General features: G+C 32.2%; 7 protein-coding genes and 1 pseudogene across 10 annotated transcripts; 4 read left to right on the top strand and 4 right to left on the bottom strand.

Moving 5' to 3' along the window:
• Positions 1-5542: 5542 nt before the first annotated feature.
• LOC114371829 lies at positions 5543-8410 on the bottom strand (annotated as a pseudogene).
• Positions 8411-12303: 3893 nt separating this feature from the next.
• On the top strand, positions 12304-18042 carry LOC114372340 (protein tesmin/TSO1-like CXC 2). The gene is made up of 10 exons (XM_028329842.1): positions 12304-12535; positions 13178-13338; positions 13470-14205; positions 14654-15090; positions 15193-15267; positions 16503-16683; positions 16771-16866; positions 16947-17013; positions 17150-17303; positions 17383-18042. The coding sequence occupies exons 1-10, from the start codon at positions 12485-12487 to the stop codon at positions 17705-17707; spliced, it is 2283 nt and encodes a 760-aa protein (XP_028185643.1). The 5' UTR covers positions 12304-12484; the 3' UTR covers positions 17708-18042.
• Positions 18043-24721: 6679 nt separating this feature from the next.
• On the top strand, positions 24722-32147 carry LOC114372338 (protein NETWORKED 1A-like). 4 transcript variants are annotated; one of them, XM_028329841.1, is made up of 5 exons: positions 24722-24874; positions 25604-25687; positions 25826-26048; positions 26382-30556; positions 30688-32147. In XM_028329841.1, the coding sequence occupies exons 3-5, from the start codon at positions 25946-25948 to the stop codon at positions 31822-31824; spliced, it is 5415 nt and encodes a 1804-aa protein (XP_028185642.1). In that variant the 5' UTR covers positions 24722-24874; positions 25604-25687; positions 25826-25945; the 3' UTR covers positions 31825-32147. The 4 variants fall into 4 exon arrangements, with proteins under 4 accessions (XP_028185642.1, XP_028185641.1, XP_028185640.1 ...); XM_028329840.1 differs by having other exon boundaries at positions 24722-24879; XM_028329839.1 differs by having other exon boundaries at positions 24722-24917.
• Positions 32148-34223: 2076 nt separating this feature from the next.
• Positions 34224-35077, top strand: LOC114372342 (uncharacterized N-acetyltransferase YoaA-like). The gene has a single exon (XM_028329844.1). The coding sequence runs from the start codon at positions 34315-34317 to the stop codon at positions 34885-34887; it is 573 nt and encodes a 190-aa protein (XP_028185645.1). The 5' UTR covers positions 34224-34314; the 3' UTR covers positions 34888-35077.
• A 318-nt stretch (positions 35078-35395) lies between these two features.
• LOC114372341 (40S ribosomal protein S3a-like) lies at positions 35396-38060 on the bottom strand. Its single transcript, XM_028329843.1, has 6 exons — positions 37900-38060; positions 37691-37796; positions 37062-37199; positions 36782-36967; positions 36193-36393; positions 35396-35738 (listed from the first exon to the last, which is right to left on the bottom strand). The coding sequence occupies exons 1-6, from the start codon at positions 37956-37958 to the stop codon at positions 35643-35645; spliced, it is 786 nt and encodes a 261-aa protein (XP_028185644.1). The 5' UTR covers positions 37959-38060; the 3' UTR covers positions 35396-35642.
• A 3723-nt stretch (positions 38061-41783) lies between these two features.
• Positions 41784-43374, bottom strand: LOC114369669 (leucine-rich repeat extensin-like protein 6). The gene has a single exon (XM_028326910.1). It carries the CDS (start codon positions 43308-43310, stop codon positions 42138-42140), a length of 1173 nt encoding a protein of 390 aa, XP_028182711.1. The 5' UTR covers positions 43311-43374; the 3' UTR covers positions 41784-42137.
• A 4593-nt stretch (positions 43375-47967) lies between these two features.
• LOC114370135 (protein IQ-DOMAIN 14-like) lies at positions 47968-50636 on the bottom strand. Its single transcript, XM_028327422.1, has 4 exons — positions 49841-50636; positions 49509-49733; positions 48549-49241; positions 47968-48349 (listed from the first exon to the last, which is right to left on the bottom strand). Exons 1-4 carry the CDS (start codon positions 50309-50311, stop codon positions 48329-48331), a joined length of 1410 nt encoding a protein of 469 aa, XP_028183223.1. The 5' UTR covers positions 50312-50636; the 3' UTR covers positions 47968-48328.
• Positions 50637-57430: 6794 nt separating this feature from the next.
• Positions 57431-59163, top strand: LOC114370232 (RING finger protein 44-like). The gene is made up of 2 exons (XM_028327527.1): positions 57431-57785; positions 58641-59163. The coding sequence occupies exons 1-2, from the start codon at positions 57562-57564 to the stop codon at positions 58936-58938; spliced, it is 522 nt and encodes a 173-aa protein (XP_028183328.1). The 5' UTR covers positions 57431-57561; the 3' UTR covers positions 58939-59163.
• The last annotated feature ends 1020 nt before the right edge of the window (positions 59164-60183 follow it).

Raw genomic sequence — 60183 nt, 5'->3', positions numbered from 1 at the left:
AATATTATCAGTCTGTATAGCAAAATAACTGGTTTAGTTTTGCATTTTTTATATTTTTTTAATAAAAGAAGTACATATTATTTATATTTTTTTTCTCATCTTTAGAAACTAACTGGTCATGAGCAGCATGAGATATCTCGCGATTCACGCAAAAAAGAGTAATAATTTTTTTTAAAAAAAATCTAAACAGTTTTAGTCATATTAATGATTAATTTCTTTTTTTTTCTCTCTATATCTAATTGACTCCACTTTTTGAGAATATTTACAATGTAAGGATTAAATATTTTAATTAGACACTTATTTGTAAGGTTGTAAAATTTAAGAATATTTAATGATTTTTATTTTATTACTAAAATATTATTAAAATTTTTAACTTAATTAGTGAATTTCATTTTACATTTTTACTCATATAATAATTCTCATTTTATTTTAAAAATATGTTTAATAGTTAATAATCTTAGTTGTAATTATAAATCACTTCTATTAATATTTTTTTATAAAAAACAAGAGAAATAACAAGAGAAACTGATTTTTTTATTATATAAAAATATTTAATATACCTTCATATTATCAAACTGTATAAAATAAAAATATTTAATTTGCCACATTAAATATCGTCATAAGCGCGGTATATATGCTTTGCAAAAGATTATTTTCCTTAGTCTTATAGTCTTCATTCTTTAATTAATTACTAGTTTGTGGCAACTAATATGCTTTGCAACAACCTTTATTATGTTGAGTAAAAATTAAAAGTGGCCAAAAGAAGCCAAAGCTCTTTTGATTTGCATTATATAAACATATTGTTGACGCTTTATATACTGTATTATTTTTCTTTCTAAAAAAATACTCAGAAAAAATGAGAATTGAGGAAATCTTCCTTTCTTAACAAAATCAAGTAAATATAGGCTATTGCGCATGATTTAACCTAATATAAATTATAAAGGTGAAAGACACAGATTTAATAATACTACACGTGTAATAAAACCTACTTTTAATGTTACTTGCCTAAGTTTTCTATCATTAAGTCGTTATATGCATGCTATCCAAACGTCACAGAGCAAATGGTTTGAAGGCATCAATTTATAAGTTAGCTTTTTTATCATGCATTATACTAATCAAATAAATCTAGAAATTAAATCTAAAGTGGTCCACTAAAAACGATAATATTTTCTTCCTTCTCCATGTATCGCCACAAACACTGGCGGCACTATTCACATCTGTCTAGTTTCTCCCATTGGCGAGACTGTCTCCATATTAGTTGTCAATGATGTCTTGCCATTGGTGATGACGACACTCTTTGTAAACAGGGATTCCTTCCGCAAATACTTTCAAAAGGGACTTGTTTAGTAAATAATTAATTACTAAAAGGGTCCTCTTAGATAAATTTGCCCAAAGATGAATCCAATTCTTGAGTTAGATTGCTAGTTTGGTTTGAATTTGGAAACTCCAAATAAATATAACCGGATACTGTTTAAGTTTCATTTTTAAGTTTCTCGTGACTGATTTTTCTGATTTCGATACACAATTTGTATCAGTATTACATTTTAACATGTCTTTGTTGTTGTGAACATATAAAAAGTGTTTAAGAAAAAACAACGAAGATTGTAAAAGTGTTAAAGGTTTGTGTAATTTATCAAGTGGGTTCAGAATTTAAAAAGCTGATTGATTCTTAGGTATGGAATGGTGTTATCTTGTGTGCTCACAATCTCAGATTAAAAATTGTTCATATGCATGTGTTTTATTTTATATATAATGGTATTTCTATATTAGTAATAAATTTACATATGATATTTGTGTATAGGATAAAATTTTATTTATATAAGTAAAAGAAAATAAATAAATTACTATTTTCTTATAAAAATGATTTTATACATTAGTTCTATTATATAGAATATATATTAATATTACTATTATGTATTAAAAATTTATTTTACCTTAATAATCTAGATGTTAATATGGTTTAAGGAAAAATATTTATCGTCGTGAATTAAATCTAATTTTTCTTGCAAGATTTCATAAAAAAAATATTTTCCATGACTTTTATTTTATATTTAATTTCTTTATCATAAATTTACATATAGATATCAATATATATATATAAAAATCAAACTGACAAGAGTAAAAGAAAATGTTCAATAATTTACATTAGTGAAAAGATAAGAAATAATAAAGCTAAGGCGTGTAGGTGACTGAGGTATAACAAATAAAATATGAGGAAGGGCCATATTACTTCTTCATATTTTATAATTTTATTTTTATGACTAAATTCAATTTTAATTTAGGACAATTTATTTCTGAGCTGAAACTTAAAATTCAATCAAATTAAAAAACATCCAAAAAATATTACCAAATAAACATATTAAAGCTAAAATTGATATATTTTAAAAATATACTATATAGAATATTTATGAATTAGTTATACTTATTTAAAAACCTTTTTTTATTACACATCAGGTTAAATTTATTTTTTTCTTTTAGAGTTTAATACATGTTGTAAAATGGCCTAAATATATTTTTTTCTTTATAATTTAAGTTTTTTCATTTTTTGTTTTTTAAAAAAATTATTTTAATCCTTACAAAATGTGTTTGTCATTTTTTTTTCTTTGTTTTAGATGATACTTTCGATGGTAAAAAAAATTGAACATTGAAAAAAAACTATTATCTAAAATATTTTAAAGATAAAAAAACACATTTTACAAAGAGTAAATATCATAAAATTAATAATTAATTTTAGAATTGTATTTAAACTTTAATGATTTTGCTTAAACTTGTATTTATTCCAATTGGCAATTGGAGAGGAAGCACACTTTGTATACAACAAAATCCATGGTTGACAAATATCCTCTTTTCTTAGTTATGTGTAGCGGATCTTATGTTAGTTTTGAGATTGGAACGTCCAAAACCATGATGATATGATTATGGGGTACCTAACTGAAAAGCTAACCCAATATTATATATCCTAGTTTGAATAGTTTCATATTTATTTATTTTTCATTTTACAAATCTCCTCTTATAGACAAGTCTAAAAGAACTTGTTGAGTTTTTTTTTTTAAAAAAAAAAGAACTACCTCCTTGCAGGTGTAACAATGGAAGTGACAGTCTCTTTACATTTTTGGACAGATTAGTGTGACATTTTTGGCCAACTTGATGATAATATCCTGTTAGGAATCTCATGTTGGGCACAAGAAATTACTTGATGTTGTATTTAACTCATAAGACTTTCCCACTTAATGAACTTGTTTTCTGTGTTAGGTTTTATACTCCTACTTATATAAGTCCTAACAAAATGGACTTGTCTCCCACCTAATAGACTCTTCCACTTGATAGATGAGTAGAACTGTCAAAGAGGAAAGAACAGTCATAGAATCAATGTCGATAGCTCACTAATTACGTTTGGATATTTTTATTTTAAAAACATATTTGAAAAAAAAAACACTTGGTGTATAAATTCTTTAATTAAATGCGAAAATTACGTTTTATCACTTTAGTCAAACGGAAATTTCAAGACAAGTATAATTTTACTTAATAACAATCCAATATTCAGGCTCTGTTTAGAAACGCATTCTATTCACGTTGAACAAAAAAAATTCACATACTAAAACAAAACTGGCAAACCAGTTTTGGAACTGTCCGGTTATGATTCAGCACTCGAGTCATAGCAGACAAGTACATTATGTGTCCACCTGTGCATTGTGCAAGGTGCTGTTGTGTTTGTTGCATTACACGTATTTTATTTTAAGTCAAGAAAAAACCCTTTTCCTTATATTTTGCGATTTCACATTAATTGTGTAAAATTATAACATTGCGCCTCCAAAATTTTACCTAAAGAAAATTTATTTTCTTTTCCTTTACAAACTTCCTCGGCATGCCTTGCTCAGCAAGGTTTCTGTAAACTTGCTAAATAACAATATACTGTAGTTTTATAATCAGAATAAAATTTAAGAGAGATAAGAGTAATCTATTTTTCATTCCAGCTGTAATTGAACTCTAGTATTTCCTTTCCACCATCCGAATTTTTATGTTACCAATTGAATACAATTATACAAATCATTTTGTTATGTAACCAGAAAAGAAAAAAAAGACAGAATTCAGTAAAAAATGAAAAATAAAGATTCACTAATACTGATAATATTTAGGATAAATAATTATTTTCTCTCTGAATTTGTAATTTGCTGACAAATATATCTCTAAAGATGAAAATATAAAATTTAGACTCTGAAATTGTAAAATAGTTTACTTGACACAAAGAGATGAATTTGTCACTGAAATTATTATAATGTGACCATCTCTAATTGCCAACATAGGGATAATAGGTAATATTTTCTTGATTCTTCGTCTTCATATTCCGATTACAAATGCGTCAATGAAAGATGAAAATACAAAATTTAATCCCGAAAGTATAAAAAGTGCGACAAATATATTCAGACGTTAACTTCTATCTGTCACTGTTAATCAAATAATCAATATTCGAAGAAGTGAAATACGAGATGTATTTATCTTTATTTATAGTACATTATGATTAATTATTGTAATTTGAAAAAAATTGTAATGGTTACTAAAGGAATTGTTATTATTATGTTTGTTTTAAATTATGTTTGCCAATATTTTTTTTAAGTGATTATTGTAATGTTTTTTTTGTAACGATAAAAAAAATGATAAAAATTTACTCTAAAATTATATTTTACCCTTAAATGAAATAAAATTTCAGGTCTAACAAATTAGTCTAATAAAAACATACTAATATTTAGGTCCAATAAATTACTGACATTTTCGTACAAAAATGATAATTTATTGACATTTTGGTCAAATGAAACGTACTGACATCTAGGTTCAAAACAAATTACTGATATTTACCTTTGATAAAAAATATTGACATTTTTTGTTCAACAAAAAACTACTGATATTTATGTCCAAAAATGATATCTTACTGACATTTTCATCAGCATGATCACGGTGGTTATTATTTCAATGACAAATTTGTTCCTCTGTGTCACGTAGACTAATTTTATTAATGGTAACATAGAGAAACAACAGGATATATTTGTCGCACTTTTATACTATCGGGGATTAAATTTTATATTTTCATCTTTCAAACATTTTTTCAACGAATTACACATTCAGATACAAATTTATTTATTTATTTTTGACAGTTTAGTATTTTCCACACGTTTTAAATTTTCCTGTACCGCTGCTGTGTTCACATCTTAAGAGTAAACCAAGCACAAAATTTTGAGTTGGTTAAGGTGCTTTTCAATCCCAAAATGTCTCATAACACCAAATTACCATCTTAAATATTAAAAAATGGCTTCCTCACGAGTCATAACTGCATCATTTCCCTGCTGCTTCTATGCTGCACTATCATATCCTTAGCAGGTGTTTTTGTGATTGACAAATCAGAATTTTGCTTACTTTATAAACTATGGACATCATTAGAAAATGTTCCTGATGTACCAGGTCTAGGACTGAATTTGAAAAGGGACACACAAACGGGAGACACATAAATAAGTCCACTCATTAGAAATTCTTACTGTGACACTTATTTGAAATGATAGATCACTTGCTCCTGCGGCAAAAAGTTAGCCATTTCATTCAGATTATTGTAGTTTCTTCCATTACAGATAAAAACACAATTCAACATTTATATACATTTGTCTTTAAGTTTCCCATATGTTGCCTCAGCTGTGCCTCTCATAGTATTAGGAGTAGTCTTGCTGCAGCCACCAAACAGGGAAGCCCCAGCATCACGCCACTTGCCTATGTAGGAGATAAAATCATCCTCTGCTGCCCCACTTGATTTCTATAAGATAAACTCTAGGTTATCAATTTGATGATACTAAACTAGAATTATATATACGAATTCTTATAGCCTATTGTGGTTTGACAAAAAAAAAGTGTTCTGTCCACACCACTAAGGTGGCAGTGTATGCAGAATGTGTGTATGTTGATTTGCTTTTAGTAACTGCATTTAGATTATATTTTGAAATTCACTTAGCCAATTATAGACTGTCAATTATAAGATTCAGACTTAGAAACATACAAAAAGGAGGTTCAGACATATTTAAATTGATGAGGAAGTATCGTTTATTATAACTGCAATTAGATTGAAGTTGGTTAAACATGAACTTAAACAAGTTGGGGCCATGTAAAAAGAGAGAAGCAGAACTTACCACCCATTTTCGTATGATGTTTGCTAAGGCACTTGGACAACTTCTAGGAATCTCTGGTCGTAAATGCCGTGCAAGAAAATACGATCATAAGCATTAAATTAGGAAAAGATTTAAGGTAGAGTGTTGTGTTAGTAAGTAAACAGAATAAACTACTTCCAGAAAATATAAAAAAAAAAGAAAAATGATTGTCATAGATATACACATGATCATTTTGCAACATGCAGACAATTCCCTTATGCCTTTTATTATATAAATATATTTTATTTTACTGAACTAAAAAAAACTGATATGTGATATAGTAGAACTTGCATAAGTATGTTAGGGGTATTCTATGATTAAAATGTCTTCAAATAAAATAAATAAATACGTTAATGCTTAATCACACAAAACCAGGAAAGTATTGAAGCTATAAAAGTAACCATAACCCAAGCATTGGACAAAGTGACCAAGGAACAGTTCAGATATATTCATGAAAAAAAAAACAATATCATATTATCATGTGACATTATAATCATTCTCATTTCTAATCCACTTTTATACACAAAAGAAATTTAATTCAAAAGATTTTCATCTTTTGTGGTCATAATAATAGCTAAAAGAGTTTACCATAGGATGTATGTGTATGAGCAAATGACTAAATCATGCAGAGTTTAGACAAGACGGTGGGAATTTTAAATACTCATATATAGGGGAATATGAGAATGGACAGAAACAGTTCATTTTATGAACTAACCTGACTAATAACTGCACGTGACACAGCAACAAGGCTTAGCTTTGAATAAGGCCTATTACAGCAATAAATTTCCCACATGCAAATGCCAAAGCTATAGACATCACATTTTCTGTTGTAAGGCTTGCCATTTAAAACCTACAAGAGCAAGATTAAAGAGGATTAATTATTTTAAGTCATCAAAATAACACTTTCATATTCAGCCATTCTATTGAACTACATAACATCTAATTAAAGCAAGTTCCAAATAAAGATTAATACCTCCGGTGCCATAATTCATAGGTTCCAGTTTCACCTGTCATCTCACTTTGATTTATAGCTTCAACACGAGCAACATCAAAATCAGCCATTTTCACATTTTGATTGGCATCTGACAACATATTGTCAGTTTTTACATCGCGGTGAACAATTTTCTTTGAATGTAGATAACTAAGACTGCAATGAAAAGAAGGAAAAAAAAAAGATTTTCAGTTAGGGGGAAAAAGAGTATTGATATCAACTACTGCAAAGGTAAATTAATACAATGTGACTCACCCTCTAGAGAGGTCCAAAGCCAGCTGAATCAAAACCTTATATGGAAGTTTGTTCTGCCTATTTTTAAACAAATATTGTTTCAATGTTCCACCAGGAAGAAACTCAGCAATAACACAACACGCCTTGGAAGGAACAGGCTTTTGACCACAGCTTGGCATGGGAATCTTAAGATTTGAAGGGTCCATTGAAGCTCCAATGAACTGTTGGAGAAATGATATACCGGTACAGCTATAAAGTATCAGCTATGTTTGAGAGTTATATATATAAAAATTCATACATAGTGAATCTTAGAACAGCTTTAATGATCAAAGGAATTACTTTTCTTTTTCCCTCTCGTTATTTACCTCAATTAAAATAAATAAAAAGCACATAGGAATTGAATCTCTTAGATCACCGTTCCTTCATTAAGCAATCATTCCTGCACATATCATTAGTTTTTCTATATATATAATCATTTTTTCTCATTGAAAAGACTCATCAAATTCAAAGACAACTCAATTCATACCAACGATATATTGGTAAGTTGGTATAAAGTGTAAATGTTCTCAGTTCCCCGTCTTAAACACTGTTCATAGAAATTTTAAAATTTATATTGCAGCTTAGTTGAGATGAAAAGAGTAGTGGTGATAAAAAAAATAAGAGAGAGATAGATACAAATAAAAAAATAGAATTAAAAATGGGTTATTTGGATAAATAGAAATTAGAAAGAAAAAAGTGAAGAAAATTCTCTCTATTTATTTTAAATAAGTAAAAGAGAGAATAAAAATAAATAAATTGTATTAAAAATTATAATGATTAAAAACCTTTTTTTTAATGACACGATTATATTTTCTTCATTTTTTATAATGACTATGTATGGAGAATAAAAAAAATTCATTTAGTGATCTATATTTATTATTTTCATAATTATAATAGTTTAACTATATATATATATATATATTATTCTCACCATAAAAACATTTATGTATATGGACGTCATTATAAATCAAAACAAGATATGCGTGGAACAAATTATGCGCATCTATCCTCTTTCGAAATGTCCATGCACCAAACTTCTTTGAGAAACATACTTGAGAAGTACTGAAGTAGAAAAACAAAATTAAACCTTCATAAAAACTTGCCTTTGTCCACGCAATTAATATAAGAAAAATTCTCAAGTACTTCGAAACGTATTCCACTCAAGATTTGATCTTAACCTCTATTATATAATTTTAAAATTTAATTCATAAACATATATAATTATAATATTTAAACATTCATATTTTAATATATAAGAATCTCCCAAACATAAAGGATCTAGATGTAAATTTCTAATGGATTATATTCATATTCCCCGGATCGAGATTTAATTAACTAGAATACCACTTCCCTGACTGTGTCACAATCTAGGACACCTAACCCTTCTTGATCTTTGATATATTTTTCAATTAATTTATGAGGGTTTCGGTCTTTCTTTTGGCCGTATCCATGTAAGAAACAACATCCAGGAATTAAGAAATGATGAACCCAAATAATCTCCATTATAATATTTAGTCAACTACATTGTATTTTATTAGTCCAGAGTCTCTGACACTTCACCCGAAAACTTACTCTAACACTTGGCTTATTTTATTTTATTTTTATTAAAATATCACAAATCAGTGATCTTAGTGTAATATTTTATCATACACCCAAGAGAACATGTGTTACATATATATACATTCGTATTTATACAGGTAGAGCCTACGGGTTAAGTTCAACATTGAACATTTGTGGGTCGATTTATCTACAAAAAGACCAAGAATCATGAGTGAGAATGTATATATAAAGTGCTAACCGTATAACACGTGACAAAAAAAGTAGCCATGCTACTCAAATACAAGACACTATGATTTCGCATGAACTTCACCTCACAGAGAATGTGGGGAGGAGCTTTAAAAAAAACCAAATTAATAAACTTAAAAGATGCACCAGTCACCACACCATGCTAGCATGCTTGACCCCTCACAATTTCATCATTATTTCACCTTTTTTCTTCTTCTATTAATTAATGCAATGGGGGTGGGATGAGTCACGTGACCAAACACGTCCCTATAATGACTTTAGTGGCTTAGGGTCCACTTGCCCTACTGAAGGAGGGTGACCCGTTTGTTTGAAAATGAAGGAAGGTAACAGTGGATTTAGGAAAGACACAGACACGCATCACAGTTCACAAACATTTTAATTTTGTATCTCTTCCTCGCATGCATAAATGTAGGTTTGAAATTGGTGTGATCATCATGAGTATATGATTCACCGCTTCTCCAATTGTTGGGGGTTCAATTAATATATTCTTATTATTCTCCTATGTTTGTTTTCCTTTTTTTTTAGTTTAATTAATCACAAATTATTATTAATATGTTTTTTAAAAGAATTATTTTTTTAATTAACATAATTAAAATATCTAACTCTTCAATAAAATTTTGAAATATCTCCTTTTTAATTCAAGTATGAAACTTATTCTCCATAAAAAAAATTAACTACACTTAAAGATTTTTTTTCCTTTTTTCAAAATGTATAAATTATTTTATGCTATTATTGTGTGAGTTATTTACTTTTTTTTTTTCATACTATAACTTACTTTATTATTTTTATTATCTCTACTATCTTTCTTTTTAAATCTCTATATTCATGTATTCGAAAAATAGTGTATGTCACCGTTTTTCTAGTATTGACGAAGGTTGTGAAATTAATCATTATCATTTTTATCATGTTTTTATTATAATATACTAATTTAATTTGAAATGAAAATTAATAAAATATGAATAAAATATGTTTATTAATTAAATATTAACAAATTGAAAATTATTACAACAAAAATAAATATAAAATTGAAACTAATTTTAATAATATAATAAAGTTGATAGTATAATATTTAAAATTGATTATTAAATACTTACTGATTAAGATTAAGTTAACGCTTAAATTACTATTATTTTCATATTGTAACCAAATATTAAAAAAATTGAAGTGAAAGCTCAACAAACACATAATAACGCTTTGGGTTAGTTGTTAGACGCCCTTTTCAAATTCGCCCCGCCAAGGTAGCAGTTCCTTTATTTGTTCATACGGGTGGCAGCTTCTTCGTCATCCAATCCAAACAGCCCAAGAAATTTAGGGGATTCGGTCCAAGTTTTTTCCAATAATTATGTAATTATGACAAGATTAATGTGAGTTGATATAAGTGGTTAAGTTTTGATGTGAACCTTTTCTATTTAGTGGGTAATCGTTCAATAATATACGACATTTTTTAATGATTTAATTTAAAGTATTCTTGGAAAAATGAGGACATGTATATTTACGATATTAATGGCATCAGCACTGATTATTCTTCCGAATCCCAATTAAATTTAATTGAAAATTAAATTAAATTAAATTTAACCTAGGTTACTTACACCCTTATTAGCTGGTGCCCATGAATTAAAATAATTTTTTATTATAAATCATATGAAAACACATTTAAAAATTATAAAAAATATAATTTTATGTATTTCAATAATAAAAAAATTATTCTTTTATTTTCTTAACCAACACAGCTCTGAAGACATTGATTAATTTATCAAATTTTATATATAAGGACGAAAATAGTATTAATAATAAAGAAAAAAATGTTCATATGTTATTAACTTATTACTCTAAATTCTTAACCCATTAAAGTACCGACGTTCTTCCTTTTAAACACCTATCATTATCATTTAATGCGGCCACAACTATCATGTGATAATTGGAATTTGATGCTTTTATGAGTTTTATCACTGCACACTAAACCAGAAAATCCACTCAGCAAGCAGTGAGAATAAAAAAACAGAATAATCATAATACTACACAATAACTAATCACGAAAAGAAAATAAGAAATGATACGTTACAGTAGTGAAAAAAAGACTTGTAATAAAAAACAGCAGTGAAAAAAAGAGAGGCAGCAGCATAATTTGAGGATATCCGTTTTATTTTTTACTCAAAGTTGTCTAGTAAGTAGTAACTAATAAGTAGAGTCCAAGTGTTCAACACTGGTAACATGAAAAAAAAACTGATATCAATCCAGTTCAAGCCAATGATATCAATAATATATAATTACACAGTATAATATAATATTGTTTTAACTTTTCACATAAATAATTACACATATAATAGTACATGCTATAACGCAAAAAAATGCTATAATATGCACTAAGATGAATCTAGTAGTAGAAATTTTAATAATATACACAAGTTCTTAAGTTTTTTTTTGTTACCTTTATTTTATAGTAGTACTAAAAATATACATGGTATAATAAGATGAACGTCTTTTATAATGTAAATTACAAATATTTTTATATACAATAAGTTTGTTAATTTTTATATTAATTATTTTAAAATAAATTTAATAATTATATTAGAAAACATATTAGATATAATCTTTATTAGTTAATAATAGGTTAGTATGTTTAAATTTATTTTAATAAAATAAATAATTTTTTTAATCTGTTTCTAAACTGTTTATATTTTTTTTAAATAATTTTATTAATTTTAAGAAACAAATTCTACCTTTTTTTTTTAATTTTTACTTTATAATTTTAAACAAACTACCCCAATATAACTAACAACACATATACATTAAACTCTAACAAAGTAGATAATCCCTTGTTCTTATCTTCTACTATTTGATAACATAAAAATAGGAAAGGAAGATAATATTGGTTGTTTGGGCGGTAAAAAGAAACATTGGTTTTTTGGTTGAATAATTATGATACTGTTATTTTTTATTTATTTATCCTTTTATCAGTTCCATAGTCCCTCTTATTTATTTTTTAACTAAATATTTTTACTTTCCTTTTATTTTTCACTTGACCGTATATAGTAGGAATTAATAGAAGGGGTGGTAGGGTCGGGGAGAGAAACTCGCTTCTCCCGCCTCTCCAATTCTTGAATCCGCTGAAACAGTAAAGTAACCAAACCACAACCCTTCCTTCCCTCATTTTCATTTTTCACACACAGCACAACACTCTCGCATGTTGTTATGTTGATGTTTCCTCTCTCGCTCTCTGCAAACAACAATGGACACGCCAGATAGGAGCAAGATCAACACCCCTCTTTCCCAATTTGAGGTTTTCCTTCTTTCTTTGCATGCGCTTTCACCACTATTTCCTTTCCTTTCCTTTTCTTTTTTTAGGTTAAAAACCGTTTTTTTAATTCACGCTCAAGTGCTAGTTAAACCCTCAGCTTCTGTGTTCTAGATCACTCCCCAACTTCAATTATTCAACACCATTTGTATTTCTAACCAAATTGGGAAATTTCCTTTTTCTTTGTTTACTTATTTTTTCTGCTTGTTTTTTTAGAGTATGTATATGCCAGTCAAGAAAGTTATTTTTCTAACCCCAGATTCGATTGCTTCTGAAGTTTAAGTTGATTTTTTCTTCTTCTCCTTCCAAATTTGTTAAAAAAAAAGTCGCATTTTCCCATTTTGGTCTTCATTTTAAGGTTTTTTTTTTCTCCCTCTAAATCTTCTGCTTTTTGGTCAACGGTCAGTTCTCCTGTAGGTTTTGTGCTTGAAAATTTTTAGGCTTTCATTTTTGCCATCATGCATCTATAACCTGCTTCGTTTTTAGTTATAATGAAAGCATTCCCTTTGTGATTCGGTTTGTTAACCGATTAATTTGTAAACTATTTTCTGATTTGCGCTTGTCTTTCATCATGTTCATGCATAAAATTTTCTTTTACTTCACCAGTTTAACCTTATTTTTATGCAGGATTCGCCTGTATTTAACTATATCAGTAATCTATCTCCTATAGAGCCCGTTAAATCAGTTCACCTTACTCATACATTCAACTCATATAGCTTTTCATCACCTCCATCGGTTTTCACATCACCCCATGGCAACTGTCACAAGGAATCCAGATTCCTCAAGAGGTAACAGTGAAATCTTCTTCTCTTTCCTGTTTATTGTTCTTGATGATTGTGAGTGGCATTGGTCAATATAGAATTGTAGATGTTTCAGTGACATGTTTTTTTTTTTTTTATTGTTCTCTGTTTTTTTGTAGGCATAACCTTTTGGAGACATCCAAACCTAAGGTTTGGTCTGAAGATGTAAATAGTGTTTATTCATCTGAAGAGACTCTTGCAGATTCAACTCAAGCATGTCATGAATCAAGTGAGCAACAGGAAAATACTGCTCAAAAGATTTCCATTGGAGATGCCTCAATTGAGCCATGTAACGAAAACCCAAATATCTCAATTGAGCTTCCACAAGTCTTAAAATGTAATTTGGGTAGCCCTGGGTATGAACCTCTACTCTGCTGTGATGAGGCTAACTCTCTTTTGGAATTACCCGGCAATGGCAAGCCAGCATCAGATGTTGCTTATGTTCCAGAAGGCTCTGAAAAAGATTCAATTGAGGGTGAGATGCATCTTCTGGGGTTATGTCAGATTGAGGAGGCAAAAGTTGAAGGCCCAAATTGTGGTGTGGATAGTTTAATTACTGAAGTCTCTGATCTGTTAATGCTTAGCCCCCCAAATGTGACAGAAGCTTTTAAGGGTTTAAATAAACAATTAAATCCTTCAATAGAGCTTGGCAATTTCATGACTTTGATACCACAATCTGCCACCAATGATGGTCAACAAATGCACATTGGTAATGCAGTTGCTTCTGGTTCAGAACATGAAATTGAAGATCATCCTTCTGAATCAGCAGCTGCCACAGGCACAGGTCAGAGACAGGACAATCTTGCCAATGTTGCTTTGGTGGCTAGCCATCCAAGTGAAAATATGGATAATAAGGTAGGAAAATGAAGTCTGTTTGACTTGCAGTGAATTGTGGATATCAGAGTTGCATGTAGCTGGATGTTTCATTAGTGTATGTCAAAGGCATTTCTAGATTACTTTTCATATACACTATCTCATGCTTAATTATATTTGTAACTTATTCCTGCATTGTTTATATATGAAATTTATAATTCTAGGAAAATGCTATATGACTGGGTTGTTGTCAATCATTACTCTCAAATCACACCTTATAAAAAAAATTATCATTATGATGATTTTTTCTGCATTTTGCATCCTTCCCTAACAAATTTCATGGTAGAGTGTCACACTAATGTTTATATTCTGTCATGGTTTATAAATTTATGATGAGATTTGAATATTTTTCTTTCTCTCTAACTTGCGTCATTGTTTTTATTGTTGAACACATCAATCAATCTAAAATTACTTTTGTCTTTGTATTTAGCTTGTTTATGCGAGACACCGTGGTATACGAAGACGCTGTCTAGATTTTGAGATGGCCATTGTGCAATGGAAGAACCCAGCTGATAATTCAAACACCAACTCAAGTACAGCAATATCTGATGAGGGGAATGTTGGTAATGAAAAGCAACTGCTTCCCACAAAACACAGTGGGGATTCACGGAGGTGTGTTTTGCCAGGAATTGGTTTGCACTTGAATGCACTTGCAAGCTTAAAGGATTGCAAAAATGTAAAAATTGAAAATTTGTCATCTGGAAGGCAACCTAATCTGCACTGCTCTCCTTCATCTGTGCAACTCTCTGCAAGCCAAGAACTTCAACTATCATTGGTACCTGCATCGTCAGAAATAGATTTGGTGCCATCAGAGAATGAGGTTCAGCCTGGTGAAGATTTCCAGCAGAATAGCCCAAAAAAGAAAAGGCAAGTACAATTGCTGATTATCAATTCTGCTTGATAATCTTCATTCCATTACATTTTAGCTTTTCCTTTCTTCGTTGGCCTGATACTAAGCTGGATTTACAGGTGCAAGTTGGAACCAGCTGGGGAAGGGGAGTCTTGCAAGCGTTGTAATTGTAAGAAATCAAAATGTTTGAAGCTGTAAGTTGAAAGAAACACTCCCCCCTTTTCTTTTGGGTTGGAATACTATCATATGCTGCAACGACCTTTGATTTTTATAGTTGCTTTTACTAAACTGTTTTATCGTCTTTAAGATTTCTTTTTTCGGAAAACAAGGAGTTTACTGTGTCTACTTTTTCTTCATGAAGTTATGAATTCTGGTTGTTGAAGATGTAAATGTAGACTTTCACCAAAACCTTATTTGTTGAGTCAATTAAGTCAGTTAGATATGCATTTACACTTAGAATTATTGTGTGCAACACTGCAATTCACTCAGCAAGGCATTTTGCTTAACATTGCCTCTTAAGCCTTTTTTTCCATGTTAAATCTAATCTATAATCACGCAAGTGGCTTCTTAGGACTTGGGAAGTATTAACAGCCTAAATTGGAAGGATAGTAAGTTGTTAAAAGGATTAGTCGGTGTGCATGCATACAATGATTGTTCTAGGAACTGCTATATATAATGGTCAGTCCTGGTGATTTCGTGCCTATGAATATTAACTGCTAGCTGGTAGTTAACTTTGGTTATGGGATTTGGGAAGCTCCTTGTCAGCCCTGTCCTATAGAAACTGGCTAGAACATTTAAGGATTGACCTAGTTGATTTGGTTATGTGTTGTGTAAATAATGTTTACCGTTGTGTAAGTGGTCATGCTTTTAATTGAGCTTCACCTGCCTCTTGAAATGCTGAAACGCAACAGCTAAACATTTAGCTGAGGAGTTGATCTGGTTTTGGGGAAGGAAAGTTCTTACAGATGACATCTGAGTCAAAATGATTTAGAAATATTTTATTTTGAATTGAAAATGTAATTTTACTAAGTTTGGCCATCAAGGAAGGATAATTTTATAAGTAACTTTTTTTGTTTGAGCTTATGTTGGTGTTGGTGTGATTTTCCATAGCCATTTCCATCATGTTTAGTTTAAATTATAAATCTAGTTTAATGCTTAATCTCATGATATTCTCATATAATGTTATTTGGAAATATCCTTCAACCAGTCCCTTTGACTAAAACCTTGAAAACAACGTCAGCTAAATTTTGTAACTCAATTTAGAATCACTTCCATCAAATAAATTGGTGTTATGTTATATTAGTCTTGCTTATGACTTGTGAGTACATAAATCTTCTCAATTTCCTTCAGCTTTGTGCATATTCTCTTGCATGAAAGCTTGAGAAGAAATAAGGCTTTATTATCTTTCTAATTAATCTTTTTTAACCAGTTATTGTGAGTGCTTTGCTGCTGGAGTCTACTGCATAGAACCTTGTGCATGCCATGATTGCTTCAATAAACCTATTCATGTTGAGACTGTTCTTCAAACTCGCCAGCAGATTGAGTCTCGTAATCCACTTGCATTTGCTCCTAAAGTCATACGAAGTTCTGATTCTGTATCTGAAATTGGGGTCAGCAAATTAATATTTAACTTTATTTTCTCACTTTCTAATTTTAAACCATTTTTTTTTCATATATTAATTATTTTTTCCTTGCAGGATGACCCTAACAAAACTCCAGCTTCAGCACGACACAAAAGAGGATGTAATTGCAAGAAATCAAGCTGCCTAAAGAAATATTGTGAATGTTATCAGGTTTTCTTTCTGCTCTTATATCATGTCTGCCTTCAGTTTTAACTTGATTTAGGAACACTTGTTAATTTTTTTTTTTAAAGGGTGGTGTTGGTTGCTCCATAAGCTGTAGATGTGAAGGATGCAAGAACACATATGGTAGAAAGGATGGTAAGTCTCTCTTTTATGCTGCAATAATTGGAGTTAGACATTGCCAATGAAAACCATCAACTTTGATTACTCTTCTAAAAATTGTTTGCTGTTAGAGGTGACATTTTATTTTTGGCAATTTCTCTTTTATATTCAGGTTCTGTTCCTTCTGGATTAGAAGCCGAGCCCGAAGAAGAAACAGAAGCATGCGAAAAGGGTGTGGTGGAAAATGCTTCCCTGAAAACTGAAACAAAGAATACCGAAGACCATCCGGACCAATCTCTTGCTACAACACCATTACCACTTTCCAGGTTTGATATGCTGTGTTTTTGTCAACTGAGATGATAAAATTAATGTCCATTAGTGATCTTGGTTCATTTTATGTAACAGATCATTGCTTCCATTATCCTTTTCATCAAAGTGTAAGCCACCAAGATCTTCTGTTATTACCATCTCCAGTTCCGGATTGCTTGTGGGGCAAAAGCTTGGGAAATCAAATGCTCCGTGGTCTCAATCTCAACCTAAATGTGAAAAGCCTTTGGAAACTGTTCCAGATGATGACTCTTCTGTCACCTGCATCAAAACTTCTTCTCCCAATGGCAAGAGGATCTCCTCTCCTAATTGTAAGGTGGGATCATCACCTACTCGCAGAGGTGGGAGGAAGTTGATATTACAATCTATCTCTTCATTTCCTTCTCTCACCCCTCACCATTAGAATGAGAATCTTCTTCTTTTTTGGCTTAAGTTAGCCTTCCTCCACCCCTCTTCCATTGGTTCACGTTTGCAGTTTGTTGCAGTTGGAGCTGTATGCTTAGTGTGAATGTACATGATTGAGTTTCATCTTACTTTCGTTATAATATGTTTGTTGCGTTCATTTCATAATGTACAACTTCAGTTCAGTTGTATAATAGTTATCTATCTTAACTGATGGTTATCATCACTCCTAAGAGTAGTACTTGGAGAATGATTTGTTATTAAGTCCCTATTGGTCATGTTGGACTATTCCTTTTAAATTTGTTACATGAAGTAAATGTGGTTGGTGCTGTGGAATTGAATGATGCTGCGGTGGCAGTGAAATCGATCGAATTAAGCATATACTATTAAAATTTCCTTATTGTATTGGTAAATGTTGCTCCTTCAGTGGAATAAAATATTAGTTCCGAAATTTGTAAAAGATGGCATGTTTCTGGCAACTTAGCAGCACCACTTAATTGCTTGACTAGAAGTTACTTTGAGTGACCGCTAATCATTCTTAATTGCTTTTCTAATCAAATAGTAGTAATTTTCTTTTCCTAGACGAATCAATGACTTGAGAAAAGACATCGGAGTCAGCTACAAGGAAGGATCATATGGGCGAGGTAAAGCGGATACCTGAGACCATAATCCAATGACTTCTACTTCTTTCATGACAACGATGAATAGGAGAAATCACAATCTTAAAAATACATCAATCTTTGCTAATTTGGTACGGTGAAAGAAATGAGTTGTCATTTTCTTTTATCATCTAATAAGAAAGACTCAATGCTTCCTTTCTTGTTCGGTTTCATCAAGAAAAATAATAAAAATATAAGTAAATGTATAGGGGTAACACAAAATTACTCACGTTCCGTTCCCTTGTTTACGTCCAAGAACAAGGAGAGAACGAAAAAAAATATATAGAGAGACGCTGAATTTTTTGTCTTTTCATCAGTGCTTATTAAATAGGGAATAATCTTGATCTTCCTTCATTTTCTTTTTCATTTCTAAACTAAACAAAGTTGAAGTCATGGAGAAATATTCAATGTAAAGAAAATATTACTTCCTCCAACAAATATAATAGCTCGCCAGCTAGTTCACTTTAGAGTATTTTCATATTTTGTTTTCCTCCTTGAAAGTTTAATTGGGACGTTTCGAAAATTCATTTATATTTTAAATTGAATTTTTTTAGCTTAATTTAATAAATTACTAAAGGCCTTTATGTAATTACTTATACGTGAATATACGTACAAGAAAAATGATTAATTCATCCATATATTATAAATTTTGTACCAACTCTTCATTTTTATCCTTGCATTGCACTGTCCTCGTCCCCCATTACACCACCATTATGGTCCCACTGCCATCGCTACCCCCACCTATTGTCAAAGTTGAAACCAGACCCTGCAACTTCATTAATAGTTTGACAAGACTAAGTTAGTTTAGAGTTTATTTGATTACTTTGTTTGACCAAATAAGTATTTAATAAACTAACTCTTATTTCACTTGCTTATAACTTATATATATCGTGTTTGAGGACTGAGATGGTGGTGAGCTGAAGGAAGATCGATTTCAATTTCATGATCAATAAGAAGCCACTCGATCATTGTCGTTGTGGAAAAACCACGTTTTTACGTGGTTTTAATAGATCCACCACATTTTTTAAGGTATCCAAATGTTACATAATTTACTTCAACTAGTTTAATTGTAACTTATAGATTATTAGTTTTTCCAACTTGCTTGTGGCTTATTAGCACATTACTTTTTTTTTTGCCATATTTATTCTTAATAGTTTAATATATTTTTACTTTTACCTTTTTTTTAATATTAGGTTAAAATTTCTTTTCACCTCTTCACCCAATAAAAGTTTCTTTTCATTACCATCTTATACCCAGAGCCTAGCGATTGACATTAATGTCTATTTCATTAAAGTCTTCTCTTTTTTATATATGTGTTCTTATTTGACTTATCATCCCTCTACTAGTATTGTTTTAGGGATATACCTTTCGTTTCATATTTTCAAAAGTTTTAAACTATTTGATGATCTCAAATGAATCTTCAAAAAGTTTATTATCTTTTTTTTTTTTTTTTTGTAAAATTTGTTTCTTTTCTTTCATTAATCTTTTACACTTTGCATTGATATCCAATGCTTTTTATATGTTTGTGATAACTATTTTTTTTATATCATCATAAATATTTTTCACACTCTTTGATTATACATGCAATTGAATACGTATAAGATTAATATTTGCTTCAATATTGATAACGAATATGAAACCTAAGTCTTCATGCTTGTTATCCTATTCTTCCATCACTATGCCAATCCTACCAAATTTTTAATACTTTAAACATATATATTTTAATTTACTATTATCACCAATATATATGAATAGTTTTGTCTTAAATATTAAAGAAAACTATATTTTTCACATTTCAATTATATTTACCCTATAATGCACAATATATACGTGTTAACCATTTTTCATTCTTTAATTCAAAGTAGTAGCAATATAACTTATCAAATTATAAGAGTTCAACTCAATTTTCGCTGAACCTTACCCAGTTACACTACATCGAAAATTTATTTCATGCTACTTTTACACAACAACAGCAAAGTATTATCAGTACCAATAATAGAAAATGGAAAAGATAAAACTATTAATAATATTATGATACGCGTTAGCTGTTAGCACGTGAGGTGGTGATGAAAAGAAATGGAAATCTTGAATTCCTTTTTGTTGTTAATTCCTCCCTTTACAGTATATATATGCCATGAATTTTATATTGCATGATCGAAAATGTTAGAATCATCGTCCCCAACATCCCCCTCCACTCTTTTCGACCCCTTTCTCCGAACTTTTAGAACGATATATGCCCTGCTGAATTGGCTAAGTAGATTTGATTTTGACAAGTTTATGGCAACTTTTCAAAATCTAAGGGGGGGGGCATGGAGTGACCACGCCTAGCACAACTAGTAAGAAACGAAAAAATAATATGATTCATATCTTTTTATGAAATAGCTAGGGATGGGACCATTGTGTCACCTTTACATAATTGACAAATTGCACCTCCATATAGAAGTTGGTGGGGGGTTGTGCTAGCTAGTAAGTAAGTGTGTGTGAATTAAGAGAGCTAGGTACATAAAGTTTTCCATGAGAAAATCAACATATATTATGTGTGTGTACTAATATATACACGTCTCATTCGTCTTTTTTTTCACGACCAATAATGTTAGAGAGAGGGGGGAAGAGTGGAGAAAAATCACATCATGTGGATCGGTAATGATGTACAGCCTCTGCAAAGTGCTGTCTTAAAAGAATGGTAGCTTTGTTTGGGAGTAACATCTTAAAGAAAGAAAGAAGGTGCTATAGGATCAAATTTGTCTACTTTGCTCTCCAACCTATAGAAAGCCTATGTTACATTGTTACTAGATGTTATCTTGTGTAGGAATGAAGAGTTAAAATTTGTAAGATTTATGATTTACTTTTTTTTTAACGAAGATTTATGACTTAAATAAATTAAAGTGATATAAATTATTTATATAAGTTTGGAAGGAAAATAAGTGGAAAGAATAGGTCCCTCATTTATTTTAAAAAAAGTGTATATATATAAAATAGATATTATGATAAAAAATATGTATATATGTCTAATGCTATTATATTTTTTAAGGATTGCTATTATAAAATTATTAAAATTAACTTATTTGTTGATTTTTCTAATTTAGCAATTTATTTTAGAATAATTATATATGAAAAAAATATAAGAGTTCCAGAAAAAGAATGGACAAATATTTTTTTACTTAGATATTTGATTGGAAAAAAATGAAAGATATTTTCTTCACCTATTTAGAGTTAAAAATAAAGCAGAAGTCATCATAAGTATGTTTTAAATTGGTGATATAATTCTATGATCAATGTTGACTTAGTGATAAAAAAAAATTAATAATTTGTATGAAATTTTAGGTTCAAATCGATCTCATTATCTCCGCCATGCACCCCAAATAAAAGTTCTACCATGCATCTCAATCTTATAACACACGTTTAGAATATGTATGTAATTTAATTATTTAACTGGTGCAATATAATTTAATTCACTAATTCAAAATGAATCATTTCCTTTCATTATCTCCCAAGTGGATAGAAAGAAAACTTCCCTTTCGTTCTTTTCATTAAGAATAAGAATTCATTTAAGGGTTACCGTAAGAAACTGTACTAAAGATATATATTTCAAAACAAGTCGATGAGCTAGTTATATTTTCATGTCCCCCTTCTACCAGTTACCCCAATCTAAATAAAAGACCAAATAATAATAAAATTTATATTTTGAAATACAATTTTATTATTATTTAAAATTAATTAGACCTCATAAAAACAAATTATTTTTTCTGCAAAAATAAGAATACAAGTTTTTCTGCAAAAATATTGAAAATTAAAAACCTAGCGAGCCATGTGAATAGTTTGCCCCAGCCCCACACTTGTGCATGATTGTAAATAAAAAAAAAATTATATATATATTTTTTTCTTTGTTCTTCTTCACATATCATATTTGATCATTATCTAATTTACAAATATTGTAGTATATATATAAAATGTATGATTATAACTTATCAGAAATAAAAAAAAAAAAAAAAAACGCTAGGTCAAGATCCGCGTAGATCATTGCATGTGCCGTTCATTAAATCAACGACGATTCGAAGGGCACATGGGGGGTGCCCACCTGTATTAGGCTAGCAGAAAATCACATGCAAAATGTTTGACTGTTCAAACCTCTTCCCCCAAAATAATTCAGTTTTTAGGTGCCCCTTTTAAATTTTGGATTATTTGTGAGACTTTATTTGAAAGACAAAACATCATACTTTATATTTTCATGATTATTTAAATATTAAAAATGAATTCTAAATATTTAAAAATATGACTTAATTAATAATAGATGATATTTGATTACAAATATGATATTTGATTTGATATGCTCTCCTTTTTTCTCATAATACCGCCCATATTGTCGGTTTTGTAAAAAGTTTATGCACGAAGGTGGGGATGCACGAATAAGTTACACAAATTATTCTATATACTTTTAACAACATCCAATTGAAGATGCATAAAACAGTATTCAATTTACAATTCTTTAACAGTACAGAAATTTAATATTTTGATTTTCATTTACTTTTCAAAATCATATCATTTGAGACTTAATGCAAAATATACGGTGATCACTTTGTTCTTAATCTGTTGTCTTCAAATGGAGAATAATTATTCGGCAAGAGGGTGGTGCGTTACAGAACCAACCAACTGGGTTTGCAAGCGCAGTGGGTGGAGGATGGTGGCTTGATTCCAATGACGAGTTCGTGGAATGAAGTTGCAACTATTTTTGTTTAATTAAAACTCATATTTTAGCTATTATTTTTACCCTTCAAGTTGTTGTAGATTGTATATTAAACATGACTTTCTGAGTTTCTCGATTTCGGTGGGTTGAGCGATGGTGAAATATGAAATTAAAATGAATGTCTTCCATTTTTTTTAATTTCTTGTTTTATCTATAATTGGCATATTTCACACGAGCTTCTTAGGAATTTTGCAAAAAGTCTTGGTAGAAATGAGAGTGGTGGAAGGTGTGGAGGATGAAAGAAGGGAGAGAGATGAGTCAAATGACACTAGGTGAGACTGTGGGAGCAATTGTGCCTTTTCATTTTGTTATTTTTTTATTATTTTAATTTTATATTAATTTATTGTATTTTTATGATGTGTCATACTTTTTATTGGATTTGTCTATCGCCTCACATTTGGTGTTGGGTCTACGCAAGTGTTTCTCCTTCAAATGCCCCCTTGTTGATTGAAAATAAATGATTTTTAGCTAAACAAAAGTAATTAGTTTAAATTCCACTATATAAGCATAAGAAAAATCCATTATAAGAATTAAGATATAAATCTTCACAATAAGAGTTAAATCACTATAATTAAGTGAATTCTTGGATTCTTTACTATATTTAATTTAAGTGATATTCTTGAATTCTTTATTCCATGTGTTGGATGCTTTAATTTAAGTGATTATATAAATTCTTAATATAAAATAAGTGGTCAGAAAACTCATTATAAATTTGGTTAAAAACTTAAGAAAATGTTATTTTATGACCCAAAAAAAATTATCACTGCTTTTAATAAAGTAAAACATATTATTAAACTTATAAAAGATAGTAGTATAAAAAACATTGAAATCATATAATAAATAATGTTTTTTTGAGTCATATAATAAATAATCTTGCTATTCATATTATAATATTTTTTCACAATAAATTTTATATATTTTTATCTCTCTTCATTATATTACGTATTATATTATGTGTTTCTCTCTTTTTTATATAAAATAAGTTGATCTATACATTTGACATACATTAATCAGTATAGTAAGCTTCTGATTAGTTTAAATGAAAAAAAGAAATGTGACAATAAAAAAAATATTTAAATTAAAATAAAATATAAAAATGTAAAACTCGCATTCATTTTTTAAAATTTCATTCTACAAAATTAAATCAAACACAAGCTTAAGATTTGACATTATCATCAAATCAACAGTGATACTTTTCTCACAAAATCTCATTTACTCAATATTTAACACCTCGGATAGAGAGAGAGGAGAATTCACCGGAAGAAGAAAGTAGACACGAGGTGACGGGGGTGTGTAGGGGAACAAAAAAGGAAGCGAGAAAAGCGGGTTGAAAAAAATAAAGGACAACTAAGTAAGGGTAGGTTAGTCATTTTAATTTCCTCATTAAACTCATAAGTTGAAAATAACGATGAAAGACAGCGAAAAACCTGAGGAATACGTTTTTGTTCCGCAAACAATAAAAAATAATTTACGTTGTAATTACTGTGGTCTGGCGAATTCACAATGCTCAGAGTTTCCCCTATTTCAAAACTAGAGAAAGGAAATTATCAAAAAAGCACACACCAAAAACCAGTAAAAACTTAAAACTCTTTCTTTTTTCTTGTGTTGCCTTCTCTCTCTCTCTCAAGACTTGTCCTTTTTACAGTTAAGAACTCATTGGAGTGTCAGAACCTGCATGTCCAGAATATAATGCTACAAGAACCCATCTCCTAGAGAGAGAAAAAGTGAGACTTTGTGCGTTAGAGATGTAGAGAGAGAAAATGGGGTAAGGTGTGTTCTGTTCTGCTACTACCACACCTTCATACGAGGTTCTCACTCCCCATTGCCAGATTCCATGTTTTTGGGGTGTGAGTGATGTGAAAATGGATTGAAGTTCGGTGCTTTTTGTGGTTTTCTGCGTCCCCATTTGCTTAGTTTTGTGTTTTCGTCTCATTTGTGTGGTCGGTGTAGTTGGTGTAACTCGTCAAGTTCGTTTCACTTGGCAAGTTCTTGTTGATCTTGTAGGTGTTTCTGTTGTTTTTTCTGAGCTTATCCGTTGTTTTTGATCATGACATAACTCACGAGCGTGCAATGTCTTTTCTTCCTTTTGATGTCACTCACTGTTTCTTGCTTTTCCGTATCTGTAGCCTTCTCTCTCTCTCTCTCCATGTTTGCTTCATCATGTCGTGGATGCCATGGTTTAGTGGAAACAAATTTGATCAGTGATTATTTTGTGTTTTGATTCTACCAAAGTTTGTGGTAGAGATTTTTTCTGCTCATTAACTTGTGTTTTTTGGTCATTTGGTGTGAGTTTTGTTGTTCATCTTCAGGATCTCTAGTTTTCTTCTGCTAATTCTGTCCCCCCGAAAAATGTAGAAAAATGAGATTGTTGTTTAATATGTTCTTGGATTTGGAGAACCATGTTGCACATTATTTAGGAGCGGGGTGTTACCACTGATTTTACTGTTTTTTTTTTTAACTCTTTCTGGTATTTATTTATTTATGTTTTTGACAGCTGCCGTGATTTTGAATTGTGGGGGTTGCTGGAGCAACAAATTCCATAAACAATAGGGTCCCTGTGGTGTACCCAATTGAGCAGGTAAAGCAAGTAAAACATCCTTGTGGATGTGGAAATTGTATCTAGTTTTCTTATATTAAACCATAGAAGTAAAGTTGGACTTAATGAATATGAGCTATTCTTGTTGTATTAACTGTATGATCATTTACTTGATGTCAGGTAAAATAAGAGGAGAAACAGACCTAAAGGGTCTGAAATTAGATCAACATTGGTGGTCTAGATCCCATATCAAGCTTTTGCAAATCCAATCCAGCTTTACTGCTGTTCTTTGCTGGAGCTATGGCAACCTTGTTACATTCGGAGTCAAGGCGCTTATACTCTTGGTGGTGGGACAGCCACATTAGCCCAAAGAATTCAAAATGGCTTCAGGAGAACCTTACAGGTTTGTCTTTTTCCCTCCTCTATATCTTCAATTCTATGTCTACCATTGTGCTAGAAGAAACTGAATATATTGCTTAGTAAACTTTTCTCATAGAAAAACCCTGTAAACGTGTAAATTTCCATTTTGTTTTAGAAAACATTTGCTGGAACTGAGAATTTGAGATCAGAATGGTGGTCCTTACATTTCATTATGCCATGCACACTAACCTGTGGCTCATTTTCTTACGCCAAATTTCATCAAAATATAGTGACATATTTACACTAAAAAAATTCATAAAAATCCATGGTTAGGTAATCTTTAGGTGGTGTTATTAAGTGTTTATACTTTATGCAGACATGGATGCCAAAGTAAAAGCAATGATCAAGCTTATTGAAGAGGATGCAGACTCATTTGCAAGAAGGGCAGAGATGTACTATAAGAAGCGGCCAGAACTCATGAAATTAGTTGAGGAATTCTACCGAGCATATCGTGCATTAGCAGAGAGGTACGATCATGCGACAGGGGAGCTCCGCCAAGCCCATAAAACCATGGCAGAAGCATTTCCCAACTTGCTGACTGATGATTCACCATGTAATTCTTCAGACACTGGAGCTGAGCCACCGCACACACCAGAAATGCCACATGGCCCACATCCAATTCGTGCATTATTGGACTCAGTTAACCTACAGAAAGATTCATTTGGGTTTTCTTTAATCCAAAATACTTTAAAAATGAATGGAGAGAGTTTAGAAGAATCTGCAAATGGTCTAAGCCGAAAGGGTCTGAAGCAGCTAAATGAAATTTTTGGGTTGTCTCAATTATCAGCTGAAAAACAGAATGTGAAGGCCCAGAATCATGCTGAGTCTGAGCGTTCACAGAAAGCAGAAAACGAAGTTCAAACCTTAAAGAAAGTACTGGAAGATATACAGTCTGACAAGGATTCTATCTTTCTTCAACATCAGAAGAGTTTGGAGAAGTTATCTGAAATGGAAAGAGAGCTTAATAAGGCACAAAAAGATGCTGGAGGCCTTGATGAACGAGCAAGCAAAGCTGAAATCGAAATCACAGTATTGAAAGAAGCCTTAGCAGAGCTTAAATATGAGAAGGATGCCGGTCTAGTTCAGTACAAGCAGTGTGTGGAAAGGATAGCTAGTCTGGAGACTATGTTATCTCTGGCCCAGATGGATGCAAAGGGAAATGATGAAAGGGCTGCCAAAGCAGAAACTGAAGCTAAAAATCTCAAAAAAGAACTTGCCACATTGGAGGCTGAGAAGGATGCTGCTCATCTTCAATATAACCAATGTCTTGAAAAGATATCTGTTTTGGAGGCTAAGATCGCCCATGCTGACGAGTATTCCAGGAAGTTAAATGAGCAAATTGAAAGAACAGAGCTGGAAGTCAAATCATTGAGGAAAGATATTGCTGAGCTGAATGGAGAGAAAGAAGCTGTAACTGTCCTGTACAAGCAGTGCTTGCAGAAAATATCTACATTGGAGAGTGAAATTTTGCTTGCCCAAGAAATATCTGAACGACTAAATAGAGAAATTGAAAGTGGGGCTGAAAAACTAAAGACTGCTGAAAAACATTGTGATATGTTGGAGAAATCAAATCGGTCTCTTCAGCTAGAGGCTGATGTTCTATTGCAGAAGATTTCTTTGAAAGATGAAAAGCTTTTAGAGAAGCATACCGAGTTAGAGAGACTGCAGACTCTGATGCATGCGGAGAAGTCTCGTTTTCTTCATATTGAATCTACTCTGCATACTCTACAGAAGTCATACTCTCAATCACATGAGGAGCAAAGATCTCTTGCTTTGGAGCTTAAACATGGCCTTCAGCTATTGGAGGACTTGGAGCTTTCAAAACAAAGTTTTAAGGAAGAAATGCAACAGATTATGGAAGAAAACAGGACTTTGCATGAACTTAACTTCTCTTCCACCAGGTCATTGAAAAATCAGCAAATGGAAATTTCTGAGCTGAAGAAGATCAAAGAGAAACTTGAACGAGAGTTTGCTGTAAAAGTTGAAGAAAGTAATGTCCTCCAATGGGAATCTCATCAAATAAAGGATGAAATCCTGGGCTTGAATAATAGATACCAGGCTATACTGGAAGAACTAGGCTCTGTGGGTTTGAATCCTAAATCTTTTGCAGCATCTGTGAAGGATTTACAGAAGGAGAATACAATGATAAAGGAGGCTTGCAAAATGGAGCGAGATGAGAAAGAAGCTCTGCATGAAAAGTCAAAGGATATGGATAAGCTTTTGAGTGAAAATGCCTATATGGGATCTTCCCTGTCAAATTTGAAGGATGAGCTGCATGGATTAAGGGATACAGTGAAGAAATTTCAAGAATCCTGTGGTGTTCTGCGGGAAGAAAAATCCATTCTTGCTGCTGAAAAATCATCTTTACTTTCACAGTTACAAATTATCACTGAAAGTATGCAGAATCTATTGGAAAAGAATACCTTGCTGGAGAAGTCCCTTTCTGATGCAAAAATTGAGCTTGAAGGTTTAAGGGCTAAATCAAGTAGCTTGGAGGAATTTTGCAATTTACTGAATAATGAAAAGCACAATCTTCTGAATGAAAGAAATGTCCTGGTATCTCAATTGGAGGGTGTTGAAGCAAAACTAGGTAACCTGGAAAAAAGGTTTACAAAGTTAGAAGAAAAATATTCTGATATGGAGAAAGACAAAGAAAGCCAAGTCTGTCAAGTAGAAGAACTTCATGCTTTGCTTTTGGCCCAAAAAGAAAAGCATGCTAATCATAAACATTCAAGTGAAGCTCGAATGGCCAATTTGGAGAATCTTGTTCTTCGGTTACAGGAAGAACGCCGATTAGGGAAGATAGAATTTGAAGAAGAACTTGATAAAGCTGTTAATGCTCAGGTTGAGATGTTTATTTTGCAAAAGTGTGTTGAAGACTTGGAGCAGAAGAACTTGGGTTTATTAATTGAATGTCAAAAACACATGGAGGCATCAAAATTTTCTGATGAAGTTATCTCTGAGTTGGAGAGTGAAAACCTTATGCAACAGATGGAGCTAGAGTTCTTGTTAGACGAAATCAGAAAGTTCAAAATGGGGATTCATCAAGTTCTTGCAGCTCTTCAGATTGATTCAGGTGGGGGGCATGGCAAAGGGATCAAGCAAGAGGAAATGCCTATATCGCATATTTTCAATAATATTGAGGGCTTGAAAGGCTCTCTTGTGAAAACCCAAGAGGAGAAGCTGCAGCTACTTGTAGAGAATTCTATCCTCCTAACTGTACTTTTGCAACAAGAATCCGAGGGAGAAGAACTGGTGTTAGAGAAAAGGATCCTAGAGCAAGAGTTTGAAAATACAAGAGAGCAGCATGCAATGTTGCAGAAGGTTAAGCTTGAACTTCTGGAGATGAACAAGCAACTTAGGTCTGAAGTGACCAAGGGAGAAGAAAAGGAGAGTGAATTACAGCCCAAATTGGAAGCCCTTCAGGTGGAGTTGATAGATTTGCAAAGAACTAATCTAGTGTTTGAGGAAGAAAATTGTAAGCTACTTGAGGAGAAAAATTTACTACTTGGGAGTGTTTTGGAGCTCAAAGATGCAAAGTTTGCTGCTGAACAAGAGAATAGTGTAATCCTCCATGAGGCACTGGCTCTAAAAAACCTTAGTTTGGTCTATGAGAGCTTTTTCACTGAGAAGGTCTTGGAACAGCGTGCACTTGCTGAACATCTCAGCGATCTTCACTCTGTGAACAGTGACCTTAAACAGGAGCTTGTTCTATTAAGGGAGAAGTTTGAGGTGAAAGAATCTGAAAATGTTTATTTGAAGGAGTCAGTTGAGAGGATGGACAAAGATCTGCATGAAGCCAAAACTGAAAATGACCATTTCAATTGTCAGATTGAGAGTTCAGAGCATCTTCTTGAGAAGAAGAACGTGGAACTGTTAGAAATGGAGGGAAGGCTAAAGGCTGCAGAAATGTTGAGTGCAGAGTTTTGCAGAGATATTGAGAAATTGAAGATGGAAAAACAACAATCAAGACTGATCAACGAAAATCTTGAAAGGCAGATTCTTGAACTATCAGAAGGTTGCATGAATCACAAAAGAGAAATTGAGCACCTTAATGAAGCAAACAGAAGTTTACAGTCAGAGATGAGATGCTTACGTCAAGAAGTTGAACAACAGAGGGCTAGGGAGGAAACATTGAGTTCAGAGCTGCTGGATAAAACAAACGAATTTGAACTTTGGGAGGCTGAGGCTGCTACATTCTATTTTGATCTTCAGATTTCCTCCATTAGTGAAGCGTTGTTGGAAAATAAGGTGAACGAGCTTACTGGAGTATGCATGAGGCTTGAAGATGAAAGTGATGCAAAAAGCTTGGAGATTAAACAGATGACAGAAAGAGTCAGTCTACTTGAAAGTGAAATTGGAGGACTGAAAGGGCAGTTATCTGCATATAATCCAGTCATTAGTTTATTGAAAGAGGATTTTGCTTCTTTAGAACACACTGCCCTAGTTCGGATAAACAAAATGCCTGTTGAATGCAATCAAGAACAAAATGTAATATTCCATGGACTTGTTACCCTCTACAGTTTTGTTTTTTATTCTTTCTTATTAAATGAGGCAAAGAACATATGCAGGAAACATGAATTCTACTTATCCTTGTTTATCATGAATGTTTGTTTGTCCAGGATGCAGTAATTGAAACTTGTCTCCAAGGAAATGGCTATCAAAGTTCAACAGATAACAAAAGCGCTTTGATACCAGATGGGGTTTCAGATTTGCTTAGTGTGAAGGCAAGGATTAGAGCAGTTGAAAAATCAATGGTGGAAGAAATTGAGAGGCATGTGAAGGAACAAAATCTAACCACTACAGCTAACCTAGGAGCTCTGACAAAGGTGCCAAATGTGGAGAATCGCAACAGAAAAGAACTCAAGGATGAGAGCACACATGATGTCAACTCGTGGAGAACAAGAACTGAAAATGGGTCATTGATGAAAGATATTCCACTTGATCACATCTCAGACAATTCAGCCTCCAAAAGCGGCAGGAGAGAGAATAGTGGTGCTGATGATCAGATGCTTGAATTATGGGAAACTGCCGAGCAAGACTGCTTTGATAGTCCCATGGTTAGTGAAGCAATGAAACAAAGTTCTGTTCCAACCGAGGATGTTATTACATACCATCAGTCAGATCATTCAGGTAAATTCCAAAATACCTCCTCAGAATTGGATGTGGAAAAGGAATTGGGTGTTGACAGGCTTCAGCTGTCGAGAAGTATAAAAGAGAGAACTCAAGATGGCAAGAGGAGAAAGATACTGGAGAGGCTTTCTTCCGATGCGCAGAAACTGACCGTTCTCAAGACAGCCGTGCAAGATTTAAAACAGAAAACGGAGACCAAGAAGAGAAGCAAGAAGGGAGCTGGCACTGAATATGAAACAGTCAAAAGACAAATAGACGAAGTTGAGGGAGCTGTTGTGAAATTAGTAGATACTAATGATCAACTGACAAAGGATCTTGAAGAGAGCGCCCCGTCTCTGAACAGGCAGACTTCGGTTGAGTTGGAAAAGAGTAGACACATCCAGAGAAAAAGAATAACCGAGCAGGCACGAAAAGGTTCTGAACAGATAGGAAGGTTGCAGTTTGAGGTGCAGAACATCCAATACACTTTGCTGAAATTGGCTGATGAGAGCAAAGGGAAGAGCAGATTCACTGGAAAAACAGTGGTCTTGCTTAGGGACTTTATTCACAGTGGCAGCAAGAGAACTAGCAAAAAGCGCAACAAGGGGTTCTGTGGATGCTCAAGGCCTTCAACTGATGAGCACTAAGTGAGAAAATGTAGAATATCATTTTGTTGTAAGTATTTTCTTTAATTGATATGTGTCTAATCTTAGCATAATAATTTTTAATTTTAGATGGTAAAGATGCTATTAGGCTTTATCTGATCACAGTAACTTATGTCAGATCTGTATGTTCTAGCTTTCAGAGGACATAACATGTACCGAGCGACATTTTAGCTAAGGAGTTGTGCTGTCATGTTTGACAATGTTTAAGCTATGAAAGCACAGAGCACTTCAACATTTATATGTCTAGTGTGATGGAAAGTTTGTTTCACTTTAAGGCAATCTAAAATCAAGCTGAATTGCTGACTGATTAATGGTGTGTTTGGTTTCACGGTGATTCAAGGAAACCAACCACCTTGTTTCATCACGTTTTTTCACCTTGCCAGAGAGTAGCTTTAAAGATTACGATAATTTCTTCAACATAATTCACCACATTTCCAAACATTCACGAGAAGACAATAGTATCGTTAGAACTGTCCATGATGGCTCCGAGTTCAATTTTAGTTTTAAATAGTCCTAAGGTTTTTCTTTTTAATAGTAAAGTCATACATACAGTTATGCAGTATTGTGATATATGTTGTGTGAACAAGCAATATTCCACTGGTAAAAAAGAAAATAAAGATGTAAGCAGCATTCTATGGAGGCACCTCTTTTTTAAACATTGGAAATATTCTACCTATTATTTGTTGAATTTAAAGGAATAACTTGTAATAAAGGTACTTTTGTAAATTAAAAAAATGAAGGGAAAAATCTAGTTTGAATGTTTGATTCATATAAAAGAACCAAACAAAATCTCTAATTTAATTCTTATAAAAAGAATCAGAATGGGTGAAAAATTATGAGATGAATCCTCCCAAAATATTTAAAAAGTTCAAACAGATATGCATTTAAGTTCTTTTTGTGTGTTATTTTTATAAAGAGATTGAAATCATTGTCTTCTTTTATGTTTCATTTTTATATTTAAATTAATTATTATTTATTATGAATTTTAGTTATAATATAATTTACAAATTTAAAAATATTTATTTATTATAAGTTAAATCTTGTGTAATGCATGAACTAGAATATTAATCAAAACTAAAAATTGGCATATTGACAGTACAAAAATACATTTAAGATGTAACTTAAAATGATGTTTTATTGATGATAGACGGTAGTATAAGAATGAATTGAATGGAAAATGTGACACGTCTAGTTGTTAAAATTATGTTATGTTATTTATTTAATATAGTAAAATATATCATTTTTATTGGAATTTTATGCCTATCATTTTATAATATATTTATATTTTAAAATACTTATATTTTGACAAGTCATATCTATTATTTTACCCCGATCATAAAAATATGAAGACTGGCGCTGATTGCTTAAATTGAACTGCGTAAAACTGCTAAGTGGACAATCTAATAACTGTCAACATAATGTTGCAGTTGCACCTTATGTTGACAGTTGCACCAGCTTGTATTTGATAAATCTAATAACATTTTTTCGGTTTTCACTTAACAAAATAATAAATAAATGATTCATCATTATTGAAATAATAATATATTAAGATAGGAATTCAGCAAAACAAATATTAAGATAGGATTTGAATCCTTGAGAAATGCTAATAACACATTCATTGTGCAATTTGATTTTGTTTTTAGACGTATAATAATAATAATAATAATAATAATATTTAGTTTTGTTTGATTTGAATGTAATATTAAATACGAACCCAACCAAAATACTTTGAGCTTACAAACAAGTTTGTAGAGATGTGGAGTTGTGTGCATGAGATTGGGTAAGTAGGCAATGTATAGTGCAATGGGTTTTAAACATAGAAGAGAGACATTTAGATAATTTATCAAAGATAGTATTTTATTTTATTTTTTGAATTTATTCACTTATTAATCAAAGAAACCTATTTTGTATCTACACTTTTTAGCCGCTCCACATAATCTTACGAATTCTATTGTCAATCCTAGTCAAGAGAAGCACGTTAGATTTTGAGAGACTTAAGCACCATAGATATGTTTTTGAGTTAAGGTCACACGTATTAGACTTTTTATTTAAGATTATAATTCCAGATCAATTCGTTGACTTGGGTTCCTAATTGACGTGGCTTCTAAACAGTAGAGCCTTTATAAAGGAGCACTTTGATTTTAAATTGTTAAAAAAGAAAATGATAGGATTTTTAATAATATTCTAGATATTCCACACACACTCACAGTCACATTTATTTGTCAGTTTTGTAGGCGCTTCCAAAATTAATAATTTCACCCCGCAATGAAATTGGAACACCTAGAACCTATTACTTCATAGTAAATCATGGCGGCTGCCGGCTAGCAACTTATATTGTAATTTAGTGCATAGTTTTTCTTGATCCTACTCCAAGCATACCACTCCTCTACGTATTGGTTTCTCAGCGCATAATAAGTAGGCCGAAGCTCAAAGCTTTTTCCCAAGCAACATACTCTATCTAGTTGGTCACACATGGAGGGAGCTACTATCTGTTCCACAACAGATTCCATAGAAGAGGGTTTTGATTTGACCCAAATCTCTCTTCGACCCATTAGTCTTGATGATCTTGATGATCTCATGTTGTGGACCACTGATGAAAAAGTTGCAAGGTATTGCACTTGGGAACCTTACACTAGCAAAGAGGATGGCATCAACTTCATCCAAAACATAGCAGGGAAATCTCTATGGTTCAGAGCAATTTGCCTCAATAACCGTGCAATTGGGTGTATTGATTTTTTCTCATGTGAGGGCCAGCGTAGAAACAGGCACAAATCTGTTGAACTTGGTTACGCTTTAGCCTCCATATACTGGGGAAAAGGGATTGCAACACATGCTGTGAAACAAGTGATTAAAGTTGCATTCAGCGAGTTTCCACACTTGGAGAGGCTTCAGGCTCTAGTTGATGTGGAAAATGTGGCTTCTCAGAAGGTGCTGGAGAAGGCTGGTTTTCAAAGGGAGGGTGTTCTCAGGAAGTATGTGGTCATTAAAGGAAAAAGTAGAGATATGGTTATGTTCAGTGTTCTTTCCAACGATCCTCTAAGTTGATTTGTTTGAAGCATGTCAACTTACTGGTCTGCCATTTGGAATGCACAGATGACTTGAATATATGAATAGATGCTACAAGCACATTTGGCCAATAATACTCTTGTAGTTTACTTTGAAGATTACATGATGTTTTTATGTGTAATGAAATGTTTAATTTAATAAAAGATAAAAAAGAATTAATTAAGGATCACATGCTCTTGAGAAAATTTACTTCACAAAAAGAAAAACAGAAAATCTCCATCTTTCAACAGAGTAGAATTGGTGAAATTTTCCGCTTAGACAAAAAATGTTGTTACTGGCCTTGTCTAAACTTATTAACTTCACTACTGAATTGAATAAAGATTCCGAAAATCATTAAAGTTTTACTCCTCATTTCATAAGTTTCAATACTTCATTTGGTTAAATGTTAAATATTACTCCGACGATCATGCATACTTAACGTTATAAATTTAAACAATAAGCACTTGGCATACAAATTTGAAATTCAAAAAACAAAATTAACAAGTCATAGTGTAATAAAAAATACATAATAACAATATAATGTTATCGATATAAGCAAGCAAATCTGATTTTGGGTTCTAAACAAAACCCAGATATATATTACGCACCAAAAATGTCTTCTCGTTGTCTAAACAAAACTGTCACTCAGCTTACACAGAAACATTTGACAGAACAGTAAGTTTGTAACTTAAATTTTCAATGATAACATAAGAAACAGAAAACCTAGAACAATTTGAATATGCATTATCACTAAATCAAGCTCCAACAATTTCAGTGGGTTCCTCTGCCACTATTTCATCAGCAGGTCTGTCTACCTTTGCACCAACATCCTCGGAGTAATCTCCATGAACCTACACGGACCAAACAGCAAAGGCATCAAACCAATCCACCAAACATGGGAGCAAGTGAAACAGAATTTCTTGCCAATAAATGTTAATTGGCAAAAGGGTCAACGAATCATAAGATTCAATAAAGGAGATGAACATAAAAGAAAGAAACAAACTGGGCTAAATTTCTATTTTAGTTTACATAATAACAGATCATAGGGAAATTGGTTTTATCTTAAACAGAAAAATATACTAGAACTAATAAGAAACATCCTCTGAAATTAGCACTAATCCATCTATTCAAGCAAAGACTGCATGAAACTAGTACATCAGTACGAATAGCTAAGAGTGTGTTTGGTTTACCATTAGCACAATTGCCTAGCATGCAACTTATTTCTCAAAAAGCAAGTATTAGTTTAATATTCTAATGGAAAACCAAACTCAGACTAGACAACCAAGTTTATTATTAAAAAATTACCTCCATCAGTTTCCCAAGATCAAACTTAGGAGCTTTCAGGATCTTGACTTTACGAACAAACACATTCTGCAGAGGGTAAATACTAGATGTTGCCTTCTCGATCTCTTTTCCAATAATCTCAGGAATAAACTTCCGGACCAACTCCTTCAAATCACATGCTGTTGCCTGGTTGGTCATGATCTCCCTCATCTTCCTACGAATCTGAAAAGATAAAGGTGTAATTTTAATTACTACATGGAATATTATATAAGAAAACACAACATACTCTGTAACCACTAATTTCTTCTAGTTATTATATATATGCTATAGAGAAGGGCAACCAGTAGCATGTGTCCAGGATACCATGTTGACTTTGTACCATAAGTTTCCGTATTAAAAACTTAAGAGATGGTAAAGTAGTGCCTTGGTGACCTGTTGGTCATGGGTTCGAATCCGGAAACAGCCTCTTTGCATATGCAAGGGTACGGCTGCGTACAACATCCCTCCCCCATACCTTCGCATAGCGAAGAGCCTCTGGGCAATGGGGTACGAAGTTTTTTATTGTTAGTAAACAGAGATGTAGCATCTAACTACCAAACAGAGTATATACCTGTCTAATCTGGCTTGATTGTGCATAACAGGTTCTCTTCACCTGGTTAGCTCTTCTCTTGGTAAATCCAATGCAAAACATCCTCAATGTGTAATTATCAGTTGTCTTCACATCCACATGGGCTTCAATAAGAGTTTGCCATTTTCGTACCAATGACCTCAGCTTGTCTGTTGTGAAATCCATTCCCTAGAAATTCAAAGAATAAACAGAAATTCAAATTTGATGTATAATGCAATACAATATTACAATCAAAAGAAGCTTCAGGCATCACCCATCATACCCAGAAATTTGTCAGAACATTCTTCCCTTGCACATCTTCAGCTCTCAACCTAATCTTCTTGAATGCATGATCCTCATCCCCTTGAAGATCAGCCAAGGAGACCTCAAACACTCTATGCTTGAGTCCTTCAGAAGCAATCTGTTATTTGAAACAATCACAGTCTACATGAGCATACAAAGTTCATAACACCAAGTCACACACCATAATATGCTTGAAAATAAGCGACAGTAAGCAGACCCTTGGAAGATTCATAAACCCTCGTTCTCCAATAGAAACAAAATGCAATAAGCACACACTATAAACCAGTATTATTTTTTCCCATATCCTATAGAGATTTAACGAGAACAGAAAACCTCATAAGAAGGAGCTACAATTCTGTTTAGCTTCTTTGTTCACACAGTAAATAAAAAACTAAACGCACTAAAACAGTAGAGAAACAAAGTCCTCTGGCAAATGATAGCATACATTTATAATAGATCCAACTCAACAATTAGGACATAGGGCCAAGCTATATCAAAACAAATTTCTCATTTTCAAGATTTATGCAACTGACCCACAACACAAAACCAATAATATTCAATTAAAAAGGGAAAATCCCAATTCCCTGTTGAATATTCGAAAAGCAGTACCTTGGTACCCTGAGTACGAGAGACGAGGGTTTTGCCAACATTTTTCACTTGAAAAACAGAAGGAGCCTTAATGTCATACCAATCCTTCTTGGCAAAGGGATCAGCTCTGCACATTCACACACAAACCAAACACGTCATTGAATTTTGAATGTTAAAGCAAAAACACAAATAAAACAGAGAAAAGGGGAAAAGAAATGGAAGATACTAACGCCTTCTTCTTGCCACCCTTCTTCCCCTTGGAGATGCGCTTGTTCTTTCCGACGGCCATGGCTCACTGTTTGCGGTGCGAATAAAAGCAGCTGCGGATGAAAATAGCAACAACAATGGCACCCAAAAAATCCCAAACCCTAACCTTTTATATACCTCTCTTTTTATCTTCAGTGTGAATAATTTAGGGTTTTTCTGATGCCAACATTCATGGGCCTGGACCTGGGCCCAATTTCATGGACCTCATCTGAAGATTGTAAAGCCCGTTTAGGAAAGCCTATTTTAAATCAAAATTTGCTATTTTTAAATTAAGAATCTTAAGTTACACTCGGAAAATAATCATACGCAGTTATAAGGTACATAAAGGGTAAGTTTTTTAAAACTTAATAAAAAAATATTTTTTTATAAACAGATAGGATTTAATTCTTAAGATAAGTAGAAATTTGTTTATTTTATCAAAATAAATATTTTTTTCATTAAATAAGTTTAAACAAACTGATCCAAATTATTTGAAAATTTTAGAGTTTCAGTTTTTCTATAAAAAAAATTTCAATATCCCCAACAAAGCAAATAATAATTAGAAGACACAACTCTGGAAAACATTTTGCTTTGCTACAATTGATTTATTTTTTTAAAAAATAGTTTGTTGCATGCTGAAATCATAGGATCCCACAACAAGTGATAGCCCAATCATGCCTAAGCCCAACTTCACGTACATTATAATTTCCATCAGGCCCGACAAGTCTACTATTACTTTCCAGGGGATTCTATTCCACCTCTATTTTCTCTTTGCATCCTCTCTTTTTTATACAGTAACTTGTATTCTAATAGTAATATTTTTTGTATGATTTTCACTTTATCATTTCATAAATTAATTTTAAAAATATAAAAATTATATATATATATATATATATGTAAGAAGTCTCTTTTAAGATTTAATTTCTATAACTCAAATTTTTAATATTTCAAAAACTTACTTTTAGAACACACTTTGAATAACCACAAATGAGATTCCAATACTAATAAAAATTATATTCCGATTGAGGTGTTGAGAGGTCAATAAAATGTGATAAGTTGACATTGCTACCTTTTAACTGAGTCTAACTTAATTAAATAAGAATAAGATGCATAATACCAACAATAAAACAAAAGTCAAATTACTATCCTATTGTTATCCCACAACCTTTTCCATCTAAAACACATTTCAATTAATCAATTAACGCACATACACCAATTCTTCTTCTTTATAAAACCCTAAAATATAATTTATATATTTAAATATTTATTTATTATAAATTTTAATTATAATTTAATTTATAAATTTAAAAATACTTATTTATTATGAATTATAGATATAATTATATAAAAATAAATATTTATCCCATGCATTCATATAGACAAAAATACTAGTTTAGAATAGATTAAATAAACTTAAAATAATAATTAATAAGCTAAAAATATTTTGAACTATATAATTAATTAAAAATATTAATTTAAATTTATTTGATATATAAGCCCATAAAACCGAAAACTTGGTGTGATAGAAAAACTAAAACCCTACTCCATATTGTGGCCGCAGATGAAGTATGTAAAACAGCTGTGGGTGTAAATGTAATTTCAAAATCACAATAATAGCTCACCCACATTTTCTTTTATGTACCTTTTTCCTTCCTATTACATATGATTATGAGTGTTTGTCATTCGATTTGATTATATTAATAATTAAAAATTAATTTGAATCAAATTTAAAAAAAATATGTAGTTTGATTTAAATAAAAATCAAACCAAACTAATATTTTATGATTTAGTTTAATTTCATTTTTGTGGTTTTCATTAAAATTTATATACTTTATTTTCATTTTTTAAATTAAATTACATTAAAAATAATAATAACAATTTAAAAAACTTATTAATATGTTAAATCTTCTATAATAAAAATCTATCAAAATTATATTCATTTTGAATTAAACATATATTTAAAAAGTTATCTAAAAAAAATGGTATAGATTATATAAATTTCATATACATAACACTATAAAATATTATAAAACTCAATAATATTAAAAATAATATATGAGTTAAGATAAATGTTGGAATTTAGTTCAATTTCAAGAACACAAATCTCAAACCTCACCAAATCCAATGGATATCAGAAAAAAAATCATCCAAATAAATCTAAAATAAATCAGTTTGATTTTGAATATACGTATATATAGTCACACACATATATGATATATTCACATATATCCATAATGTAAAACTATATATATATATATATGGATTCATTCCAAAAAAAAATTGAAATTAAATATCCTCACTCATTCTTATCTTCAATAACTCAATAAAGCGAATAAGTACCGTTTCCATTTACGAATATTCATAAGATTTGGATCGATTTTGCCATCCTAATATTTATACCCCTTAATTATCAACTTTTCTTCCGAAAATAATCTGGGATGCAAACATGGCTTATTGGCTTCAAAGGCCAACAACTACCAAACAAAATGCATTTATTATGTGAAAATTTCAAATTGACTAAATCAACCACTTTCTATTCCACATAGTCAAATCATTACTCGGTTTGAAACAAAATGAAAAGAAAAAAGTATAAAAAAAAAGAAAGAGCTTAAATAAAAGAGAAAATAACATGAAATTAAATAGGATTTTAGATAATTTAATATAATAGAAATATATAAAAATTAATAAAATGAGAAGAAGTGATTTTTGCTCAAATAAAAAATATTCCTGATAAATAAAAAATAAAAAAAGAAAGAATAAGAAACAGAGTAAGAGATATACTTGCTGATTAAAAAAAGAGAGCAAGAGATCTACTTGAAAATGAAAAAGGAGATATTTTTTTTTCAAAAGTAGTCTTTTCAATAAATAATTTTATTACAAGTGTATAGATAAATAATTTAAAAGAATCTGAAGCATTATTTAAAAAGAAATAATAACAAATTATAACCTTCTAATCAAATCTCAGCCACATGACATGCATGCAATGCTCAATATTTCTCTGTAAAGGTCAACAATATATAGTAAAATTTTACAAAACTGGACTAATATTCCCAATCAGTTTTATTACACCACTTTTGATAATCACAGACAATAACTTACATTTGTATTTATCATTTTTATATCTTTATTAACTCTTAAATGTAGTAATCGATTCAAACTTCAAATAGCTCAGGGTAAGTATAAAACTATAATATAATAAAAGTTGCAAGATTAACATATTCCTGAAAAACAAAAAAAGAAAGAAAGTGTCTTATTATGCATTTCTAATTAATTATGGGAGAAAAAGCCTTAGAAATATTTAGTGTTAGTCTGAGTATTTGGCTTACAAAGTTTTAGAATTATTTGACGAGATTAAATTTAAATTATGTCATATCTGAATTAGTTCGCTTAAATATATATAAAAGAAAAGAAACATTGACAATTACTAGTGATATACAAACTGATAACGACTCACCATCCGACATTTATAATATAAAGATAAATCGTTGTCATTGACTAGGCAAGGGATAAATTTGTTTCGAATAGCAAAACAATAAGCTATTTAGTACAAAGAAATCTTACATGAAAATTATGATGAAATATAATATAATATATCCACTTGTTATTGAAAACAACATAACAGATTAAGTAAAACAAATAAGAAGAAAGTAGCAGAGAACTCAGACCTAGTTTCTTCGTCGAATTTCTTTCGTTTAAAATTTTTCATACTATAAATCAATTTCCACAGCAAAAGTATTAGTTTTCCACCTCTAAAATGATAGTTTGGATATCACGATCACGAATTTCCGATCCTCCTCACATCGTTTTCAACAAATTTCCCTTCATAGTTATTATTACAGCGAGGAACAAATTTGAAAAGGTAACAATAGAATTCAACTTTCTTTTCCACTCGTGCAGAAAAAATAGATACTATTGATAGTCCTTCTTTAACATTTTTTTGTTGTCGTCAGTAACTAGAGAATATATGTCACGACCCATAACAACCCAAACGTTCTCAAACCAAACCTAACCTCCTTTAAACAAGTTTCAAATGAATAGTGGAAATAGCTAATTTTCACACTTTTTTTTTTACAATGTAAACGTATCACCAAAAAGGAAAACTAAATATTGTAATCATGATATTCACCGAACTAATCTTCACATCCCCAAAAAATAGAGAAACAAACTCAGAACAAAAAAAAGCAAATTAAATATTACAAACTTATATTTCTGCCATGGCTCCTCAGGGATAGTGGTGGTAAGTTGCCGGTGGCGGCGGCGGCGGAGGAGGAGGAGGTGGCGGCGGCGGCGATGCACAACCAAAGGCACTACAATGAACAGGATGTGCATAAAAAGCCTTACACTCATCCAGTGACCTTTGCAATGGCCTATAAGGAATACAATTCTTGGTATCATCCTTATCCTTCAACTTGAGACACGTTGGTGACTCACTGCAGAAGTAGTTATAAGAGTACGTGAAATTCTCCAACCTCGGCAACATGCAAACACTCTCAGGAATCTCACCAGACAACTCGTTATTCGCCACATTCAGCTGCTCCAACTTCTTCATTCTTCCCAATGACTCAGGCAGTTCTCCAACCAACTTGTTGAAGCTCACATCAAACACCGTGACCATGTCCAAATCCCCTATCTCACTAGGCAAACACCCCGTTAAGCCACTGTTGGTGATGATAATCTCGTTAAGGGTACCCTTCATTTTAACCAAACTCGAAGGAAGACACCCTTTTAAGTCATTGTTCGCAAACACGACCACAGAAGCAGTACTGTTCCCGAAATTATTGGGCAACGAGAATTGGAAATTGTTGTTGTTGATGAAAAGTGCATCGAGTTTGACATCGAAGAGGCGCGAGGGAACGTTGCCGTGGAAGTTGTTGAATCTGATATCCAAGTATTTTAAGTTAGGGATGCAAAGAACAACTTCGGGGAATGGTCCCGAGAATTGGTTGTTGCTGATGTCAAGTTCATGGAGGAGGTGAAGTTTGTCGAAGCTAGTGGGAAGAGAACCACAGAAACGGTTGGAGTTTATGTGGAGAAGTGATAGGTCAGTTAAGAGGCCAAGTTCTTCTGGCAATGAGCCAGATATGGTGGCATGGTTTAGGTCAACTCCAGCAACAGTGTAGATGTGAGGATCATCTAGGGCTGGTGCACAGTATATGCCAGTGTAGTTGCAAACATTGGGGCCACACCAGTTTAAGGTGAAGTTTTTGGGGTCTGAGGTGATCTTGTGTTTCCATGCTTGGAGTGCTGTGTAGGCTTTGGTGAGTCTTGGGTTTATTGGGGGGAGAGGGGAAGAAGGGTCTTGGTGTGAAGGGTTGATGATGGAGATGAGAATGGTAAGGAATAGTACAATATTAAGATAATAAGGGCCTTCTCTCTTTGGGGAATGAGAGGCCATTAATAATGATCAAGAGTTTTTTTTTTTCCTTTTGTTGTTTACTACTGATTCTATGTCTCATGGGATGGAACTTGGATTTATATATATATCAAGCTGTTGGGGAAATTTCGGAAGTTTGGTGAGATGCAAATTGACATTACTCATAAAATAATGGGGCATTGTTTTGGTTAGACATTTACATGGACTACTACATGACATCTGAATTCTAAACAGCTTTTGATATTTATGACTTTTATATTGGTATAATGACGAGTGTGACTTAGACATAGACATTGTTGCTTTCTATAATTTAATTTCTAATTTAATCTCCCCCTAGCTATTTCTAGGTACATTATTTTCTCACTTTTTGTGTTAAGAGTTTGTTTCCTAATGCTTATATTATAATCTTCTTTATATTTAACTCGATCAAGTTATTCCTAAATTAGGTTCAAAAGGCTACATATTCATCAGTGACAATCCTGGCCTGTTCAGTTTGATTCTTCAAAAAAGGTTCAAAAGGCTTTTGCTAGTTTCTCCATCTTTCATGAAAGGTCTCAAATTGAATTTAAATTTTAGCTATACGAATGGATTCAGGACGTGTTTTTTTTTAAAGTTCTTTTTTATATGATTTTTTAATGTTTTTTTATATTAATTAGCATTTTTAGTTCTTGAAAAATTAGTAAACAGCTTATTTTAAACATTAGTTATATCAAGTTCTGTCCTTTTTTTTTTTTATCGTGAATTCGTGATCCATTTTTACTGTTATGTAACTTATGTTTGTCCGGTTTTTCGTTTTTTAAAATTTATTCGACGTCGGAAGCAAATCGCTAATAGCCTAATATGGAGTAACGCCACTATATATTAGTATGACCTTTTCAATGCACCCATATATATTAGTATGACTATGATCCTAGTTCGTTTCAGCAAAAAACTATAATCATAGTTCAAGATGCTAGAAACAAAGTATTACTTGTTCCTTTCTTATATTCTGTATACACTTTTTCTAATAGTAGTACATCGTGGCAAATTGGCAATGAACTGGCATGCATTGTAAACGATAGCAAATGCTGACGTTTGTTGGTGGCTGGAAGGAATTTGGAGGCTGATCTCACCCAAAACACGGTTTTTTTTTTACCATATTTTGCCTATTTTTATAAGCAAATATATATGTTTAATTATTCCCTTTGACTACAAAACTAGCCATTAGCAAATTGAATCTCCGTTGCATTGTATTGACCTAGCAAAAGGGCCGGGCATATTTTCACATTGGTTGTGAGATAAACTATTTGCTAAGAAATTTCCGGATTAAGTTATATATATTATAATTATATACTATCAATTTATTGTTATGTTATCTGGAGTAAACCATTAGTGTAAACATTTTAGTTTAGATTCTAAATTCAAAGCCCATAAGTACAACAACAACCAGCTGCTGTAAAAAAAAAAAAAAACAACTTGCTTCCCAAAAGCTATAGGTGATTAATTATATTCCTGTTATAAATAAATAGGCCTATGAGGCTAAGAAAATGTTATATAAAGGATAACTAAACTTAAAATTAAAGAAGTGCTATCTAATGAATATTTCTTATAAAGTACTCTTAAAAATGTCATTTTGTTTTTTCCATATGAATAAAGAAAAGAATTTTACTTTTTCAAGGTGAGAGAAGATGAGTAAATAAATAAGTTCTCACATTCTCACGTACACGTAATCTCATTCATTTTAGAAAAATCAAATAAAAAAACAAGGTTTTTTAGCGTTATTAAATGATCACATTCTTAATGGTCATTATTATGTGTAGATGAACAATGATATCTCTGATAGAACCCCCATGATACAGTGAATGTGTGCCGAAAGTCAACAAATGTTTATGCTGTGTCTGAAAGCAAAGCATGAGGTTGATAGGTTAGAACTGATTAGATCGTTTTTACGTTCAATTAGCACTCTCCAATTCCATGTGTCCCTACTGTTCAAGTACCTTTCAGTCTTTTCATTTCTTCCTTCAGCAAATTAATTAGAGTAATAGACTTGCTAGTTGCTACATTTGTTGCCTTGTTATATTCAATGTGACCACCATTTCATGTAATTCAAGTGACATATATAGAGGTGTCGTTAACTAAAATTTTATATAATTCAATTTATTTCAAAATCATAGTGAAACTAATGAAACCAAGTCTTCATAATAAGTTAGACTTAAGACGGTAGAGTAGCCGAGTAGGTAATAAGATTCAATATCAGAATAAAACTTAGCTACATGGTCTATTCTAGCATGCTTGAAATTTAAGAAAAAAAAATCTATAAGGAAATCATTTTCTCGTGATATGAAACCCGTTTTATTAATTTTATCCCACTTTGTAATTAATATGAAACTTATCATAAAGGATGTAGCCGATCAAAGTCAAACAACTAGATAGCCAAGGAAGATATTACTTCTCATAGTTTTATTTTATTAAAAATTAAGTGGAATAGAAGAAAAAAGATAAACACCAGCGAACCAACTACATCAGTACATCATATCTATTGACATTTATATAATAATTTGCTATAGGAAGATTGCACTGCTATATACATATAACATATGTTAAATTGCCGTCCATATATAATCTCAAATAATATTTTTTCTTAAATATAATTTTTATCATTAAAAGTATGACACCTTTTTAATCCCTATAAAAAAAATTCTTAAGTTTTTTGAAGTGTATGATAACAAAAGAGACCAATGGATAAAGCGTTATCATGTTATTATTTAGGGAAACTTAGATATCAGGGTAAACTATATATAAAGTATTAGTATTGTTTTAAAAAAAAAAAAACCAAGAGATCGAAAATTACAAGGGCATAATAGAAAAGCTGGCGTATAGTGGCGTAGGTTTTCTAGAATGTTGCTTCCATGAAGTCAATGTACCATAGCAGAACGACTTAGACTAAGTAAAACACAAACAACACGATGTAAGCTATATCACTAAAGTCTTCGTATTAAAATTTTTTAATTAAAAGCATGTCAATAAACAATTATAAGTAAAAGAATTTTATAAAATCATGCTAAAAGGGTATGGAAGTTTGAGGCAGATTGATATATCATATATGGGCTCGGTAAACATAAAGTAGGTGAAAAATTGAATAAGAAAAGCGAAAACTAATATGGGAAGTGAAATACCTTAGGATGAAAAGGCTTCGATAATTGACATTGATAGTATTTGTTTCTCTTTCTTTTGACTTAATTTGTATACATTATTAGTTGGAAGTGGTAGATAGCATAAGAATCTTTCAACTCACTTTTATTTTATACACGACAATTGTCATCAAAATCTTTAGAGCCGAGTACAAAGTTATAAACTTAAACTGCACTCGATTAACAACTACATAGCGTTTTTGTTATATAATTAAGGAAACATGCCCCTACCCCTACCCTAGAATAATCTGATATATATAATTGATGGGCCACAAGGGATGGTCTTGAGGAATAGAAGGAACACATTAAAAGGAGTTTTAAAGTATGAAGAAAAAATAAAGTCAATGAAACTTAAACCATTTTTGTTAAACGTGTGACTAAATGTTTCAACCTTTTTGTTCCAGAACAGATTGAGATTCCAAGCACTTCTATCACTCGTGCAAGGGAAGATTAAGGAAGTCTTTTGACTATTGAGTCTTTTTACACTTGTTACACTACTTGCCTCGTAATTTCAAATTTGATTACATTTTCCAATTTGTTTAATGTGTAAATAGCTTGACTATGAGCTTCTTGTATGCATTTCTTGAAGGTGACGTGCTCATATTTTTATACCCTGAACTTGTGATGTACATGTAGATTAGACATCTGCATTTGGTTCAACTATGATGCCATTGGTTATGCAAATGTGCAGCATGAAGCTGTAATTGTTACCACAGCCTATACCAATTGTTAGATTTGTGAAAATGAGCTCTATTATTGATTGGGGAATAATTCCCTATTTATACAAGTAACAAATGCAGAGTTAGTTGTACAGTAAAATATTGGCTTATTCTAACAGCCCCCCTCAAGCTGGATTATGGATATCAACCATATTCAGCTTGGAAAGAAGAGTGGAAAAGTTAGGAAATGGAAGAGGCTTGGTGTGAATATCAGCCAATTGATCCTTGGAGGCAATAGGCATGAGATGAATGATTCCATTTTGTACTTTCTCTCTAATTAAGTGGCAATCAATCTCTATGTGCTTGGTCCTTTCATGGAAAGTTGGATTTTGGGCAATTTTGATGGCGGATTGATTGTCGCAATATAAGTAAATTGGGATGAACTTCACATGCAGTATCTGTGAGTGCTCTATACTCAGCTTCACTTGAACTTCTTGAGACTGTAGGTTGCTTCTTAGACTTCCATGAAATCAAAGAAGGACCAAGAAATACACAATAACCAGTGATAGATTTTCTGGTATCCGGACAAGCTGCCCAGTCCGAATCACTAAAGGCCGTGAGCTTAAGACCATTAGTGGAAGAGAAGAAAAGACCTTTCCCTGGACAGCCCTTGATATACCTAAGTATATGAAGTGCTGCATAATAATGACTTTGATGAGGAGAATCAAGGTATTGGCTGAACATCGCTATGCTGAGTGAAAATTAAAATAAAGGGCAATCTGGTTTATTGCCATTGGTCTGCCAAAGTTAGTGCGGTAAATCAACATGGAAATTAGTTACATAACTATCTGGGTTTTAAAGAACAATGTATTAGCATTCGACGGCCTTTACGAATTGTTATCACAAATATCATTGCTCACATTGTTAATATCTCACTTAGTAAAATTTATACAGACCAAAACCCGTTACAATGTTTTATTACAAAGCAATCCACAAACATGGCAGACAACGAATAGAAGAAGAATCTCTACAATCATTGGACTTCAATCAATCCCTCGCAACAACTCTTTATTGTAAAACCAGAGTTATTATTTTGTTTTGAAATCTAAAAGGAGAAAAACTCAGCAAACTGAAACTCTCAACTCTAGATTTTGGTGTTCTTGCAAAGTGACTACTATTTGGCGTAGCACAAGGTGCACTTTCTCAGTAGTCAGTACCTATCTCCACGTGGCTACAGTCAAAGCAAGCAACGAAAAAACATAGTCAGATCCAATAAACAATAATGTTACTAATTAAGTGATATGAAGACTACACACACACATATACTATTAAACAATAAACATGTTTACTCTTAATGATTATTCTTGTTCATCTCTAGTATTAAATTTTTATGATGAAAACTTGTGGTATGAGAGATGGTAAGTACTCACGTCATATGCAACAAGTGATCTGCAATAATTAGTGTTAGTGAGCACTGTACTTGCAGAGCCACATTCACTATCTTTGAGTGAAACTGCGGATCTATCAAGCTTGATTGACCAAGGATAATGGTAGTTATGGGCAGTGGCACCCATATGTGAAGATGATCTTTGCATCCTCACTGGCCTTGGGACATTTCTTCCCTCAACTGAAGCTCTTCGCCGGCTTGGTTGCCTCTCGAATGAATCTGGTCTTTGTTTTGGTGCACTGTGTGATCTGACTTTGGCCCTTGATGATTCAGTGTTAGCCATGTAATTTGGGAACAAAGGGTAGTCATAGGACATAGATTCTGCATAAGCTGGCCTAGGGAAAGCAAAATGGTGCTTTGAATCTTCTGTTCTTGACACTGCAGAGTAGAACTGAGGGTGAGGACTGCTTTGTGCTGTGCTGAAAGAGTCCTCAAAATGGCCACTGCAGGTTCTTGGACTCAACTCTGTCAATGCTGATGGAGCCGGTGATACCTTGTAATTTTCTTCCTTTGAGTAGAAACCGTTTGTTGAATAATGTGTGGAAAATCTGTTGTCATATTGTTCTTCATGTCCATGATGACATACACTGCTGTTTCTGCTTATGGAGTTACCTTTTGATTCACAAACATCCATTTCTACAATCTTGATGTTGTCTTCCAAGCCTCTGTCCATTTCCTAGAAGCACAAAACCCATGTTCCATATCAATGACATCATATTCCACATATAACAACATTTCCTAGAGTGCTTTAAAATATAATTCAAAATTATATTTGTTACTTTCTTTCCCTATAAATTTTTTTTATCATGCTGAAAGATACTGCAAATAAACAAAAGATTTCACATCATCATATATATTATATAAATCACATGAATGCTGGAAATTTCATTTTCAACAATCATGTTACTATCAAAAGATAATTGAGAGAAGTCATGAAACTAACATTATATATATGCCTGAACAAATTATCCTCCGTGGCATTTCTGTGCTTTTGATTAGGGTTTCCTTCAGACCCCATTTGGATCCTCTGAGCACGAGCTCTGACTTGTGCTGTCACCAAAGCCTGCATGCATCTCAGTGTTGCCTTGGCTTGTTTTCTCACCAAGTGACCCCTTACTAGTGCCTGCAACTTCACTAATCCTCTTAGAGCACACAATGCTTTTCTTGCCTGACATAGAAACATCAACACATATATCATATCACTCATTCACATACTCAAATACCAACAGCATTAATTCTCAAAGACAAAACTCGATTCCTTAGAAAGTGAAATACCAGGTGAGAGCGAAAGGAAGATTGGATTTTGATGGCAGCAGCCTCTTCAATGCTTTTAGATGTTCCATTGGAAGCAGAAGTCAAACGGATCACAGCAGCTACAGCCTGAGCAGCTGCCACTGCAGCATCAGCTGCTACTGCAGTGGCAGCAGCCACAGCCATGGCATGCTTCCTCTGCTCATTCTGAATATCAGTGTCAGTTTGCACCGTCTGTGAAACAGTCACATTTGTTTCTACAAAATTCAATTCCTTGGAAGTTGTTGGTGGTGTGGTTGTGGCAGTAGTGGCTGAGGCTGATGATCTTCTAAAACTCCATCTCTTTTTCTCCTTTGGGGTTGTGCAAGTTGGAGTGGTTGAGTTTTCTGTTCCATTTGAAGAACAATTCAGGTTGGTTGTAGATTTTCCCTTCTCTTTTTCCTTGTCTTTCTTACCTGTCAACAAGTTTCTAAGCCATTTGCCTGTCTTCCCCATCTCTTTCAAACACCCTAGTAGTAAGCTAATATTGGATACTAGCAAGTAGCAACAACTTTAAAGAAAGTAACAGAAAATGATTTGTATGTAGATCTCTTCATGTCTACAGTTTGTTAAGTTGCTTTCAACTTTATATGGCCCCGCTTATTAAAAATAGATAACGCTATTTTACAGCCTAAACTCGCTGTCTCATCACATATTTTCCGTACTAAATACTAACCACCATTTTTTGAGAATATGTTACTTTGGGGGGTCTCTCCCTATGCCATGTAGTAACAGGTAAGGCCTGGTTGTGAGAAATAAAGCAAAGAGGATGCTCTAAGTAACTGTTACAGATTAAGATAACAAGATTCCTTGCCCTCCAAAGTCTAAAGTGGAAAAGAATTTTCAGTTCCCATGCTGTCCCTAAAGGTAAGTGACCCTCTTGAGTGGATACCAAGGGTGTTTTGGTGATTTCAGTGTCGGTTAATATGGGATGGGATGGATCAGAAACCATGTGATAATAGATCAAGAACATGCAGCATCCGTGTAAAATACTCATATTTGGGTAGGAGAGTGTCTTGTTGAGGGTCCATTACAGGGGTCATGAACTAAAGAAAGTTAAAAGACCTTACAGGATCCAATAATAAATGATTGAGTAGGGGTCCTGAGGATGTGCACGTGCCCATCTTATCTGTGTAGTTAAGAACTAGAGTTAAATATTCTAGTGTTTGCTTTTGTTAACCACTTTTCTACTTACTACTATTTTGTCCTGATACCGTGCCCTTGCAAGAAGTCATCTATCTTTTACATTTCCTATAACCAAAGGCTAAATAGGTTCAAGAGCTTTTATGGTATGTGTTGAGCAGAATGTGTTAATGGTTCCCTGCAAGATTGTTTAATGAACTTGGAGAACTACATAAATGAACTTACGCAAGCACTGTTACAGATTTTAAGTAGTCAAATCAAATTATTTTACAATTTCAGACTATTCATGCTAGTAGTCATGAGTCAGAGGGCCCCTGACACCAACGTTTATTAAGCAGCTGAATTGGTTGGCTTAGGTGGTGACTAAATGTAGTGAAGTGTTTGATCCATGTGTCAAAATTCTATTGAGAAAGGAAGTATACGATTACAGCTTATAATGGGTGGATTTTTCATATTAAGAAATTGATATAAGAAAGTGAAAATTCCATGTTCTATGGTACAAATATGAGACATTATCTGCATTTTTTTATCTATAAATATTAGTTGTTGATTGTTAGTTTTTTGTTAGTAAGAGAGATTAAACCCACTATCTATTCCCCTTCTCTTCTTCCTTAACCACTCAATTCATCTTATACTCTTTGCATTATCCGCATCTTACTTGGCTAATGACATATATGCTGTAAACGAATGAATAAAATTATGATTAATGTTTGATAAATTGCAAGCAAATAATGTATTCCAGCAAAAGGTAGCCAGTGGTTGCTTAATGCTTATACAAATACATGAATATAAAATTAATAGGGCTATACCCCATCTTACCCATCATAGACTGGTGATTTGCATTGTTTTCAATGACATCTTTTCATAAACAAACAACGAGTTGGCAGTCACATGCCATGTTTATATGCTCCCCATTTGACTAGGTGTTCTGTTTAGGGGAAACACCGCCTTGGGATTTGGCTCATTTCCTTCTCTAATTCTCTACTTGATTCCTTAATCATCGTTTTAGTTGAACAAATAACTTCACCTATGACTTTATCTATCCTTAATCCTTGTAAATTGTGAAGGACAATTCATAGTGCAGATATTTATTTAAAACAAGTGAATTTCCTATCCAAACCATCCCTAGTAGTTGTGCATTGTTTCAAATAGACTAATATACAATTGACTTTAACTGAAACAAGGTAAAAGTATGGAGTAATATCAGTAACTCCATCAAATATGGTCCTAGGATATTCAACTTAATCGAACATCATTTTAATACTTTATAAGAAGACGGAGGAGACAAAAACAGAACACAAAATAATTTGATTGGTGATAAGCTAGTGAAGAAGGTTGTCTTTTATGGTTAAAATATTAATCAATAATGATTCAACGAATCCAACCCAAAACAAGTGATGAACTTGATCTGTTGATCATAGGACAGCAATGATGTATTTTCTTGGAAAGTTCTTACATAATCTGATGAAGGAAAAGATATAAATTTGAGGAGTTGACATAAAACGTGTAGAGACACGTTTACAACATCAATATCTAAAAAAATTTAATTAATATGATCTCTGATGCAGCAGATCCTCTAGGTGGGGCCTATAGGAGTCTCTATAGTTTTCAGTTCTCTTCTACCTTGATTGCTCCACATGTGGAATACAGTCCACATCCCTTCAAAGACATTCTGTTATTCATCACGTAATACTTTATTCAAAAAAGCAAAATGGAAGAAAACACAAATTAGAAGCTTGTTTCTTACATGGTTTATTACTTGTTTTGATTAAAGAAAACACAAACTAGAAGCTTGTTTCTTACATGGTTTGGTACATGTTTTGATTAAAATTTGCAAATTTAAGCTCAAATGAACTTCATTTTGTATATTGAATTAGCAAAAGCAAAATTCTTCTTCCATTTCAAACTGAGTCTTAAGGCAAAGCTTAATTTACAATAAGATCCAACTGAAAATCAAACAAAGGGCTTTTTTCAATTTTACTTTTTCGACTAAGGTTTAGGGCTTCTCAACTCAACCAAACATAGCCTTAGAGTACAAAATTACGAGGTAGAAGTATTGAAGAGAATATCTTAATGGTTCTAGTGCTGTTCACATGGATTTCAAAGGATATAGCAGTGCATATGAAAGAGGTTTAATTGGAGATAAATCCTTTGATTCCTTTAAACTTTTTGCTTATATTTATGGTCCTTGTACTACTGCCAGCGCATGCTTCACTTTTTTGTTATTCTTTCCTCTCGAGAAACTACCAAGTAATGTGCTTCATTGATAAATTTTGTCAAAAGGGAGGGAGGATAAAGAACAGGAAAAAAAAAAAACAGAAAATAAAAGTTTGCAGTTTAGACCTGTTACCTAACTTGACTATGTGACAAAGTTTTAAATAAAAATTAGAGAAGTATAACCAAAGAAACCATGATTGTCTTCTGGGCTCTAAGCAAAACAAAAATGAAAACTTTTAGTACATTCCGAATGGTGAGATGTTAATATCTTGAATTCCTTTTTTGTTGTCAATGCTCTCAGATTATGTTGGATTCACTCCATTTATGAATCCATTTTTTGCAATTGGGAATAGGCATGTTAAACCTTAGCTTTGGCCTCTTTAAATGGAGTTCTATTTCTGGCAATACTGATACGGTCTCATACGGAGTCATGAGTTGTATTCAAAATCTGGGAACGATTTTGTGGCGTATATATGTACAATCTAAGACATGAATAAGTATAATCAAACTTCAGACAATATTATCGGAGTAAAACGTTTGGTGTTTGAGTTATATTACAAACTTTGGTATTAAGAGGATGTAGGTTTGAGAGTCCTGGTGTGGAACTTTGTAATGTGCAACCAAAACGTGTATTGTCATTCATTTGGCAGCGACTCAAGCAACTTCTCAAAACTTGGATATGATAATACTGTCTAAAGTTTGATTCTCCATCTCAACATTTATCCAAGAAATTATTATATAGTTTGAGGCTAAGTGATTCTAACTAATCTTTATGTGAAATGTTATTAATTTTTTTTTCCATAAATTTATGTGTTACATAAAGTGAATAATATGTCACACAAAAATTGGTCGAAAATTCATTGTTCTAGATCATGCAATAATCTACTGTGCATGTGTTTGTGAATGCTATGATGATACGCTTGCTTATAAGTCAAGGTTGTTTGATTAACTATATGTAGGATACTCTAGTGTGCTCACGGCAATATTATTTCCTGCACTTCCCAAATTGTTTCTTGTACTTTACATACTTTCGGAATGGTCATTTCCGAAGTAATATGGGAAGTGCAGAAAAAACACCCTGTGCTGACAATGGGTTGAGCGCACAGTAAGCAAACTGCACTCGTAGCCTCCTAGAGAATAAAAGTTTGAATAGAAAAAAACTAGAGCACTGAAGATAAGCCTCGTTTAAAGCCCAGCAATCTATGACCACATTGTAGCAATCTTGATAGGAATCCACAGCTTTCATTTTCTTCATGCCTCAATAGTTGTCACGATCTAACAGTTTAGTCGTATTCATATAGCAACACAATTACGTTGGTGGCCTGTATGTGCTGTAAGGTTGTTGCGTCATTTTCATGTAATTTATGTTAGAGACAACTCACTAGGTTATGGTTATGTCAACAAGCATTTCAAGCTATTTCTCTGCCACGAATTGCATCTTTCAAGGTTGGTGCTGGAATATCATCTGTTCTACTCGTTCCTAAGCAAATGAGAATGTTGTTAACGGTCGCTTGGCAATTGGAAGTCTTCCAATTAAATATCCATACCCCAAAATTTCTGTACCGTAAAAACAGGAAGTGCCAAATGCCATTTTTTTTTATTTCAAGTCAAATAACTTGTATATTTCATTCAAAATGAGTACAAGTTGGAATGAAATAAAAATAATGCATGCTAGCATCAGATCCAAGTGCCAATTCTTGAAGATTGTTGTTCCTTAGGTGTCTTTGTTACCTCTCTTCATTTAAAATTGAAATTTTATCTCACAGTATAATTCTTGAACTTGTATTAAATATCCTATAATTTTCTTTTCACTTTTCCCCTCTTATTTATATTACTATGTTTGTTAAATGATTATAATTTCTCCTAGTATTAAAAAAATGATAAAACCTAAACTTTTCTTTTCTCATTTGTTATTCCTTCTCGATTAGCACTTGCCAACAACAACTCAAACGAGCTTACCCAAAACACCCACAACAAATCTAAGCTAAAGTAGTGTTGTGTTAAAGAGTTCACAGAAAGGCAACATATCTTAGTAATGAAAGACACTCTATGACTTGGATTCAGTTGCCGAATATGAATCTAACAAGTTAGTTAGAAAGGACGAATGTGATGGAAGAACCTTAGACAAATTGGGAAAAATAAAGAGAATGAAAAAAAAAATGTAAAAGATATAAATCTCACAGCAAAAGTATAAAATTTATCTTTTATTTCTCACCTCCCGCCAAAACCAAACACAACCCCAGAGGAAACAAAATCGTATTCGTAGGGAGGGTATGGACGGTGGGAACTGGGAGCACTTTTTTTTTTTCAACAAACTTAACAACCATAGTCCATAGAGTCATAGACCATAGTGCTTCAAAAACATTAATCTATATTTCTTCAAAAACAAAAAAAAAAAAGGTCCTAAAAGAAACAATAAGAAAATACAAACTGGGTCTCCAAAAGAAGAGAAGACAAGTGGGCTGAATTGAAAATACAGCATACATGGGCCTCCTATTTCTATTCTTATAATTTTTTGGAAAAGTATTTTTTTTTATTATAATTGCCAACAAACTATTAACAATTTCTATTATTTTACACCTAGAGGAAGAAATTTGAGGTTTTAGAAAAAATAAATTTGTACACAGTTTGTACACGAAAATTTTATATATAATTACGTTGACAGAAATAATAAAAACAAAAAAATAATTTTATGTACAATAAAAAATTTCATAGTTATATATTGACGATATAAAATATTATATAATCAATTTATTGTTTGAATTATTTTAAAAATCACCTATCAACAAACTTATTTTACCTGATAATTTGTGATCCGATTGAATGACTTACACTGTTATTACATACCCTTTTTTCTCTTTAACAAAACACTATTTCACGTTAAACAGGAACTTAGTAGTTAGTAGGTAGGACTCAAAGATGAACATCGGACCCCAAAACCAAGATTTAGAAGCAGAGGCGCTTAACTTGGGACCGCTAGTCCTTTATTTAATTCGTCTGAACTCAAATTTAATTAGGCAGTGATTCAAAAATCCGCTTGATTATTTCTAAATAAAATTAAATAAAACCAATTTCATATGAAATATATAATGTTGTAAATTTTCTTGTGTCAAAAGAAAATTCGAAATTATTCGAAGGTTATGGTGAAAAATTATTATAGGTTAAATGGGACAGCATAACTTAAACAAATCTTCCAATTTTATGCTAAATTTAAATTTGATATAACTGTTTAGATTTAAAACTAAACAAGCCTATAACTAGGTGTGAACTTGTGTCTTGCATGATTTTAAAAAAAAATAAAAGAAAAGAAGAGAAGTAAAAAATAAAACATCAATTTCGCACTGTCCAACATACACGAGACAATCAATAAGTTGGTGAACAGTTTTTATAAATATATAAAATAACAGCTAAGAGATTAAAACTTTTTTTCTCTGCGTTACAAGTTGTAATTTTTGAGTTCCCTACATGGCACAGGTCTCACTAAAAAAATCAAGAAAGAAGTAAACTAGGTGTGCACCAGTGCCGTGCACGATTTAAAAAAAATCAAATTGAACAAAACAAAATAAAAGAAAGAAGTAAAAAAAAAAAAAAACAATTTCGTACTGTCCAGCATCCACGTGACAATAAAGTAGACAATTTTTATAAATATATAAATAATAGTTAAGAGATTACAACTTTTTTCTGTGTTATAAGTTGTAATTTTTGAGTTCCCTACATGATATGAGTCTCACTAAGAAATCAAGTAAAAAAAAAAAAAAAAAAGACATGTTTTATTCTCACTTTCCCCAATCAAGTTAGTAAGATGCAACTCGAGTTTCATAACAAATAACAATTAAGAGTATGTTTAAAAATCCATTACAAAATTACGTTCGAGCCAAAAATATTCTTACCAATGATTCAGAACATTTGCTTTTAGGTTCATTTTGCCTTGAATTTGCATTGGAACACCCCGCATGCCTAGTTGAGGAATCTCGTGTTTCATTTGTGGACACTAAAAATCCTTCTCCCGATTAAACCAGTAAAATTTCTCCGCAGAGTATTTACCAAATTGGCACAACACAAGACACTTGCATTCCATTCCATGGTCTCCAAAAGGCAGCCATAGCTGTCACAAAATGCACATGTATGGCACATAATTGAAATCATTAGAAACGGCTAGATTCATGAGAATTGAATGGGCCCTCTAACTTTTGATATTTAGGAAGAGGTGACAAAACAAACTCCCACTGACCCATCATCATCCATCAGACACAACAACACAAAGTAACCATCTATCTAATACTACTTGGATGCATTATTTGGGGTGCCATAAAATTGAGATAAGAATAAGCAGCTAAAGGAATTTAATGGCTGGTAGGTTGCCTGGTGTTGGGTTGCTTGCAAGGAAGAGAACAGAGAAGAACTATAGATATGAACACCAATACCTTCCCACATGTCGACACTCCTATTACCCAAGAGAATCGTCATCATTCGACCCACCATGGATTCCACTCACTGTCTTAGATGAAACTGCTCTCAAGGCCAGACAAAGGCTTCACAAGAAGCTTGAACACTTCTTTTCCTCATACAGGTATATATATTTTGTGAATTAGTTAACTTTTGTTCCTATTAGCTTGAGTTTCTGTATTAATTTGTTAAGACTTGGTTTCATTTTCCACCAGTTACTTGAGTGCAAACACATGATACATGCCTGATTAAGGAACTTTTTTTTCCTCTTCAAAGTGAAGGGTTATTTGGTTTCGGAGATTCGCATGATTTTATTTTTTAGATTCGACATGGTTCTTGGCAATCAAACTCTATCTAGCTAGCTATAACGATTCCTTGTGGTCTGCAGATACGATATCATAATAGGCATATTTCAATGTGCACACTATTGTTTAGATACACCCACCACGTGATGTCCTTTTGAAACTCGGGAGAATCTTAAATACATGAACATGAAAAGTTTGATCAATTTTACAAAATTGTTAAAAAAAAAAAAAAAATAAACCTTATCAATTTTGCTTTCTATATTTGGTAAATATATAAGTATGACTTTTGGCTTTTAGGTGGAATTTCAAAATATTTTGAGATTTGATTCTTTGGATACTTAAAAGGTTAATTTAGGGTTACACTTAAAACTTTTTATTACTATCTATCTATGTATGTATTATATAAAAATTGAATTCGAATCTAATTTCTTTCCACGAGTTTAACATATATTGTCAATTAATTTACATTTATTGAGACAAATTAATTATAAATGAATAAAAAACACTTTTTATATGCAAATACAATTTATCATGTGTGGTTATTGAGATAGGATTTGTGAACCTAACAGCTAAGAATTTAAATTTATGGCAAGGCCATTGCTCGGCTTATTTGAGTGTATACTAATGAATATTAATTAATTATCCGAGTTGCTTAATACATAAATACATTACAGGTCAAGTGAGAATCCAAGAAAAGAAGGAAAAGTGAGCCAAAACAGGTACGAGAAGAAGGATGGAGGAATAGGTAGGAAGTTATTAGAGTGTTCATGGTTATTGCGTGGGAACAAGTTGAAGAAAGATAGAAAAGTGTGTGCCGTGTGCCTAGAAGATTTGGGGCTAGAGCAACAGGTTATGAACCTTTCATGCTCCCATAAGTACCATTCAGCATGCCTTCTTCGCTGGCTTGCATCCCATCCCCATTGCCCTTATTGTCGAACCCCTGTTCAGCCCTCACCTCATATCAATACTTAATTTCATTTGGCTTCAGCATATCGTGTCTTGTACAAAGGACAAAAATATCAAAGTATCTGGCTACCTAGTATTGCAATTTGCCGCATATTTTTCTTATTATTGATTGCTGCTCTTCTCAGCTATTGGTGGATTTCCCCTATTGTAATATATGCTCGTGAAAAGATTGAGATTATCCCACTAGCCCCAAGAAGGCAATAACTACTTTTTCTTGCTTTAAGAAAAAAACGATTATCTTTTCTAACGTCATCAATGCTGATGAACTTTTAAAAGACCACGTTTGTTGAGCTATTTTCTCTTCGCAAGCAATATACTTATCGGGCAAGGGCAAACCTATCCTACAGCAGGTTAAACATTTCCTTTGAGTCCAAGGTTCCCAAAAAAACTATAATAAGTTTTTAAAAAAGCAATTGATCATTTATATAGGGCTAAATCAAATTTTAAATTCTAGGCCTAAATCAAATTTTAAAATAGGTCTTATGCAAAAGTAATTTATAAAAAAGTGCTGTATTTTATTTTTTTAACATTTTAGTATATAATAATATCTCTTTTCCAATCAATAATAAGGTTCATTTATTTAATTTTCTTAAAATATTTATTGGTTTTAAGTAACATTTTGTATTCTTGTAAAAATAATATGTAAGATTTTATTAATTTTGTCCTGAAATGATGGTCCTCTTTGCTAATTCTAATAGATTCAAATCAAGTACTGGAACCTTGCACTTCTTTCCCGTATTATGTGGGACTTTCATTGTAAGAAAGATTCTCTATGTGTTCGCTGGGTTCACCATTATTATTTCAGAGGGAGCGATGTGTGAAATTACAATACTTCTTCATCAGATTTAGTTTTGATAAAAAAAATCATTCAAACAAGGAACTTTATTATCTCCAAAGAGCTAAGTACGGAAGAGGTCAAAAAGAGGATTCAATCTTGGAGCACCAATAAACAATTGCTTGTTGGCAAAGTTACATTAGAGGTGTCAAGCCTACTGTTAGTTGGTGTTCTGTTATATGGAACCCAGCAATCCCCCTAAGATGTCTTTCATTATGTGGCTTGTTAAAAGGAATCGGCTGCTTACTCTTGACAAAGTTGTTTTTTTGCACAAGGGTTTCCTCTGTCCTTTATGTTCAAATGAGGCTGAGTCAAATGATCATTTGTTCTTTTCTTGCAGAAAATGTCTCCAAGTTTGGGCTCACATTCGTGATTTGACTCCTTTCCGCAGGCGTTTCACTTATTTACAGCGCATT

Source organism: Glycine soja, chromosome 10, assembly GCF_004193775.1.
Source record: "Glycine soja cultivar W05 chromosome 10, ASM419377v2, whole genome shotgun sequence".
In the NCBI taxonomy this organism is placed as follows: Eukaryota; Viridiplantae; Streptophyta; class Magnoliopsida; order Fabales; family Fabaceae; genus Glycine; species Glycine soja.
The sequence above is the reverse complement of the archived record's forward strand: the minus strand, read 5'-3'. Positions and strand labels throughout refer to the sequence as shown.

What these genes read in the sequence shown, in the direction of transcription:
- LOC114370232 (XM_028327527.1), top strand. Translation starts at nt 57,562, where the DNA reads ATGGCTGGTAGGTTGCCTGGTGTTGGGTTGCTTGCAAGGAAGAGAACA. An exon ending in CACTTCTTTTCCTCATACAG is followed by an intron (nt 57,786 to 58,640) that starts GTATATATATTT and finishes AATACATTACAG; the next exon opens with GTCAAGTGAGAATCCAAGAA.
- LOC114372342 (XM_028329844.1), top strand. Translation starts at nt 34,315, where the DNA reads ATGGAGGGAGCTACTATCTGTTCCACAACAGATTCCATAGAAGAGGGT.
- LOC114372341 (XM_028329843.1), bottom strand. Translation starts at nt 37,958, where the DNA reads ATGGCCGTCGGAAAGAACAAGCGCATCTCCAAGGGGAAGAAGGGTGGC. An exon ending in CTCGTACTCAGGGTACCAAG is followed by an intron (nt 37,200 to 37,690) that starts GTACTGCTTTTC and finishes TTCAAATAACAG; the next exon opens with ATTGCTTCTGAAGGACTCAA. An exon ending in AATCAAGCCAGATTAGACAG is followed by an intron (nt 36,394 to 36,781) that starts GTATATACTCTG and finishes TTATCTTTTCAG; the next exon opens with ATTCGTAGGAAGATGAGGGA.
- LOC114370135 (XM_028327422.1), bottom strand. Translation starts at nt 50,311, where the DNA reads ATGGGGAAGACAGGCAAATGGCTTAGAAACTTGTTGACAGGTAAGAAA. An exon ending in CTTCCTTTCGCTCTCACCTG is followed by an intron (nt 49,734 to 49,840) that starts GTATTTCACTTT and finishes TTTCTATGTCAG; the next exon opens with GCAAGAAAAGCATTGTGTGC. An exon ending in TGTTCAGGCATATATATAAT is followed by an intron (nt 49,242 to 49,508) that starts GTTAGTTTCATG and finishes TTGTGCTTCTAG; the next exon opens with GAAATGGACAGAGGCTTGGA.
- LOC114372338 (XM_028329841.1), top strand. Translation starts at nt 25,946, where the DNA reads ATGGCAACCTTGTTACATTCGGAGTCAAGGCGCTTATACTCTTGGTGG. An exon ending in GCTTCAGGAGAACCTTACAG is followed by an intron (nt 26,049 to 26,381) that starts GTTTGTCTTTTT and finishes TACTTTATGCAG; the next exon opens with ACATGGATGCCAAAGTAAAA. An exon ending in AATGCAATCAAGAACAAAAT is followed by an intron (nt 30,557 to 30,687) that starts GTAATATTCCAT and finishes TTGTTTGTCCAG; the next exon opens with GATGCAGTAATTGAAACTTG.
- LOC114372340 (XM_028329842.1), top strand. Translation starts at nt 12,485, where the DNA reads ATGGACACGCCAGATAGGAGCAAGATCAACACCCCTCTTTCCCAATTT. An exon ending in ATTCTGTATCTGAAATTGGG is followed by an intron (nt 16,684 to 16,770) that starts GTCAGCAAATTA and finishes TTTTCCTTGCAG; the next exon opens with GATGACCCTAACAAAACTCC. An exon ending in ACACCATTACCACTTTCCAG is followed by an intron (nt 17,304 to 17,382) that starts GTTTGATATGCT and finishes TTTATGTAACAG; the next exon opens with ATCATTGCTTCCATTATCCT.
- LOC114369669 (XM_028326910.1), bottom strand. Translation starts at nt 43,310, where the DNA reads ATGGCCTCTCATTCCCCAAAGAGAGAAGGCCCTTATTATCTTAATATT.